This window comes from Mauremys reevesii, linkage group 5 (genome assembly GCF_016161935.1).
Source record: "Mauremys reevesii isolate NIE-2019 linkage group 5, ASM1616193v1, whole genome shotgun sequence".
Lineage (NCBI taxonomy): Eukaryota > Metazoa > Chordata > Testudines > Geoemydidae > Mauremys > Mauremys reevesii.
The window spans coordinates 139,557,575-139,625,443 of record NC_052627.1 but is presented as its reverse complement, the minus strand read 5'-3'; the positions used below and the strand labels follow the sequence as shown (position 1 = coordinate 139,625,443).

General features: G+C 60.9%; 3 protein-coding genes across 7 annotated transcripts in view; 2 read left to right on the top strand and 1 right to left on the bottom strand.

The window, feature by feature from the left end:
- Positions 1–28,666: 28,666 nt before the first annotated feature.
- Positions 28,667–42,570, top strand: LOC120406346 (rho-related BTB domain-containing protein 2-like). Of its 3 annotated transcripts, none has more exons than XM_039541064.1 (10): positions 28,667–28,797; positions 29,813–30,014; positions 30,200–30,303; positions 34,303–34,488; positions 34,929–35,893; positions 37,270–37,388; positions 38,296–38,446; positions 39,267–39,350; positions 39,925–40,030; positions 42,121–42,570. In XM_039541064.1, the coding sequence occupies exons 2-10, from the start codon at positions 29,823–29,825 to the stop codon at positions 42,317–42,319; spliced, it is 2,106 nt and encodes a 701-aa protein (XP_039396998.1). In that variant the 5' UTR covers positions 28,667–28,797; positions 29,813–29,822; the 3' UTR covers positions 42,320–42,570. The 3 variants fall into 3 exon arrangements, with proteins under 3 accessions (XP_039396998.1, XP_039396999.1, XP_039397001.1); XM_039541065.1 differs by having other exon boundaries at positions 28,674–28,789; positions 29,808–30,014; XM_039541067.1 differs by lacking the exon at positions 28,667–28,797 and having other exon boundaries at positions 29,823–30,014; positions 39,262–39,350.
- An 11,841-nt stretch (positions 42,571–54,411) lies between these two features.
- On the bottom strand, positions 54,412–65,674 carry WDR54 (WD repeat domain 54). 3 transcript variants are annotated; one of them, XM_039541086.1, is made up of 9 exons: positions 65,281–65,671; positions 63,554–63,616; positions 62,379–62,445; positions 61,859–61,915; positions 61,287–61,399; positions 58,662–58,762; positions 58,305–58,467; positions 57,798–57,872; positions 54,412–56,503 (listed from the first exon to the last, which is right to left on the bottom strand). In XM_039541086.1, exons 1-9 carry the CDS (start codon positions 65,503–65,505, stop codon positions 56,372–56,374), a joined length of 996 nt encoding a protein of 331 aa, XP_039397020.1. In that variant the 5' UTR covers positions 65,506–65,671; the 3' UTR covers positions 54,412–56,371. The 3 variants fall into 3 exon arrangements, with proteins under 3 accessions (XP_039397020.1, XP_039397018.1, XP_039397021.1); XM_039541084.1 differs by having other exon boundaries at positions 61,272–61,399; positions 65,281–65,669; XM_039541087.1 differs by lacking the exon at positions 58,662–58,762 and having other exon boundaries at positions 61,272–61,399; positions 65,281–65,674.
- C5H2orf81 (chromosome 5 C2orf81 homolog) overlaps positions 65,672–67,869 on the top strand; it is a 6,188-nt gene continuing 3,990 nt past the window's right edge. The window contains exons 1-2 of the mRNA XM_039541073.1: positions 65,672–65,745; positions 67,735–67,869. The exon at positions 67,735–67,869 is cut by the window's right edge and continues 93 nt beyond it. Of these exons, the coding sequence (XP_039397007.1) occupies positions 67,738–67,869 (132 nt within the window). The 5' untranslated portion in view covers positions 65,672–65,745; positions 67,735–67,737. The remainder of the gene's footprint in view (positions 65,746–67,734) is intronic.

Here is a 67,869-nt window from a genome sequence, read left to right as displayed (position 1 = left end):
CCACCAAGCAAAACCCCAAAGCCCCAGGAAAATATTCGCAGAGCCAGGCCTGGCCAGCTGGAAAAATGCAGGGGCAGCGCCCTCTGCACACAGCCCCCAGCAGCTGGGATGAGACCCACCCGGGCACACAGGGGGAGTGGCTGGGGCTGGCCCGTGCCCTCCCACCCCCAACAAACCACCGGGCCATACGTCCTGCGCCATCTCCGCCAAGCCTGGCCCAGCAGCCCAGCCCCTCCCACGCTAGTCTCTACAGCTTGGCATCCCCCCCCCGCCCAGGACCGGCCCCAGGGCCCCATCTAGCTCAGTAATCCCCGACCCAACCTGGGCCAGACCCGGGGGCCATCTAGCCCGGTATCCTGCCTCGTTCGAAGGCTCCCTCCCCTGCCACTGGCCAGTTGCCCAGGGCTGATCTCGGTGGGCGGGCAGGCCGTCCCCAGCATCCGCTCTCAGGCCCCTGCTGTGCGGGTGTCACAGTGTCTCCAGCATGTTGTCCGACTGGCCTGTTCCCACGCACGCCCCGCTCCACTGTGCCAGGAGCCCAGGGAGGCTGCTACTCCCCACTGCCTCTTGGGGGGCTGGGCCCAGCAGGGGTGAGGGAAACAAGACAACCCAGATCCTTGGCACCCACACACTCCACCCCAAGTGCCCACAGGTGATCCTACGTGGTTCCATATCCACGCCATCCTGTATCCCTGCACACAGCCCCCCATCCCCCAGACCCATCCCCCATCTCAGCACACAGCCCCCCATCTCCCAGACCCATCCCCCATCTCAGCACACAGCCCCTGCCCCCAGCCCCAGCCCCCATTTCAACACACAGTCCCACAGTCACAGCCCCTATCTCAGCACACAGCCCTCCACCCCAGCCCCAGCCCTCATCTCAGCACACAGCCCCTGCCCCAGACCCAGCCCCATTTCAACACACAGCCCCACAGTCCCATCCCCATCTCAGCACACAGCCCCACCCCAGACCGATCCCCATCTCAGCACACAGCCCCACAGTCCCAGCCCCAATCTCAGCACACAGCCCCCACCCCAGACCGATCCCCATCTCAGCACACAGCCCCACAGTCCCATCCCCCATCTCAGCACACAGCCCCACCCACAGACCCAGCCCCATCTCAGCACACAGCCCCACAGTCCCATCCCCATCTCAGCACACAGCCCCCACCCACAGACCCAGCCCCCATCTCAGCACACAGCCCCACCCCAGACCCCATCTCAGCACACAGCCCCACCCCAGACCCCATCTCAGCACACAGCCCCACAGTCCCATCCCCATCTCAGCACACAGCCCTCCACCACAGACCCAGCCCCCATCTCAGCACACAGCCCCACAGTCCCAGCCCCTATCTCAGCACACAGCCCCCCACCCACAGACCAATCCCCATCTCAGCACACAGCCCCACAGTCCCAGCCCCTATCTCAGCACACAGCTCCCTGCCCCCAGACCGATCCTTCATCCAACACACAGCCCCACAGCCCCAGCCTCCATCTCAGCACACAGCCCCCCAACTCCTATGCATCTCTTATCTGAGTACCCCCAAATTCCATGCACTCATTCCCCCTCCTCTGAGCACCCAGGCCCCTGCACCCCCAGCTCCTCCTATCATCAGGCAGCGGGGCCCCAGTTCTGACCCCAGTCCTTTAGTTTCATAAATTTCCCTTGGACGCCACCTCGTGGGCACAGCCTGCCTGCCTCCTGTGGGCCAAACTGCAGCCTGCCCTGGGAGTAGGGGGCTCCTGTGCGCTGGACTGGGGGGCTGGCATGCCCAGGGGTGGGGTGGGGGGGAGGACAGTTGTCTGGTTCCAGTGAGCCCCACAAACCCCCTCGACCTCCAGGCCTCCTCCTCTGAGCACCCTGCACCCCCAGGCCTCCTCCTCCGAGCACCCTGCACCCCTCAACCCCTGCACCCCCACACCTCCTCCATGTACCCCTGCACCCCCAGGCCTCCTCCTCCAAGCACCCTGCACCCCTCAACCCCTGCACCCCACACCTCCTCCTCTGAGCACCCTGCACCCCCAGGCCTCCTCCTCCAAGCACCCTGCACCCTCAACCCCTGCTCCCCACACCTCCTCTTCTGAGCACCCTGTACCCCTGCACCCCCAGGCCTCCTCCTCCAAGCACCCAGCACCCCTCAACCCCTGCACCCCACACCTCCTCCTCCAAGCACCCTGCACCCCTGCACCCCAGGCCTCCTCCTCCGAGCACCCTGCACCCTCAACGCCCTGCTCCCACACCTCCTCCTCTGAGCACCCTGCACCCCAGGCCTCCTCCTCCAAGCACCCTGCACCCCTCAACCCCCCGCTCCCCCACACCTCCTCTTCTGAGCACCCTGTACCCCTGCACCCCCAGGCCTCCTCCTCCAAGCACCCTGCACCCCTCAACCCCTGCACCCCACACCTCCTCCTCCAAGCACCCTGCACCCTCAACCCCTGCACCCCTTGCCTCCTCCTCTGAGCACCCTGCACCCCTCCACCCCCTGCACCCCCTTGCCTCCTCCTCTGAGCACCCTGTACCCCTGCACCCCCAGGCCTCCTCCTCCAAGCACCCTGCACCCCTCAACCCCCTGCACCCCCACACCTCCTCCACTGAGCACCCAGCACCCCCAGGCCACCTCCACCAACCACCCAGCACCCCTCCACCCCTGCTCCCCACACCTCCTCTTCTGAGCACCCTGTACCCCTGCACCCCAGGCCTCCTCCTCCAAGCACCCTGCACCCTCAACCCCTGCACCCCACACCTCCTCCTCCAAGCACCCTGCACCCCTCACTCCTCCTCTGAGCACCCTGAGGCCTCCTCCTCCGAGCACCCTGCACCCTCAACCCCCTGCACCCCCACACCTCCTCCTCCAAGCACCCTGCACCCCTGCACCCCCAGGCCTCCTCCTCCGAGCACCCTGCACCCCTCAACGCCCTGCACCCCCACACCTCCTCCTCTGAGCACCCTGCACCCCCAGGCCTCCTCCTCCAAGCACCCTGCACCCCTCAACCCCCTGCTCCCCCACACCTCCTCCTCTGAGCACCCTGTACCCCTGCACCCCCAGGCCTCCTCCTCCAAGCACCCTGCACCCTCAACCCCTGCACCCCACACCTCCTCCTCCAAGCACCCTGCACCCTCAACCCCTGCACCCCCTTGCCTCCTCCTCTGAGCACCCTGCACCTCAACCCCTGCACCCCTTGCCTCCTCCTCTGAGCACCCTGTACCCCTGCACCCCAGGCCTCCTCCTCCAAGCACCCTGCACCCCTCAACCCCCTGCACCCCCACACCTCCGCCTCAGAGCCCCCTGGACCCCTGCCCCCCCAGGCCTCCTCCTCCAAGCACCCTGCACCCCTCAACTCCTGCACCCCCACACCTCCTCCCCTGAGCACCCTGCACCCCCAGGCCTCCTCCTCCAAGCACCCTGCACCCCTCAACCACCTGCACCCCCAGGCCTCCTCCTCCAAGCACCCTGCACCCCTCAACCCCCTGCACCCCCAGGCCTCCTCCTCCAAGCACCCTGCACCCCTCAACCCCCTGCACCCCCACACCTCCTCCTCCGAGCACCCAGCACCCCTGCCCCCCCAGGGCTCCTCCTCCAAGCACCCCTGCCCCCCCAGGGCTCCTCCTCTGAGGACCCAGCACCCCTGCACCCCCAGGCCTCCTCCTCCAAGCACCCAGCACCCCCAGGCCTCCTCCTCTGAGGTCCCCACCCGACGACTGCTGGCGAGGATGGGGCAGGGAGGAGGGTGCTGTCCCTGCTGCTCAGCTGGGTGGAGGGGAGGTCAGTGTGGCCCCAGGGCAGTGATCCCAGCCTGCAGGTGCTTCCTGGCCCAGGGGGTGGGCAGTAACTCAGATTGGGGGGAGGGGCACTAGTCCCTGCATACCTATGGCGTGGGGGAGCAGGGCCTCCAATGACCAGGGGCAGGTCCCTGCCCCCACTGACCCAGTGACATGCCTCAGTGATCCTAGGACAGGCTTTGATAGGTCAATGAGAGCTCATGGCCAGATGGGACGGTTCGCTGCTCCAGTCTGACCTGCTGCATAGCACTGCCCAGGGAGCAGCCCCCCGTTCCCCCGGGGAGCCCGATAACTGGTGTTGGAGAGGTCGGCTCAGGCCACCTTGTTACGCTTGATTCGGACCCAAACCCACCCGTCCTGAGCCCCTGGGACTGGTGCAGTTCCTGACCTGACCCAAACCCAACGCTGTAGCTGGCTCCCATCGGGTCTGGGTGGGGTTGGGTTGCAGGGCCCTATTGTGTTGGGTTCAAGTGTCTTCACAAAGGCAGCCAGCTGGATTTGGAGACATCAAGGGATGGAGACTTGCCCATTGCCCTCGGGAGCTGCTGCAACGGCTGATCACCCGCGGTGTGAAAGGAGTGTGCCTTCGTTCTGACTGGAACGTGTCTGCTTTCAGCTTCCAGCCACCGGCTCCTGTTCTGCCTCTCCGCTAGACTCCAGAGCCCTTCAGTCCCTGGGGATTTTCTCCCCATGTGGTCACGTCACCCCTCAATCTTCCTTCTGCTAAACTAACCAGGTTCCCTTCCGCCTCTCACCATCACACGTTTTCTCCAGCCCTTCAATCCTTCGGTGGCTCCTTTCTTAAAAATCTTTAAAAATTGTTGGCACCAGAACTGGATGCAGTATCCAGCATCGGTCTCCCCTCTGCCATATGCAGAGGGAAAAGCCTCTCCCTGCCCCCGCTCACCGCGCCCATTTATACCTCCCAGCAGCGCCCTGGGGGCTCGTGTTCAGATGTGTGTCCACTACGAGCCCGAGCTCTTTGTCAGAGTCACTGCGGTCCAGGATACAGCCTGGGTTCTGTAGCTCTGGCCTGCAGTCCTGTCCTCCAGCACAGAATGGCTGGAAATCTAGCCCAGGCCCTGGCTGCGGCAGGACCAAGGAAATCCAGAGAACCCCTTCCCACCTGTTGTTAAAAACCTCCAATGATGGGACTCCACAAGCTCCTTTGGACGCCTGTTCAAGAGCTTAGCTCCCCTGAGAGTTCAGACGTCTCCTGTTCTCTAACCTGAATCTCCCCGAACCCAATTACTTCTTGTCCGACCCGCTGTGGACATGGGGAACGACTGGTCACTGTCCTCTTTAGAACAACCTGTACCTGTCCGAGGACTGTGATCAGGTCCCCCCCAGCCGTCTCTTCTCTAGGCCAAACACGCCCAATGCACATGCACAGGTCAGGCTCTCCTGCTTCCCCATTGCTCTTGCTCTCCTCTGGACTCCCTTCAGTTTGTCCACCTCTTTCCCAAAGTGCAGTGCCCAGCACGGGACACAGGACTCCAGCTGAGGCCTCCCCAGTGCCGAGCAGAGCGGGACACTGACCTCCGGTTAAAACACCCCAGAAAGATCTTAGCTTCTGATGCCGCTGCAGCACATTAGCAGCACATATTCAAGCTGTGATCCGCTAGAACCCCCAGCTCCTTTCCCGCAGCGCTACCGCCTGGCAGGGAGTCCCCCGCTGGTGGCTGTGCCTTTGATTTTTCCTTCCTAAGTGCAGTAGTTTGCACGTCTTTTTATTGAATTTCATCCTATTTATTTCAGGTCAATTCTCCAATTTATCGAGATCATTTGATGTAGAGCTTCACATTTGGATGCATTAAACCCATTGGTTGGAATGGGCCCAGCATACCAAGTGATCCAAGTCACCGTTCCTCTCTCCTCAGCTTTACTTACCACCAATCATTGTGTCATCCGCACGTTGTACCAGCCAGGACTCCAGATTTACTTCCGGAGCAATGATGAATATGGGGACTAGAGCCTGGCTGGGTACTGATTCCTGGGGAACCCCCTAAATATGCCCCCATTCAATGGTGGTCTGAGGTCGGTCAGTTAGCCAGTTCTTAATCCATTCAGCTTGTGCTCTGCTGATACTGTGTAATCAGCTCATTTTGTAATCAGAATGTTTTGCGGCATTAACTCAAATGACTTTCAAAAGTCTCAGTAGGTTTCATGTATGCGGTTACCTCTATCAGCCAGTCTTGTGATGTCATCGAAGAATTAATTCACGTTTGCTTGACAAAACCTGTTTTCCATAAAACCACGTCATCTGCCATCAGTAACATTCCCACTCCTGTATTCTTTGTCGTTTGACTCCCATATCGGCTTTCCCATGATTTTGCCCATGAGTGACGCCAGGCTAGCCAGGATTTCCCCAGGATTCCACAGTTAATTTCAAATCAACCTCAGCAGGCCAGAGAGCTCATCAGCCAACGCTTTCAGGACTCGTGGGTGCAAGTTATCTGGGCCTGCTGGTTTGATGTTGGTTTACATCCTCTTTGGTTAATAATGGCCTGGAACGTATTTCATCATCCGCATGTGATACGAATACTTCTTCCTGCTCCTTTCCAGATATAAAAAAGAAATATTGATGAAACACTTCTGCTTTTTCTGCATCGTTGTAACAATTTTGCCCTCTCCACCCATTAATCCATAGACTCATCGCTTCCAAGGCCAACAGGGACCATTATGACCATCTAGTCCGACCTCCTGCATGGCACAGGCCCGGCCCCAGATCATCCCTAGAGCAGAGCTTGGAGCAAAACGTCCAGTCTTGATTGAGAAATTGCCAGTGATGGAGAATCCCCCATGACCCTGGGTGACCTGTTCCAACGGTTAATTCCCCTCCCGGTTAAACGTTTACCCCTTATTTCCAGGCTGAATTTCTCAAGCTTCAACTTCCAGCCCTTGGATCGGATTCTCCTTTTCTCTGCTAGATTGAAGAGCTCATTATTAAATGTTTCTTCCCCATGTAGGTACTTATACACTGGGATGAGTTCAGGTGTTAACCTTTGTTCAGCTAAATAGATTGAGCTTCTTGAGTCTATCACTTATAAGGCAAGTTTTCTAATCCTACTCTGCCAGCCAGTCCCCCACCCTATCAGCCAGCCCCATACCCCACCAGCCAGCCTGCCCGCTCCATACCCTGCCAGCCAGTCCCCCACCCTATCAGCCAGCCCCATACCCCACCAGCAAGCCCACCCGCTCCATACCCTGCCAGCCAGCCCCATGCCCCACTAGCCAGCCTGCCCGCTCCATACCCTGCCAGCCAGTCCCATGCCCCACCAGCCAACCCACCCGCTCCATACTCTGCCAGCCAGCCCCATGCCCCACTAGCCACCCGCCAACCCTGTTACCCGCACACATTCTCGGCTATGCACCCACTAGGGCATCCACCCTTCCCCAATTCCTAGGGCTCAGAGCGTACTCTCTTTGCAGGACCTTTCACCAGGGAAAGAGGCTTACCCAGTAATATCCTGATCCTCTAGTTATCAGCAATTACCAAGCAGAATACACACGCTGAGCACACAGTGCCATGCTCCCCAATCCTCATCATGCAGGCGGCCTTTCCCTGGTGGCCAGGCAAGGTCGGCCTCGTCTGGGTCCTGGTTGCTGCACATCAGTCGTGCAGAGGATTCTTAGCAGCTCTGATCCTAGGCTGAGTCTTGGGGGTGAGTTCTTCTTCCTCCAGGTCTTTCCTCCTTCTTCTTCTTCTCTTCCCAGCTGGTCTCCTTCTTGGCCCCGGGTTCTATAGTGAAACTTGAGTCCTGCTTAGCTCGACCTTAACCAGTCATTGTACTGAAATGTAGCTAACCAATCCTGACATATTGTAAAACAGCCCTTTAGACCCCCCAGCTTCCCTGACTTACACCCAGCAAAATGAATTATGCAACAGGCAGAAACAATCACAGAACCAGACAGACAAACAATAGAGAGCTGGGGGCCATAAGGGCAAAACAATAACGAAATGAGGGTTTCACACCCACAGCTGTTGAAGCGATTCCTTGCCCGACAGGTGCTGCCAGGGGCGGCTCCAGGCCCCAGCACGCCAAGCACGTGCTTGGGGCAGCAAAATGCCTAGAGCCGCCCCTGGGTGCTGCCAAACGAAGTTTTCTTTAAACTCCTCAGCTCTGTCTCTGTCTGGTGATGGTGGGGGCTGTTCGGACAGGAGCCTCCTGAACAGCCGGAGATGACATCGTTTTTGTGTCCTTTAGATGGCATGTGAGGAAATGACTCCCTGCTTCTTGGCTCATGGCTGCTGCTCTTCTAATCTGGCTGCAGACAAAGGCCTCAGCCCTTACAATGTGGCTCCAGGAAATGGCCTTAGCCTTACCCATACCCTGCCATTCAGCCCCATACCCAGCCAGCCAACCCCATACCCTGCCACCCAGCCCCATACCCAGTCAGCCAGCCAACCCCATACCTCACCAGCCAGACACCCAGCCCCATACCCAGCCAGCCAACCCCATACCCCGCCAGCCAGCCAGCCTGCCCCATACCCTGCCACCCAGACCCATACCCTGCCACCCAGCCCCATACCCAGCCAGCCAGCCAACCCCATACCCTGCCACCCAGCCCTATACCCAGCCAGCCAGCCCCATACCCCACCACCCAGCCCCATACCCAACCAGCCAGCCAACCCCATACCCTGCCACCCAGCCCCATACCCTGCCAGCCAGCCCTATACCCAGCCAGCCAGCCAACCCCATACCCTGCCACCTAGCCCCATACCCAGCCAGCCCCATACCCAGCCACCCAACCCCACCAGCCAGCCAGCCAACCCCATACCCTGCCACCCAGACCCATACCCTGCCACCCAGACCCATACCCAGCCAGCCAGCCAACCCCATACCTCACCAGCCAGCCACCCAGCCCCATACCCTGCCAGCCAGCCCCATACCCAGCCAGCCAGCCAACCCCATACCCAGCCACCCAGCCCCATACCCAGCCAGCCAACCCCATACCCCCCCACCCAGCCCCATACCCAGCCAGCCAGCCAGCCAACCCCATACCTCACCAGCCAGCCACCCAGCCCCATACCCAGCCAGCCAGCCAACCCCATACCTCACCAGCCAGCCACCCAGCCCCATACCCAGCCAGCCAGCCCCATACCCAGCCAGCCAGCCAACCCCATACCCTGCCACCCAGCCCCATACCCAGTCAGCCAGCCACCCCCATACCTCACCAGCCAGCCAGCCAGCCCCATACCCAGCCAGCCAACCCCATACCCTGCCACCCAGCCCCATACCCTGCCAGCCAGCCCCATACCCCACCAGCCAGCCAGCCAACCCCATACCCTGCCACCCAGCCCCATACCCAGCCAGCCAACCCCATACCCCGCCAGCCAGCCAGCCTGCCCCATACCCTGCCACCTAGCCCCATACCCCGCCAGCCAGCCACCCAACCCCATACCCAGCCAGCCAGCCCCATACCCCACCACCCAGCCCCATACCCTGCCAGCCAGCCCCATACCCCGCCAGCCAGCCAGCCAACCCCATACCCTGCCACCCAGCCCCATACCCTGCCAGCCAGCCCCATACCCCGCCAGCCAGCCAGCCAACCCCATACCCTGCCACCCAGCCCCATACCCCACCACCCAGCCCCATACCAAGCCAGCCAGCCAACCCCATACCTCACCAGTCAGCCACCCAGCCCCATACCCTGCCAGGCAGCCCCATACCCAGCCAGCCAGCCAACCCCATACCCTGCCACCCAGACCCATACCCTGCCACCCAGCCCCATACCCAGCCAGCCAGCCAACCCCATACCCTGCCACCCAGCCCCCAACCCAGCCAGCCAGCCCCACACCCCGCCACCCAGCCCCAGACCCAACCAGCCAGCCAACCCCATACCCTGCCACCCAGCCCCATACCCTGCCACCGAGCCCCATACCCAGCCAGCCAGCCAACCCCATACCCTGTCACCCAGCCCCATACCCAGCCACCCAACCCCACCAGCCAGCCAGCCACCCCCAAACCCTGCCACCCAGCCCCAGACCCAGCCCGCCACCCAGCCCCTACCCAGCCACCCAACCCCACCAGCCACCCACCCAACCCCATCTGCCTGCCCATCCCCCAATCTGGCCTCACATCTGCAGCGCTGCCAAGTGGCACACCCTGTGGGATTAGCGCCCGGCACGCGATCCCCTCCCGCTCCATCAGCACCCACCACAAAGGGGGGATTAGCCACTTAGTCCGCTCCAGCGCCCTGGCCTCCTGCATGCTCCAGCGCTCCCTAGCTCTGCCCTGGCCCCAAGCCAACAGCCTCAGAACAGACCACAGAGCCCCCTTCCTGTCTCTAGCCAGCACCCCAGTAACACCCCCCAGACCCTCTCTGCACCCTGCCACAGAGACAGCGGCAGGAGCACACATTTGGGTTCTTTCAGAACTCTTGGGTGAATGCCATCTGGTCCCGGTGACTTGTTAATGTTGAGTTTATCAATTAATTCCAGAACCTCCTCTAGTGACACTTCAATCTGTGACAGTTCCTCAGATTTGTCACCTACAAAAGTCAGCTCAGGTTTGGGAATCTCCCTAACATCCTCAGCCATGAAGACTGAAGCAAAGAATCCATTTAGTTTCTCCGCAATGACTATATCATCTTTAAGCGCTCCTTTTGTATCTCGATCGTCAAGGGGCCCCACTGGTTGTTTCGCAGGCTTCCTGCTTCTGATGTACTTAAAAACATTTTGTTATTACCTTTGGAGTTTTTGGCTAGCCGTTCTTCAAACTCCTCTTTGGCTTTTCTTATTACACTCTTGCACTTAAGTTGGCAGTGTTTGTGCTCCTTTCTATTTGCCTCACTAGGATTTGACTTCCACTTTTTAAAGGAAGTCTTTTTACCTCTCACTGCTTCTTTTACATGGTTGGTAAGCCACAGTAGCTCTTTTCTAGTTCTTTTACTGTGTTTCTTAATTTGGGATATACATTGAAGTTGGGCCTCTATTATGGTGTCTTTAAAAAGGGCCCATGCAGCTTGCAGGGATTTCACTTTAGTCACTGTACCTTTTAACTTTCGTTTAACTAACCCCCTCATTTTTGTATAGTTCCCCCTTTTGAAATTAAAGGCCACAGTGTTGGGCAGTTGAGATGTTCTTCCCACCACAGGGATGTTGAATGCTATTGTATTATGGTCACTATTTCCAAGCGGTCCTGCTATAGTTACCTCTTGGACCAGCTCCTGCGCTCCACTCAGGATTAAATCTAGAGTCGCCTCTCCCCTTGTGGGTTCCCGTACCAGCTGCTCCATGATGCAGTCATTTAAAGTATCGAGAAATTTTATCTCTGCATTTCGTCCTGAAGTGAAATGTTCCCAGTCAATATGGGGATAATTGAAATCCCCCACTATTATTGGGTTCTTAATTTTGATAGCCTCTCTAATTTCCCTTAGCATTTCATCATCACTATTACTGTCCTGGTCAGGTGGTCGATAATAGATCCCTACTGTTATATTTTTACTAGAGCATGAAATTTCTATCCATAGAGATTCTATGGAACGTGGATTCGCTTAAGATTTTTACTTCATTTGAATCTACATTTTCTTTCACATATAGTGCCACTCCTCCCCCTGCACAGCCTGTTCTGTCCTTCCCATATATTTTGTACCCGATATATTTTGTACCCCAGAATGATTATCACTCCCCCAATCAGTGTCACCTGCAAACTCTGTCAGTGAGGAGTTTATGTTTTCTGCCAGGTCATTGATAAAACATGTAAATGGCACAGGGCTGAGGACCAATCACGGGGGTCCCCCACTGGAAACAGCCCCGCTTGGTGAAGATTCCCCATTTACACCTAGAGGGGGTCAGAGGTGGTTGATTTGAGGGGGGATTTGATAGCTGCTTTCAACTACCTGAAGGGGGTTCCAAAGAGGATGGAGCTCGGCTGTTCTCAGTGGTGGCAGATGACAGAACAAGCAGCAATGGTCTCAAGTTGCAGTGGGGGAGGTCTAGGTTGGATATTAGGAAAAACTATTTCACTAGGAGGGTGGTGAAGCACTGGAATGGGTTCCCTAGGGAGGTGGTGGAATCTCCTTCCTTAGAGGTTTTTAAGGTCAGGCTTGACAAAGCCCTGGCTGGGATGATTTAGTTGGGGTTGGTCCTGCTTAGAGCAGGGGGTTGGACTAGATACCTCCTGAGGTCCCTTCCCACCCTGATATTCTGTCATTCTATGATATGGATGAATTGGGGCCTGGAGAAACTCTCCCATGAGCAAGCACTGACCAGCCAGGGGTTGCTGCTGGGCAGAGGAGACCAATGAGATGGGCCAGGCAGAGGCTACAAAAGAAAATGGGCTAGAGAAGGGGGAGGGGAGCTCCTGTTCTCCCCGCCTCACAGCACACTGGAACTGGTCAGGGGAAATTCTAAACTGATCACAGGAAATACGTCCCCAGGCAGCGTGTGATTAGCCTGTGGAACTCACTGCCACAGGAAGACGTTGGCACCAGCGAGGTTCCACAAGGGGTGGGACAAGTCTACGGACAGCATGAATAGCTAGTTAGAGCTGTTGGCACTGACAAATTCTGGCAGGAATACAGCCCCTTCTGCTTCAGGGCTTGGCCATCTCTCACGCTCAGAGGCCGGGATGGACCTAATGTGAATGCAGCTTGTTCTTACATCTGCCTCTGCAGCACCTGGTGCTGGCCCCTGCCAGAGACAGGGCGCTGGGCTAGATGGGCCTTGGGGCTGATCCTGTCTGGCAATGCTGTGCCTGCCCTGCCATTCTGTGACACTCTGTACCTCGGGGGAACAGCCTGCACCCCCACGTTCATCCTTATAATAGGATTGTGTGGTATCCAATGCAAAGATTGTCATGTCGGGTGTCTTCAGAAGGCTCATGATGCACTGAGCATTGTTGTTACAGTGATGTTATAGGTTGTAATTTCATGTATGTAGTTATGAGGCTGAAAATGTGTCCTCATGGCTTAAAACAAGCCCAGGCAAAACTCTCCAGGAGCAGAGGGGCAGTTCACACCTCATCAGGGCAGGTATGGGACAAACCCAGCCCAGCCTCACAGGAACACTGGCCTAGGCAGCAGCAAAAGATCTGTTGGACTCTCGAGTGAGTGTGGGACTGCGCTGAGGTGATGCCGACCTGACCCTGAAGGGGGGGGGCAAAGCCAAGAGGGAAGAAAGGACATGATAAAAGGGAGAGACGCCTGCCAGGCTCTTCTCTCTTCCACCTAGAAAGCGTTTTGCTTTTATTTCATTTGACCAAATCCGACTTCTTGTGCTTTGATTTATAATCTCTTAAAATCTGTCTTTGTAGTTAATAAATGTGTTGGTTTGTTCTCCCTGGAGCAGTGCGTTTGGTTTGAAGCGTGTCAGAGACCCCTTGGGATAACAAGCCTGGTACATCTCAATTTCTTTGTGAAATCGACAAACTCATATAAGCTTGCAGCGTCCAGCCGGCACAACTGGACACTGCAAGACGGCGGTTCCTAGGGTTGTGTCTGGGACCGGGGATATGGGCTAGTGTCATTGGGTTGCACAATCCAAGGAGCAGCTGACATGCCAGAGGCTGTGTGTGAACACCCAGGAGTGGGGTTCTCGCAGCAGAGCGGGGTCAGGCTGGCTCCCAGAGTCGGGGATTGGAGAGACCTAGCAGATCACCGGTCCAGACAACACCAGAGGGGAACATCACACATTCCCGCAGCCCAGCCTGTCCTGGGAGAGCCTGGTCCCAGTGGGGAGTTGAGGGGAGGGGGGCTACACGGGGTAAACCTAGGGTGACCAGAGGTCCCAGCTGTATAGGGACAGTCCTGATATTTGGGGTTTTTTCTTAACTAGGTACCTGTTACCCCCCATCCCCATCCTGATTTTTCACACTTGCTGTCTGGTCCCCCTAGCTAAACCAGGCACCACAGCTTCTTTATTTATTTTTATAGGGAATATTTGATATGGCACCCCCAGCTTGGCATGGCCACCAGCCACTCAGCCTGAGGGAGGCGTTCCCTTGCCCAGCCTGCCCCCACCCCCAGTTCAACCTGGGGCAAGCGTTCCCTGGTCCAATCCGCCCTGCCCAGCTCAGCCTGGGGGAGACGTTCCCTGGCCCAGCCCGGCCCCCACAGTTCAGCCTGGGGGAGACGTTCCCTGGCCCAGCCCGGCCCCCACAGTTCAGCCTGGGGGAGACGTTCCCTGGCCCAGCCCAGCCCCCACAGCTCAGCCTGGGGGAGACGTTCCCTGGCCCAGCCTGGCCCCCACAGTTCAGCCTGGGGGAGACGTTCCCTGGCCCAGCCCGGCCCCCCACAGTTCAGCCTGGGGGAGACGTTCCCAGGCCCAGCCCGGCCCCCACAGTTCAGCCTGGGGGAGACGTTCCTGGGGGAGACGTTCCCTGGCCCAGCCCGGCCCCCACAGCTCAGCCTGGGGGAGACTTTCCCAGGCCCAGCCCGGCCCCCACAGTTCAGCCTGGGGGAGACATTCCCAGGCCCAGCCTGGCCCCCACAGTTCAGCCTGGGGGAGACGTTCCCAGGCCCAGCCCGGCCCCCCACAGTTCAGCCTGGGGGAGGTGTTCCCTGGACCAGACCGCCCCCCTCCCATGTCATGGCCCAGCTCAGCCTCGGGGTAATTTCTGCCAGCTTGGCTCCCCTTGTCTTTGGACACCCCCCAGAAATCGCAACTTCCCTGGCTAGAGCTCCCTGTGTTCAAGCCCCTGTCTCCATAGAGACGTGTAAGCTGGTGGCTGCACAGAACACGCCTAGGCCACCACATCCCCCTCCCTCCGGTGCCCACCACTGCCTTCCCTCCTGCCCCACCGCCAGCTCCCCTCGCTCGCCCGGCAGCCCCCAGGGAGCCCACCACCAGCTTGGCCTTGGGGAGCAGGGGCCCAGGACCAGGGTGGGGGCCCTTCCCGGGCCTGGGCAGACTGGGAGCTGGAGCGGCTGAATGATTTACGCATGGGAGGGGCAGGCAGCCGAGCTCAGCGCTGGGACAGGGCCTGACTGGCATGTTAATGGGGAGACAAAGGAACGATCCAGGGGTGGGGGGCTCCGGAGTAACCCCCCTTTCCCTGAGCCTGCCAGGAGCAGAGCCAAACAAGGCGTCCGTGCTGGGCAGAGGCAGGAAAGGGTGCAGACGGGGCGGGGGCCAGCAGGCGCAGAACTCCAGCTCCGCCAGCGAGCACTCAGCCCCGAGCCGGGCGCGACGGGGACCCAGTCCCCGCAGGCTGCGAGACACCGACGGGCCCTGGCTCCCCCTGGGCTGGGGGGGGGGGCTGCTGGGCATTTCTGCTGCAACACAGCGTGGGGGGGTCGAGGGAGGACATTGGGCAATGGGATCCAGCCACCTACAGTGTCCCAGCTGGCACTTCACCCTGGCAACCCGACCAGACCCTGCACCGCCTCCTCCAGGGGCCCACAGCCCTGCCCCGGGCTACAGGGAATCGCCATGCACTGCCAGCAGGACAGGGCCTATGTCACACAGCTGGGCAGCCAGCAGAGGGCAGCACCCCCAGGCAGGCGGCAGGGGGCACCGAGCTGTCTGAGAGACAGGCAGCCCTCGTCTCACTGCACTGCCTTTGCTGGCATCCCACTTTCCACATGGGGCGCAAAGCTCCCCTGGGACGCAGGGACACCTCAGGGTCCCCATTGCCCAGAGGGGAAACAGCCCAGAGCCTGGCTGAGCTCACACTAGACAGGAGCACAGCGGGGTCGGGGAATGAGAACCCAGGAGTCCTGACTCCCAGTCCCCCCTCCCCAGCCCAGGAGGGGACTCCCGGACCCGCTCTGCCCAGAGCCCAGCTTGTCACAGGGCTCAATGCTGCGCCCAGCGCTTGGGGACGTCTGGTGACAGCTGGGAGGGGCGAGCGTAGGGCCACTGGGCCAGCGAGGGGCTGGGACAAGGCCCCGCCCTGTCTGGGGCTCAAGCTGCCTGTCCTGGGGGGAGGGCAGGCCATGCAGCGTGGAGCTGGGAACACGAGGGGCAGCTGGGAAGGAGAGAGGGATGGGGCGAGAGCTGAAATTTGCTGAATAAAAAATCCCGCTTAACTGTCCTCTGCTGCTAAGTTCAGCCCAGCCTGGCACCGAGGGGCTGGGCCCTGGGCCGGGACCTGGGTGTGGATGCTGGGTAGGGTTCCCAACCCTGCCGATTTCACCGGGAGTCCCCCGGAATTAGGCCCTATCTCCCAGAAGCTACTGAAGCCAAACTGGGAGATTTTAGGTGCTAGAAGGTCTGGTGGTGCAGCGGGGCTAAGGCAGGTTCCTTCCCTGCCCTGGCCCCGCGCTGCTCCCGGAGGCAGCCAGCGACCCTGTGGCCCCTGGGGGTGGGGGGCCAGAGGGTCTCCACATGCTGTCCCCACCCTGAGCACCTACTCCGCAGCTCCCATTGGCTGGGAATTGTGGCCAATGGGAGCTGTGGAGTTGGCGCTCAGGGCATGGGCAGCGCACAGAAACCACCTCCCCCCTCGCCCTGCAGGGACGTGCTGGCTGCTTTTGGGAATGGCACGAGGCCAGGGCAGGCAGAGAGCCTTCCTTAACGCCGGTGCGCTGCTGACTGAGAGCCACCCCAGGTAAGCACCTCCCGGCCCGAGTCCACAGCCCCTCCTGAGCCCCAAACCCCTGGCCCAGCCCTGAGCCCCCTCCAGTACCCAAACTCCCTCCCAGAGCTTGCACCCTGCACCCCAACCCCTTGCCCCAGGTTCTGCCTGGAGACCCTCGCACACTCCAAACCCCTTGGCTCCAGCCTGGTGAAAGTGAGTGAGCCTGGGGGAGAGTGAGCAACAGAGGGAGGGGCCTTGGGGCAGGGGCGGGGCCTCTGAGAAAGGGCGGGGCAGGGGGTGGGACAAGGGTGTTTGGGTTTGTGTGATTAGACAGTTGGCAACCCTAACGCTGGGCCAGGCCCTGGGTGTGTACGCTGGGCTTGGGCCTAATTCACATATCCCAAGGCTAGAAGGGAGCAGGGTTGCCAGTGTGACGAAGTGGGAATGTTCATAATGTTTTCTCTGAAGACGGTGTGGGTGCCTCAGTTTCCCCTACGCCGTTCTTACGTATCTAGGTGGTGGGATCAGGGGGTGGGATTGGTGCAGAGCCCTAGAGGGCAGGTGTGATGCTGGCTGGACAGAAAATGGCGACACCCTGTCTCCTGGCAACTAATGACCTGGGGCCCTCCCCTGCTAAGGTGCCAGCTGAAGGTGGGGGAGAACAAAGAGATCAGGTGCCTCCTGGCCTGGGAAAGGAGAAAGCCCAGAGAGGAGGCGCTGAAGAGTTTCAGTTTGGGGTTGGCTGGGGACGGGAAGTGAGGGCAGCCGGGGGGGTCTGGCTCACTGCCCCCCAGAATGGACCCGGCCGAGGGGTCCCGTTCGCGGTACCGACAAGCTCTGTTTTAGACCCTGTTCCTGTCATCTAATAAACCTCTGTCTTACTGGCTGGCTGAGAGTCACGTCTGACTGCAGAGTGGGGGGGCAGGACCCTGTGGCCCCCCCAGGACCCCGCCTGGGCGGACTCGCTGGGGGAAGCGCACGGAGGGGCAGAGGATGCTGAATGCTCCAAGGAGAGACCCAGGAGGTGAAGCCGTGGGAGCTTCTTGCCCTGCAGACAGGCTGCTCCGAGGGAGAGGAGGCTCCCCAGAGTCCTGCCTGGCTTTGCAGGGAGCAGTTCCAGAGCATCGCCTGGGGACTCCATAACAGCCAGGCATCCGGTTTTCCACTGGAACGCCCGGTCGAAAAGGGACACTGGCAGCTTGGGTCGGCAACACTTTCTATCCACTTTATAGTCCACTCATCCAATCCAGTGGCTCTCAAACTTTTGTCCTGGTGACCCCTTTCACACAGCAAGCCTCTGAGTGCGACCCCCCCCCCCTTATAAATTAAAAACACATTTTTATATATTTAACACCATTATAAATGCTGGAGGCAAAGCGGGGTTTGGGGTGGAGGATGACAGCTTGCAACCCCCCATGTAATAACCTCGTGACCCCCTGAGGGGTCCCAACCACCACTTTGAGGACCCCTGATCCAATCCAGACTTTTTTAACTTGCTGGCAAGAATACTCTGGGAGACCGTATGAAAAGCTTTGCTGAAGTGAAGGTATATCACGTCCACCGCTTTCCCCATATGCACAGAGCCAGTTATCTCCTCATAGAGGGCAGTCAGGTTGGCCAGGGAGGACTTGCCCTTGGTGAATCCATGCTGACTGTGTCGTGGGATATGCCATCAGACAGCTAGTAACTCACTGCTCAGTAATATGCTTGGGCGATGATGTACAGTCAACCCATAAGGACCATGCAAATGTGTTTAAACCAGGCAGGTCAGGGGCCGCTGACAAACAGGTTGTCTCCAGACAACAGAAAAAGGCCTGGCCAGCCCCTCAAACCAGGTGTGGCCAAAATCCCTGGGACATTCATTTGTAAGGGAAGAAATCGTTTGCATTGTAAAAGTCACCAGCAGGGAGAAAACTGCTACCGACCCAGCCAGCCCAGCCAGCCGACCCAGCCAGCCGGGAAAAGGAACTGTACCTGAGGAGTCATGTCAGAGATAAAGGAACTGTACCTGAGGAGTCATCTCAGAGATACGTTTCAAGGGTTTACTGGACTATCAAGAGGGGGGGGCGAACTGCTAAGTTCTCCTTCCTTCACCCGAGGAGACAAGGAAAAGCAGCCCCCTGGCCTTGCACTCTGGGGCTAGTCAGCCATTGCTGGGAAAGGAAGGATTGGAACCGGGACACTGGATGGGGAGGGCTCGCAGTTACTGCAGGATCCTTGCCCAGGTGTCTGGCTGGTGGGTCTTGCCCACACGCTCAGGGTCTAACTGGTCGCCATAGTTGGGGTCGGGATGGAATTTCCCCCAGGTCAGATTGGCAGAGACGCTGTTTTTTTTCACCTTCCTCCTGCAGCCTGGGGCACAGGTCACTAGCAGGTTTAAACTAAGGAAAATGGAGGATTCTCTGTAACTCGAAGTCTTTAACTCATGATTTGAGGACTCCAGTGACTCAGCCAGAGGTCAGGGGTCTGTTACAGGAGTGGGTGGCTGAGGCCAGGTTTGGGCTGGCAGAGCCCCGAGGAGTTTGCTGTTGCACCAGGGAGTCCTCCCCTCCCGCAGCAGAAGTGCAGCAAAGCTCCCAGTTGCTGAGGCTGAGGGACAGCAGGGGATCTCCCAGCGCTGGGTTTCCCCAGCAGCAGTCACACATCTAACCTCCCTGCTCCTACGGGAGATCCCTGTTTAAACAGCCCTTTCGGCCACAGCATCACGCTGTGAGCTCATGTTCAGCTGATTATTCACAAGACCACGAGTCTGTCACCGAAGTCACAGATTCCATGACTTTCCGGGACTTCTGCAGCAGCCACTGTGGCTGGCCCAGGAGCTGCCTGAGCTGCTCGGGCAACCGCTGGGCCAGATGCACCAGCCACTGCTGGGGCAGTCTTGGGCTGCCATGTCTCCCGCTCCCCAGCAGCAGTGGGGTTCTCTGGCCACCATGCTCCCTGCCCCCCCCAGCACCAGCAGGGGTCCTGGGGTGCGTGCTGCCTCCCCGCCCCCAAGCACCCATGGCCTCTCCGGGCTGCCCATATCCCCCCCAGAGCACCCGCAGCATCCACGGGCTGCCCATACCCCGAGCACCCGCAGCATCCCCAGCCTGCCCCCACCCCCAAAGCACCCGCAGCATCCCCAGGCTGCCCCCACCCCCAGAGCACCCGCAGCATCCCCAGGCTGCCCATACCCCCGAGCACCCGCAGCATCCACGGGCTGCCCATACCCCGAGCACCCGCAGCATCCCCAGGCTGCCTCCACACCCCCCCCCCCGGAGCACCCGCAGCATCCCCAGCCTGCCCCCACCCTCCCAAAGCATCCGCAGCATCCCCAGCCTGCCTCCACCCCACCTGAGCACCCGCAACATCCCCAGGCTGCCCCCAGAGCACCCGCAGCATCCCCAGGCTGCCCCTGAGCACCCGCAGCATCCCCAGCTTGCCCATACCCCGAGCACCCGCAGCATCCCCAGGCTGCCTCCACCCCGCAGCACCCAGCATCCCGGCCTGCCCCACCCCGCAGCACCCGCAGCATCCCCGGCCTGCCCCCACCCCGCAAAGCACCCGCAGCATCCCCGGCCTGCCCCCACCCCCACAAAGCACCCGCAGCATCCACGGGCTGCCCCCACCCCGCAGAGCACCCGCAGCATCCCCAGGCTGCCCATATCCCCGAGCACCCGCAGCATCCATGGGCTGCCCCCACCCTCCCAAAGCACCCGCAGCATCCCCAGGCTGCCCATAACCCCCAGAGCACCCACAGCATCCACGGGCTGCCCCACCCCCAGAGCACCCGCAGCATCCCCAGCCTGCCCATACCCCAGAGCACCCACAGCATCCCCAGGCTGCCCCCACCCTCCCAAAGCACCCGCAGCATCCCCAGGCTGCCCCCACCCCGCAGCACCCGCAGCATCCCCGGCCCCCCCCACACCCGAGAGCACCCAGGGGTATATTGTACAAGTCATAGACAGGTCACAGGCCGTGAATATTTGTTTACTGCCCATGACCTGTGCATGACTTTTACTAAAAAACACCCACAGCTAAAACGTAGCCTTAATTATCTACCACGACCCCCAAGTCTTTTCCAGTCATTGCTTCCCGGGCTAGAACCCCCGTAGTGGCTCCAGTGTCTGTTCCTACATTGAGCTGTATTAAAACGCATATTAGACGTTATTGTTTGCTTGTGTCCAGTTCACCGAGCGATCCAGATCGCTGATTAGCAGGGACCTGCCCTCGTCATTAGTTCCCACTCCCCCAGGTTTTGTGTTCTATGCAAATCTTACCAGCGATGATTTTATGTTTTCTTCCAGGTCGTTAAGAAAAATGTTGAAAAGCATTGGGCCAAGGACCGATTCCGGCGGGAGCTCCCTGGAAACACCCGTTCGATGAGCATTCCCCATTTACAGTCACACTTGGCACTTCTCCGCTAGCCAGCTTGGAATGCAGCTCATGTGAGCCATGTGAACTCAGGATCTTGCTAGTTTTTCAATAAAAATGTTGTGTGAAACCCCTAACAGAACTCTACATAGTACATCACTCTTTAGCAACCTAATCTCATCCAAGAGAGAGATCAAATTCGTTCGACAGGATCTATTTTTCATAAACCCATGTGGATTGGCATTACTTATATTACTCTCCTTTCATTCTTTATTAATCGAATCCCATATCAGCCGCTCCATTATCTGCCCAGGATAGATGTCAGACTGACAGGCCTATAATTACCCAGATCTTTCCATTGACCCTTTTTAAATATCGGTACAACATTACCTTTCTTCCAGTGCTTCCCCAGTGTTCCACGACATATTGAAAACTAGTATTAATGGGCCGGCCAGCTCCTCAGCCAGCTCTTTTAAAACTCTTGGATGCAAGTTATCCAGACCTGCTGATTTAAAAATATCCAACTTTAGCGGTGGCGGTTTAGCATCCTCCTGAGACACTAGTAGAATGGAAAGTGTGCAAACTAGGCAGGACCCCCTGAGTGTGTACGCTGGGTGGTGGCTTGAGTGAGTTCACATGGAAGTGTGAATGTGTCCACACGTGTGTGAGGGCTTGGCTACACTTACAAATTTGCAGCGCTGCAGCAGGGTGTGAAAACACACCCTCTCCAGCGCTGCAAATTGCGGCGCTACAAAGCGCCAGTGTAGTCAAAGCCCCAGCGCTGGGAGCCGCGCTCCCAGCGCTGTCCGTTATTCCCCACAGGGAGGTGGAGTACGGACAGCGCTGGGAGAGCTTTCCCCCAGCGCTGGCGCTTTGATTACACTTAGCGCTTCAAAGCGCTGCCGCGGCAGCACTACCACAGCAGCGCTTTGAAGTGCTAAGTGTAGCCACAGCCTGAGCACATTTAACTCTGGTGCAGGCTCCTCTGCGCCGTACCCTGACCTGAAGCCCTGCTCCCCATGCTCTGCTGGCTGCCTCACAACAAACGTCACTGTGTGAGGGGGCCCTGGGTCTTGGCTCCCAGCTCACTGCCTGCCTGTGGCAGCGTGCGCTGGGGGAGCAGCATGTTCCAGCTCCCCTGTTCTATGCCTTTGCTGGGTCACTGCCCTTCAGCGCAGAGCTGGCTCATTGATCTGCATTGATCCCAGCCTCCAGAGCGCACCCAGCTCAGCCTGTGCAATCCCGCCTGGCCACCACCCAGAGGGGACAGCCAGGGGCTCCCGCAGGACACGGTCACCTTCACCCCACAGCTTCCCCGGCCAAGAGTAAGGTGCCAGGAGGGGGCACAGGACCATATACCAGCTCTACCAGCCAGGGTGGGACTCTGGATCAGCTCCCTGCTCAGCTGGGCCAGGCCAGGTGGGTACCCAGAGGGCAGCCTTCAGGGAAAAGCCAAGTGGTGCAGGGCGGCGGGCAGACGCTGCGGCGATCGGAGTCGCTGTCCTCAGGTGCCCTGCAGGGCGGCCGGGGCAGGAGGAGGAGGTTGCACGTATCCTCCTGCCCGTCCACACACACAGGGGTCAGACCCTGCCCTGAGCTGACCATGGTACATTGGGGGGGGGGATTCGGCCTGGGGTGTCTCTGCCAGGCCTCAGCACCACCCACTGAGACAGGGGAGGGGACAGAGCTGGAGACAGCTTGTCCCAGGGCAGGGATGGCAGCTTCCCTTAGACAGAGGGAACCCTGTGCCCTGGGGGGAGCGGGCGGGCTGGACCCTGCTTCCCACCTCCTTTCTCCCCTCCGCAGCCAGCCAGGGGGAAGCACCTGCCCAGGCCCAGCCTAGGTATCTGATTCTGCCAAAGGCTGCAGGGCTCATGGCATGGGGACACTGCAGAGCATGCAGCTGGCTGGGGGAGCCGGCCCCAGCATCGGCTTCCTATGAGCCACATCCCCTAAACCTGCCCAGCAGGTTCCCGCATCACACCCCCTGCAGAGACGGGGGAGCCCAATCCCATCGTGCCTTGCCTGGCAGGTCCCACAGTATCCTGCCACCCGGCCATTATTAAGGAGCTGCCCCTTACCGTGAAGGACAAGCATCAGTGGGACTCTCAGGACAGCTCTGCCACTTCCCCTCCACTGAGGGGCAGCCAGGGCCTGGGACCCACGGAGAGAGCAGAGGCCGGCTAGCCAGGACAGCCAGGTGCAGCAGCCAGCAGCGCAGGGGTGGGCAAACTTTTTGGCCTGATGGCCACATCGGAGTATGGAAATTGTATGGCAGGCCATGAATGCTCACGAAATTGGGGGTAGGGGTGCGGGAGGGGGTGAGGGCTCTGGCTGGGGGTGCGGGCTCTGGGGTGGGGCCAGAAATGAGGAGTTCAGGGTGTGGGAGGGGGCTCTGGCTGGGGTAGGGGGTTGGGGCTTGGGTGTGTGTGTGTGTGTGAGGGCTCTGGCTGGAGGTGCAGGCTCTGGGGTGGGGCCGGGATGAGGGTTTGGGGTACAAGAGGGGGCTCCAGGCTGGGATCAAGGGGTTCAGAGGGCAGCGGGGGATAAGGGCTGGGGCAGGGGATTGGGGGTTGGGGGGGCTCAGGGGTGCAGGCTCCGGGCAGTGCTTACCTCAAGCAGCTCCCGGAAGCATGCCCCCCTCTCTCCGGCTCCTATGTGGAGGCACAGCCAGGCGGCTCTGCGTATTGCCCCATCCGCAGGCACTGCCCCCACAGCTCCCATTGGCCAGGAACCGCGGCCAATGGGAGCTGTGGGGGCAGCGCCTGCGGACGGGGCAGTGTGCAGAGCCGCCTGCCCACACCTCTGCTTACTACATAGGAGCCGGAGTGGGGGTCATGCCGACTGCTTCCCGGGAGCCGTGTGGAGCAGGGCAAGCCCCTGCCCCCGCTCCCTGGCTGGAGCTCGAGGGCTGGATTAAAAGGTCTGATGGGCCGGATGTGGCCCACGGGCCGTAGTTTACTCACCCCTGTATCAGTGTTAAGAGCCAGCAACTAGCAACCTGAGCCAGCCAGCCAGGGAGGCCCTGCTGGGAGCCACAGACCCCTTTGTCTGCTCTGCAAACCAGCCTCAGAGCAACCCCCTGCTCCTGGCTCCACATAGAGCCCCCAGGCCCAGCTGGCCCCTCGCCTGATCTCAGGGACAGGGCCAGCTCCAGGGGTTTTGCTGCCCCAAGCAGCAGAAAAAAAAAAAAAAGCCGCGATCGCGATCTGCAGCAATTCAGCGGGAGGTCCTTCGCTCCGAGCGGGAGTGAGGGACCCTCCGCCGAATTGCCGCCGAACACCTCGATTGGCCGCCCCAAGCACCTGCTTGATAAGCTGGTGCCTGGAGCCGGCCCTGCTCAGGGGAGCCGGAACTGGCTATGGTGCACAGACCGGCCAGGCCCCAGCCCGCAGGTGGGGTAGGACAGAGGCCTGAGCTGCTCTCCCTGTAGTACCCTGCCCCCCCAGAAAGCCCCCTAGAGAGGAGCCCTGAGAGAAAGGTCCCCGGCCCAATGGGGAGATGTGGAGAAATGGCTGCAGGCTCCCAGGCCGCCACAGGGAAGATTAAAGTCTAAGCCAAACCCTGCAGCATCCTCCCCTTCTCCCCACTGCCTCGGAACTGGCCTGTTGTCCCCGTCCCCCCCCACCCCGCAGCCCCACTGAGTGCAGCATCTCTTGGGTGGAGTTCACCTTCCTTCTCCACCCCACATCTCCCTATGCAATTTCTACAGGCCTTGGACCCTCGAACAGAGAATGGGGCTACCCAGAATGTCTCCCCTCCACCTAGGGGGACCAGACAGCAAATGTCAAAAACTGGGAGGGGGGGGGGTAATAGAAGCCCATATAAGAAAAAGACCCCAAAATTGGGATTGTCCCTATAAAATCGGGACATCTGGTCCCCCCTCCCCCTCCCCCGGCTTGCTGCAGAGACCCTGCTCCCCTCTCCGTCTCGGGCGTGGGGGGACTTGGTGCACTGGGTCCCTGAGGTCCCAGTGTTCTAGTGCAGAGCTGCCCCTCCTTTGCTGGGGGCTCTCCCCCCGCCCCGGCGGTTCGGCTCAGTGGGGCAGCCTGTGCGGCCAGGGGAGCAGCACGAGGGCAGGGCCCCACGGCAGCAGCACAGCGAGGGACCATGCCCAGGCCCTGCAGGCAGCTCATGCCTCGGTTCGGCTGCAGCCAGGTTTCCTTTGGGCCCGTTGTGCTGGATTGGGGGCAGGGTGGGGCCCGTGTGCTGAGCTGGCGGCTGCAGCCATTGTCCCAGACCTGCCGCGTTTCTGCCAACACAGTGAGATCCACAAGGTTCTTCTGCTTCATCAGCAGCAGCCGCTCCCTGCCCCCAGGGTGCCGGGGGGTTATTGTCCTGGGCGCAGAGGGGGAGCTGGGCACAGGTTTCGTGTTCCTTGTCTCTCGGGGCTCCCGAGTAAACGCGCTCTGTGTCCTGCGCCCCATGATCTGCCAGCCAAGCCTCTCCCCACTGGGGCTCTGAGGGTGGGGCGGAGGCTGGGGGGCTGGAGGAGGCTAAGCCTCCCCAGCCCTTGCCCCACCGGGCTGGGGGCAGTGGCGGATTATGGCACAGGGGCAGGGCCGCGGGGGAAGGGGCAGAATGGGGCAGGGCTTTGTGTGGAACAGGGGTGGGGCCAGGGGAAGGGGCAAAGTGGTGTGGGGGTCATGGGTGGACGGGGTGGAACGGGGCAGGGCCTCCGGGCTCTGGCCAGGGCCGGTGCTGAGAGCTGGACCTGGGCTGGGGCCACGTGGGGGGCTGAGAACAGGGCAGGGCCTCGGCCTGAAGAGGCAGGATAGGGGTCTAGCCTCCCTAAGGGGAAGCTTCACCCGCCACCCATGGGGGGCTGATGCCTTTCCCAGGGCTGCCTTGGCTTCTGCAGGGCCCACCTGACAACAATGTTAAGGTCGCCACAGGCAGGGCCTGGGCCCCTGCGGACCAGGAAGGGCCATTTCCAGAAATACTCGCCAGGAAAATGTCCTGTGACTGCCCAAGGTCAGTAGCAGAAGCGGAGCCCTGACTCCCAGCCCCCTACTCTAACCACTCCACCGCACTCCTCCCACACAGCTGGCAAAAGCACCACGGAGCCCCGACTCCCCCGCTGTAACCACATGGCTACGCTCCCTTCCTATGGAAATAAAGGAAGCTGCAGAGAAACCCCAGGGCTTGACCCTAAATAACTCGCTTGTCTCCCTAAGGTGTCAGTCAGACCAGCTGTGCTCAGCACAATGGGGGGGGGGGGGCTTTAGAGCAGGTGTTACATTTGGGGCTTCCCATTTGCCTGTGCTTGTGGCCAGATCCCCAGGCAAGCTGGCAGGTCAATCACACCTGCTGGTCAGTGAATCTGCCTGGGCCCCAGCGGGCCTAGAGCCTGGGGGTGGGTAGAGGGAGGTCTCAGCAGTGTCCCCACTGGGGCAGGGTCAATTCCCAGTCACAGCGACATGGCCATTAACATCGGCAGCGTTGTCGCGTCCTGCGGCTCTCTGCAGACTGCGTGCGCCAGGCAGCCCTGCTGAGCCGGGCGCTGGACGAACCCTGCCCCAAAGCGCTGCTCGGGGAAGGGTCCGCCTGGGGCGCTGCCAGGTGGGTCCAGCGCTCTGCCCTGGGGCGAGGTGGTGGGGGCAGATCACACAGGGACGGGGACACCATACGGCAGGCCTGGATCCGAGGACTGCCCAGGGGAATGCAGCCCATTCTGCTCTCTGGGAGGGGACGCTGGGCTCCCACACCAGCGACGGCCCTTGCCCCCCCAGCCCCCAGCGTCCAGGTGGCTGCAGGCCTGGGAACACCTCCTCCTGTCCCGGCCTTTGTCCTGCTGATCCACAGGCAGAAAAGGACACTTGGCTTTGGGCTTCCGATGCTGCCTCTACCAAAGCAGCCCTGGATGGGAAAGGAGCCCCCAGGAAAGCCCCATCTGCTCCCCGCAGGTCATCCCTCCCCAGGGTCTGCAACACCAGCCGCTCGGCTGCGGCAAACTGGGCACCTTGAACCTGCCCCACCAGAGGCCCAGGTGCTGTCGGTGACAAGGACTCCAGGAACGGGGCTGGCACTAGGAGTAACAACAGTGTGTGCCCCATAGTGGTGGGGGGCAGCAGGCACCAGGTACTGTGGCAGGGGTGGTGGTGCTGGAGGGTATTGGGGTGACAGTAATGGTTCCAGGTGCTGGACAATGGGGGTGTACTGGGGCATGGGGGGGGAGCAGTAGTGGTGCTGGGCAAAGGGGGAGGCCTGACATTGGGGGGCTGGGGGGGTGTCCTGGGGCCACAGCAGTGAGTCTGGGCACTGGGGAGGGGAGTGGCAGTAGTAGTGCTGGGCAAAGGGGGGGATCCTGGGGTGGGAACAGAGGTCCAGACTCCAGGGGCACTGGTCTGGGAACGGGGAGGGGCAAAGTCTGGGGGCACTGGGCTGGGAGCAGGGGCCAGGCTCTGGGGGCACTGGGCTGGGAGCGGGTGGGCTGGACTCACTCTGGGGGCACTGGGCTGGGAGCGGGGGCTGGACTCACTCTGGGGGCACTGGGGTGGGAGCAGGGGCCAGGCTCTGGGGGCACTAGGATGGGAGCAGGGGCTGGACTCTGGGGGCACTGGGCTGGGAGCAGGGGCCAGGCTCTGGGGGCACTGGGCTGGGAGCGGGGGCTGGACTCTGGGGGCACTGGGCTGGGAGCAGGGGACTGGACTCTGGGGGCACTGGGCTGGGAGCAGGGGCCAGGCTCTGGGGGCACTGGGCTGGGAGCAGGGGCTGGACTCTGGGGGCACTGGGCTGGGAGCAGGGGCTGGACCCTGGGGGCACTGGGCTGGGAGCAGGGGGCCAGGCTCTGGGGGCACTGGGCTGGGAGCAGGGGCCAGGCTCTGGGGGCACTGGGCTGGGAGCAGGGGACCGGGCTCTGGGGGCACTGGGCTGGGAGCAGGGGGCCGGGCTCTGGGGGCACTGGGCTGGGAGCAGGGGCTGGACCCTGGGGCACTGGGCTGGGAGCAGGGGCTGGACTCACTCTGGGGGCACTGGGCTGGGAGCAGGGGCCAGGCTCTGGGGGCACTGGACTGGGAGCAGGGGCTGGACCTGGGGGCACTGGGCTGGGAGCAGGGGCCAGGCTCTGGGGGCACTGGGCTGGGAGCAGGGGCTGGACTCTGGGGGCACTGGGCTGGGAGCAGGGGCTGGACCCTGGGGGCATTGGGCTGGGAGCAGGGGCCAGGCTCTGGGGGCACTGGGCTGGGAGCAGGGGCTGGACCCTGGGGGCACTGGGCTGGGAGCAGGGGCCAGGCTCTGGGGGCACTGGGCTGGGAGCAGGGGCCAGGCTCTGGGGGCACTGGGCGGGGAGCAGGGGGGCTGGACCCTGGGGGGCACTGGGCTGGGAGCAGGGGGGCTGGACCCTGGGGGGCACTGGGCGGGGAGCAGGGGCCAGGCTCTGGGGGCACTGGGCTGGGAGCAGGGGCCGGGCTCTGGGGGCACTGGGCTGGAGCAGGGGCCGGGCCTGGGGGCACTGGGCTGGGAGCAGGGGCCAGGCTCTGGGGCACTGGGCTGGGAGCAGGGGCCGGGCTCTGGGGGCACTGGGCTGGAGCAGGGGCCGGGCTCGGGGCACTGGGCTGGGAGCAGGGGCCAGGCTCTGGGGGCACTGGGCTGGGAGCAGGGGCCGGGCTCTGGGGGCACTGGGCTGGAGCAGGGGCCGGGCTCGGGGGCACTGGGCTGGGAGCAGGGGCCAGGCTCTGGGGGCACTGGGCTGGGAGCAGGGGCTGGACCTCGGAGGGGGCACTGGGGTGCGATCAGCACGGGGAGGTGGTGCTGGATCTGCAGGCAGGTGCTGGATGGGGGCAGCACTGGCAGGTCAGGATGGGGTGGGGCAGCGCTGAGGGCCGCGGGAGGGAGAAGGGCCGGGGTGGGGCCGGGCTGTTGCCCCTTTAAGAGGCGGTCCGGCGCTCGGGCGGGGCGGCCCCGGTGGGCGGGGCGAGGCTCTGCGTGTCACGTGGCCGGGCGGGCGGCTCCCGCGGGTCTCCTTTGTTCGCGGCGGGGCGGGGCCCGGGCCTGGGGGCGGGGCCGGCGAGCGGACTCTGGCCGGGGCGGGGCCTGGCCGCTGATTGGCGGCGCGCGGGGATAACGGGCCGCGCGAGGGGGCGGGGAGCGGCCCGGCCGGGCGCGATGGGCCGGAGGCGGCGGTGGCCGCCGCGCTGGACACGGGCGCGCCCCGAGGCTGAGCCGGCGCCGTGAGCGGCCCGGGACCCCAGGCAGGTGAGGGCGGGGCGCGGCGCGGGGCCCGTGTGCGGGGCCCCGGGCTGGCGGGCGCCCCGGCCGAACCTGGAGCCTCCTCCCGTCCGGAGCCCGCCCCTGCCCCGGGCCCCGGCCCCGTCCCCTTCCCCGGAGCCCCGGGCATGGACCCCCCCCCCCAAGGCCGCCCCTCCCCCGGGCCGCGCCCCCTTCCCAGAGCCCGCCCCTGGCCGAACCTGGAGCCTCCTCCCGTCTCCCTCCCCGGGCCGCGCCCCGGGCCCCGTCCCCTTCCCCGGAGCTCCGGGCATGGACCCCTGAGCCCGCCCCCGGCCGAACCTGGAGCCTCCTCCTGTCCCCCGGTCTGGAGCCCGCCCTCCGGTCTCTGTCCCCGCAGCCCCTTCCCCTGGGCCGCGAGCGCCGGGCATGGACCCCCCGGGCCGGGTGTTCTAGGCATGGACCCCGGAGCCCTCTCCTCGGGCTGCGCCCCTGGCCGGAACCCGCCCCCGGCTGTGCCCCTCCCGGCTGAACCCGGAGCCTCCTCCTGTTTGACCCCCCAAACCTGCCCCTTACCCCCCACCCAAGGGCCTAGTTCCCGTCCCATACCCCTGGGCCAGGAGCTCCGGGCATGGACCCCCCCCAGAGCCTGCCCCCTTTCCCTGTGCCGCACCCCCGGCTGGTCCGGGAGCTCCGGCTGGCTCCTTGCCCGCTGCTTTGGGGAACCAGCGAGCAATTGTGACAAATCGGAGCACTTTTTTTCTGGGGGGGGGTATGGCTCCCCTTCTCAGACAAAGCCCCTAACACCAGGGTGTCGGGTCACCCTGCTGGGTGGTGCCCCTGAGCGCCTGGGTCCCAGCGGGCTCCCCGGGGAGCTCTGGGGCTGCCAGCTCCTTTCCAGCTGCTGCCAAGTCTATTGGTGGCAGCCCCTGGCTGGGGCGCTGGCCTGGGAGCAGGGTCTTGGCTGGGGGCTTGTGTGTCTCCCCGGCTGGGGCCGTGCCCCACACCCTGTGCAATGACTCCCTTGCCCGCTGTTCCCGCCCAGCTGTGCCCTGATGGATATTGATCTGGACTATGAGAGACCCAATGTCGAGACCATTAAGTGTGTGGTTGTCGGGGATAACGCCGTGGGCAAGACACGCCTCATCTGTGCCAGGGCCTGCAATGCCACCCTCACGCAGTACCAGCTGCTGGCCACCCATGTGCCAACCGTCTGGGCCATCGACCAGTACCGCGTGTGCCAGGAGGTGAGAGCAGAGCAGGGATGGGCCCGTGCCATGGGTGAGACACCCCCCGTCCCCGAAGGCCCCTGGGGGGTAGCACAGGGCCCCCCTGAGGTGCCGTGTGGGGATCCGGGGGCTGTGGTAGAGCGGGAAGCTGGCTGGGGGAGGGGGACCCACCTGAGCTGTCCTGCTGTGCTTTCCCTGGGCAGGTGCTGGAGCGCTCCCGGGACGTGGTGGACGAAGTCAGCGTGTCTCTGCGGCTCTGGGACACCTTTGGGGACCACCACAAGGACAGGCGCTTTGCCTACGGCAGGTGAGAGCCTGGCGGCTTTGGGGGTCCCTGCTCCTGGCTGTCCCCCCTCGGCCTGGCTCCCGGGGGCACTGCGTGTGGTGCTGCGGAGTCCCCACCAGCCTCCAGCCCAGGGCCATGCTGCCTGCACCCCCATTCTGCTCAGCCTCCCATATCTCCCCTGGGCCTGGAAGGTGGAGGGGCCCTGAGCTTCTACCCCTCTGCTCCCTGGTGGGGAGAGCGTTGCTGGAAGGGGGCATGACTCCCCCATTGCTAACAAATTCAGGGCCTGAGGCTCCCATGCCCCAGCTGCTGCGGGGGCACTGACCTGCTGCTTGACTCTGCCTGGAGCTGGGCACGTGATTCTTCTCCCCTCCCCTCCCCCTTCTCTCTGGCGGGGGCTCCCCTCAAAAGCTGCTCAGACAGCTGAAACCCTCAGGGGAGGGGACTGGCCCCCCAGCGGGGGGTGGGGAGTGTCTGGTTTCAGCCCCCCAGGGAGGTGGCAGTATCAGGTAACAGCAGCAGGGAGGGGGGAGGCTGGGCAAGGGGGTCTCCTGGGGACATTGGCTGGAAAAGCCCCTTGGCCCCTTTGGGGAACACACCTGGCCCCACGTGCATGAGCCCAATGCATGCGTGGGGGGCTGCCAGCTCACCGGCCGTGCTGATCCTCGCCTCCCTCGTGCCTAGGGGTCTGAGTTGGGGCTGTTCTGCCGGGTGCTGTACGACACAACGGGCAGGCCCTGCCCCAGGGGCCAGCAGTCCCCTTGTGGGCGGGGGGGAGGGATGTCTTGTGTTCGGCCCCAAGTGGCTGGGCCCTTGAGCCTGAATCCCCAGGCCGAGCTGAGGAGCCTGGCACAGCCCACGCCCACCTATTCCCGCCCCAAGGGAGGCTGGCTACAGCTGTCCTGGCTAGTGTGAAGTGCACAGGGGATGAGGCGATTCCCTGGCCGGTTCTGCTGCCCTGCCAGGCACCGACGGGCCACCCGGCCCCTCTCTGGGGACGATTCCTGGCTCGCTCTAGCCTGGCTCCACACCCTCCTGGGCTCAGCCAGACAGGCCTGGTCCCCCTGCGTTCCTCCGGCTGCTTGGAGCGCTCTCCCCTCTGGCGGCAAGGGGCCGGGGCTGGGCGGGGCAAGTGGGACAATTTGCCCCGGGCCTCGCAGGGGCCCCCACAAGAGTTTTTCGGGGCCCCTGGAGCGGGGTCCTTCACTCGCTCCGGGGGTCCTGGAGCTTCTTCTGCTCCGGGTCTTTGGCGGCGGGGGGTCCTTCTGCGCCGTGGTGGAAGGACCCCCTGCTGCTGAATTACCACCGAAGTGGGGGCCCCCCGCTGCCGAAGACCCAAGGCCCCCTGAATCCTCTAGGTGGCCCTGGCTGGGCCCAGGCCCCACCACGGCGCAGGCCCTGTCTCGGGAGAGGCTGCGCTCACTGCAGGGGTTTCCTGTGTGCGCTTCACCCTGCGGAGGCTCGGCACGGGCCTGGCCAGGCTGGGTCACAACTCTGCAGCCAGCTCGCTGGCTCGGCCCCTCGCTGTGTCATGGGGCAGGGGTGGGGTCTGCCCCCCCCCGCTGGGCACCGCTCCTGCCTTGGCCGGGTTCCTGTGGCGGCGGGCAGGCGGGAGCCACTCGGTCTGCGATGTGGGCCTCAGTCCAAGTGTGCGTCCCGGTCACGTCTCAGGGAGGCACCGCTAAAACAAACAGGGCCCAGGAGTGGCTCAGGCTGCTCCCTGCCTCCTGACAAGGGCCCTGGGACAGCAGGGCTCCCACGGGCGTCCTGCGTTGCATTCCAGGTGTGCCACCTGCCCCGCCCAGGTGGGAGCCTGTCTCTGCCCCCAGCCGAACCCCAGCGACACTTGGGAGACAGGGCTGCTGCTGTCTGGGGAGCATGGCAAGGATCCCGTATGTGGTGTCTGCTCGTGGGCATGAAAGGTGGTCCCGCAGGAACAGACCCCTCCCATTCCAGTCCAAGCACTTCACAGGAAGTGTTGCCTGGCACTGAAGTGCAGCCACCTCTGGCATGGAGCGTGGCAGCTGTCTAAGAGCTGCGCAGGAAGGAGAGTCTCCCAGCTAGCTGAAGCCGCAGGGGAAGTTCAGGGGAGTAAATGGCTAAACTGAAAAGAGGCACTCGCAGTGAGCAGAGGGGCTGGGACCCTGGACTCCTGGGTTCTTGTCTGAGTTTTGACTCGCTGTGATCCTGGGCGAGCTGGTGTCAGCTCTTCCCTATGCCTCGGGGGAGTGCAACCCCCAGAGACGTGAACGCAGAGTCCTGGGCACCTTACGACCTCTGCACGAGACGGCACCTCCAGCTGCACAGCGCCCCTTGCACTTGAGAGGGGTGAGCCCCCCATGAGCCCCCACCTGCCACAGCTGGGTTTTCCTCCCTCCCACGTGCTGGCCTGGCCTGGCTCTGCTTAGCCTCTCACATGGGCTGGCAGGGGGCAGTCTAGGGATGGCCCCAGGCCCCATCCCCTCGCTCGGAAGGCAGCTGTAGGGGTGCCTGTGTTGTGGGACTGCTCCCCATGTGCCGTCACCCTTCCTGCCCTGTGGCACTCTGCTCCTGGAGTGTCTGCTAGCAGCGCCTGGCCCCGGTGCTGAACATCTCTCCCCATGCACAGCCTGGGGCGGGCAGCGTGTGCCAGGGGCCACGGGCTCTGGGCTGGTTCGGGGCCAGAGCACCCCCTTGGGGAGAGGCCCAGTCACATGCTGAACCGGTGGCTGCTGGAGCCCAGCCAGAGGCAGCTGCCTGCCCCAGTGCTAATGATGGGGAATTCCCTGCCCTTCCCAGGGGCTGGCAGTGTGAGCTGTGTCGCTGGGGCTGCTCTTGTCCCCAGCCGGGTTCAGGCTCCGTGGCCCGTGAGGGCTTTGCCCCGGCTCGGCCAGCGTCCGCTCTCCTGGCTCGCACAGGATCCTCCCCCCATTCCCAGCGGCTGTCCCCCTGGCTTGGGGAGGGCTGGGCTCCGGTTCGGGGTTTGCATGGGCTCTGCTGGCTTTCACATGTGCTGCTAGTGAGGGGGCACCCCGCACTCCTGAAATAGCTGCCGCCTGAGTGCCCCACGCTGGGCTGCTGCAGTAACCTTTGTGCCTAGAGATTCGGGGCCGTGTGGGGCCAGGAGCCAGACCCCCCCCCATCCCATGGCTTCTTGGCAGACATGACTGTGGTGCCTAGCCGCCAGGAGACTGGAGGCCTCGTGAAGTGCTCCTGCCATAGCACTGCGGGCTCCAGAAGTCTGATGGGGCAGGATTGGGCCCTTCAGTCTGTCCCCCCCCAAGGATCTGCCCCCTCCTTGGCTGGGTGCCTCCCTGGGGGCTGGTGGGCATGGGGGTGCCGCTGAGCTCTAGGGCTCTGTTAGCGCCTGGGCAGCTCTGCTGGGGGAGCCTGGCTGCTAGATCCCTTGGGTGCAGTGCAGAGGGTGATGTAGATGTGGATAAATTGGAAAGAGTCCAGCGGAGGGCAACAAAAATGATTAGGGGGCTGGAGCACATGACTTATGAGGAGAGGCTGAGGGAACTGGGCTTGTTTAGTCTGCAGAAGAGAAGAATGAGGGGGGATTTGATAGCTGCTTTTCAACTACTGAAAGGGGGCCAAAGAGGATGGATCTAGACTGTTCTCAGTGGGGGGCAGACAACAACAAGAAAAATGGTCACAAGTTGCAGAGGAGGGAGGGGGTGGTTATTAGGAAAAAAGGAAAACTTTTTTAGGGTGGTGGTGCACTGGAATGGGGGAATGGAGGAATTGATGTCCTTCCTCTTTCCTTAGTTTTTTTAGGTCAGGCTTGACTTGACTGGCTGGATGGGATTTAGTTTTTTGGTCCTGCTTTGAGGAGCAGGGGACTAGATCTTCCCCTCCTGAGGTCCTTCCCTTCCTGGAGATTCTATATAGGCCCGTGTAGGCAAGAGGCTGGGGGGGTGGGGGGTGGCGTCAGTCTGAGCTGGGGGCTTGCTGTGCTGCTGTGTGCCCGAAGGCAGCAGCCTCCTTGGGTGGGACTAACAGGTCTGGTGCTCCCCCGTCTCCCCCTCCTGCCTGCAGGTCAGATGTGGTGGTTCTCTGCTTCTCCCTGGCGAACCCCAACTCCCTGCGCCATGTGAAGACCATGTGGTACCCGGAGATCAAACACTTCTGCCCACGGACACCCATCGTGCTGGTAGGGTGCCAGCTGGACCTACGCTATGCCGACCTGGAGGCAGTCAACCGTGCCCGGCGCCCGCTGGCCAAGTAAGGGTGCCCCCCCTGCCTGGGGCCCCAAGGATGTAAGGGTGCCCCCCACACCCGGGGCCCCAAGAACTGAATACCAGGTACAGGCAGCTCCAGGGGTGAGGCTGCTTGCAGCCCTGCTGCACCTCTGAGTGCCAGCTGCCTGCCCCTTGTGCTCAGCCCTGGGGCTGGTACAGACACTGCATGGGGCTGTGGGCAGGGGGGAGGGCACTGCTATCTGTAGGCTCTGAGTGGGAGCAGGGTGTCCGAGACCCATGCCTTGCCCAGCAGATCATTGGCATCCCCTGTCTCGCTCGGGGCTCTTGCAGGCAGAAAGTGCTGGCTCCTTGGTGTGTGCCCAGCCTAGGTGGGCAGAGTGGCTCCCTCCAGCCCTGGCACTGGGCTGTCTGTCCCCTAGCCGGGAGCTCCTTGCTGACCTGCCGGCTCCTCTCCCTTGCCAGGCCCATCAGACCCACGGACATCCTGCCGCCCGAGCGGGGCCACGAGGTGGCCAAGGACCTGGGGGTGCCGTACTACGAGACCAGCGTGGTGGCGCAGTTTGGCGTCAAGGATGTCTTTGACAACGCCATCCGCGCCGCCCTCATCTCCCGCCGCCACCTGCAGTTCTGGAAGTCCCACCTGAAGAAGATGCAGAGGCCCTTGCTGCAGGCACCCTTCCTGCCCCCCAAGCCGCCCCCGCCTGTCATCCACATCCCGGACCCCCCCACCAGCGGTGGCCAGGGCCCTGCCGCCCTCTTCTGCACCCCCCTCTGTGCTGATGTGGTCTTCCAGCTGCAGGGGGGGCACAGTGTCTTTGCCCATCGTGTCTACCTGGCCACGTCCTGCTCCAAGTTCTACGACCTCTTCACCCTGGCGGGGTCGGCGAGCCAGGCCCAGGAGCCCTGTGGTGTGGAGCGACGGGCGGCCAAGGAGCCAGCTGCCAGGACTAAGAGCCTGGAGATGGAGAAGGGCCTCCTGGGCGATGGGGGCCAGGCCCCTCTCAGGACTTCGCAGAGTGACGATCCCCTGCGGCTGGTGCAGGGCGAGGGCCAGCAGCTCCCAGGGGCCGGGGGCCAGGAGCTGTCGGGCTGGGGCCGGGGCTTTGTCAGCATGCAGCTGGAGTTGGTTCAGGACCCCGTGACCCAGCGGGAGAGGCAGATGACGGTGGTGTACATGGACTGCCTGGTCCAGCCGGGGCCCTTCCGCGCGGTGCTGGAGTATCTGTACACGGGCCACCTGGACCAGGGCCGCGCAGACCTCATGCAGGTGGCCACCATCGCCGAGCTGCTGGAGGTCTTCGACCTGCGCATGATGGTGGCCAATGTGCTGAACAAGGAGAGTTTCATGAACCAAGAGATCACCAAAGCCTTCCATGTGCGCCGTGCCAACCGCATCAAGGAGTGCCTGGGCAAGGGCGTCTTTGCGGGTAAGGGCGGGGCCTGGGGCCTCTTCTAGCCTCCAGGTGCTGTGGAAAGGGGGGCTGGGGTTCAGTAGGGGGCGCTCTCCCCAGTGGTGCAGGGAGCAGGGCAGGGGGTTCAGTAGGGGGCGCTCTCCCCAGTGGTGCAGGGAGCAGAGCGGGGGGTTCAGTAGGGGGCGCTCTCCCCAGTGGTGCAGGGAGCAGGGCGGGGTTCAGTAGGGGCGCTCACCAGTGGTGCAGGGAGCAGGCGGGGGCTCAGTAGGGGCGCTCTCCCAGTGGTGCAGGGAGCAGGGTGGGGGGTTCAGTAGGGGGCGCTCTCCCCAGTGGTGCAGGGAGCAGGGCGGGGTTCAGTAGGGGCGCCCCAGTGGTGCAGGGAGCAGGGCGGGGGTTCAGTAGGGGCGCTCTCCCAGTGGTGCAGGGAGCAGGGCGGGGTTCAGTAGGGGCGCTCTCCCAGTGGTGCAGGGAGCAGGGCGGGGGCTCAGTAGGGGCGCCCCAGTGGTGCAGGGAGCAGGGCAGGGGTTCAGTAGGGGCGCTCTCCCAGTGGTGCAGGGAGCAGGGCGGGGGGTTCAGTAGGGGGCGCTCTCCCCAGTGGTGCAGGGAGCAGGGCGGGGGGCTCAGTAGGGGGCGCTCTCACCAGAGGTGCAGGGAGCAGGGCGGGGGGCTCAGTAGGGGGCGCTCCCAGTGGTGCAGGGAGCAGGGCGGGGGTTCAGTAGGGGCGCCCCAGTGGTGCAGGGAGCAGGGCGGGGGCTCAGTAGGGGCGCCCCAGTGGTGCAGGGAGCAGGGCGGGGGTTCAGTAGGGGCGCTCCCAGTGGTGCAGGGAGCAGGGCGGGGGGCTCAGTAGGGGGCGCTCTCCCCAGTGGTGCAGGGAGCAGGGCGGGGGGTTCAGTAGGGGGGCGCTCTCCCCAGTGGTGCAGGGAGCAGGGCGGGGGGCTCAGTAGGGGGGCGCTCTCCCCAGTGGTGCAGGGAGCAGGGCGGGGGGTTCAGTAGGGGGCGCTCTCCCCAGTGGTGCAGGGAGCAGGGCGGGGGGCTCAGTAGGGGGCGCTCTCCCCTCAGTCCTGCTGGCCCCTGAGCAGTGCTCCTGGATGCAGTTTAAAATTGGGCCCTTCCCCTGCATGTGCATGTCCGTGTCCTGGGGTACCCTGCCCAGTCCTCTGGGGGGGGCCTGATCGGTCCCCAGCTGGGTGATCCCGGTCTGCTGCCCCCTGCAGTTTCTGGTGGGTGTGGCATTCCCCTTCCCGTGCCAGGCTGCCTGGTTGCGTGGCGCTGCTCGGCACTGGCGTGTCATTCCCCAGAGTGGCTGTAGTCACGTGGCACCCTCTGCCCAGCACGGAGGGGCAGGGCTGGGGCCAGGCCATACTGACTCCCTGCCCGCTCTGCCCTCCTAGACGTTGTGTTCCTGGTGGATGATGGGTCGGTGCCGGCCCACAAGCCGCTGCTCATCGCGGGCTGTGACTGGATGGTGGCCATGTTCTGTGGCAACTTCCGGGAGAGCTACGCCCCGGAGGTAAGGGGGGCGGGGGGCTGTGCTGGGTGGGCTTGGGGAATGTGGAGGGGAGGGTAAGGGGAGATGAGGGATCCCTGGGAGCGGGGGATCATGGGAGCAAAGGGCAGGGGGCTCCCCAGGATCTAAGGGGGAGCAGGGTAGGGAGGAGGTTGCCCCTCCCCCAGCAGGTGAGGGGCAAGGAAGGGAGCTGGGCAGAGCTCTGGAGAGGGCTGCTCCCAACTCAGCGGGGTGGTGAAGCTGCTGCTGCCTGCTCCCTCCTCCGACCTGGCCCAGGGTGCCCCCCCCCATGCCTCCTGGGGGCCAGAGCCCTTGGGCAGCTGTCCCTCAGCGTGAATAGCAGCTGGAGGGGTGGGGGCATGTGATCTGAAGGTTCCCTTCGCCTGCCAACGGAGCAGAGCGGCTGCAGCGTGTCGTCGGAGATAAATTGGGAATCTCAAAAATAAAAAGGTCACGGGGAGGGAGGCGGGAGAGACGGGGGATCATGTGGCAGGGTGCGGGTGCCAGGGCTGGGGCCGGGGCCAGACCCCTGCACACGGCCACCACCTCCTCTCACTGCTCCCTCCTGATCCAGCCTGCTCCTAGCCCCACTCAGGAGAGGCCCAGGGCACGCTTGGGGGTGATCCCTGGGCTCTGACCCCATCCCCCGGCCTGGCCCAGGCTTGGCCACCCCACGAGCTGCAATTTCCTGGTAGATTATTCGCTGGCTCTGCTGGTTTTACCATTGGGTTTGGGGGATTACAACCGACTTGTTCCCAGCAGAAAGGCCTGTGGATGGGGCAATAGCCGCGAGCATCAGCAGAGCTGCGGGGGTGGGCTGGCCTGGCTGGGGGAGTGCAGGGGGACGCCTGTTCCTGAAGGGGGGAGGTTGTTGGGGGTGAGTTCCTTAGGTTCCCCTTGTCACCCCCAGGTCTCCCTGCCTGGCACCAAGTGCGCCTGCCTGCGCGCTGTCCTGGAGTTCCTCTACACCGGGCATTTCACCCCCACTCCCGACCTGGACGCCATGGAACTCCTGGTCTTAACCAACCGCCTGTGTCTGCCCCGGCTGCAGGCGCTCACAGGTGAGGCTCGGCTCGGCGCGGTGCCCGGCTGCCGGGCTGCAGGCGCTCGCAGGCTCGGCGCGGTGCCCGGCTGCAGGCGCTCGCAGGCTCGGCTCGGCGCGGCGGCCCGGCTGCAGGCGCTCGCCGGCTCGGCTCGGCTCGGCGCGGCCGCCCGGCTGCAGGCGCTCGCAGGCTCGGCTCGGCTCGGCGCGGCCGCCCGGCTGCAGGCGCTCGCAGGCTCGGCTCGGCTCGCCCGCTGCAGGCGCCGCAGGCTCGGCTCGCTCGGCGCGCCGCTCGCTGCAGGCGCCGCAGGCTCGCTCGGCTCGGCTCGGCGCGGCCGCCCGGCTGCAGGCGCTCGCCGGCTCGGCTCGGCTCGGCGCGGCCGCCCGGCTGCAGGCGCTCGCAGGCCTCCTCTGAGGTAACGAGGCTGGTGAGCGCGGCAGGTCGATGTGTCTCTGGAGCGTCACTAACACGCAGCTGTTCTGTAAGGGCCCCGGGAACAGCGCTCGCCCCTTCATGCAGCCAGAGCCTGGGTTCTGGCCACCAGGCCCAGCCCAAGCCCTGGGGCAGCTGCTTCCGCCTGCCCCACACAGCGAGGCCATTGGTCCCGCTACAGACAGGACAGTTCTTGAGAGGCTCGTCCCCGCTGGCGCCGAGACAGAACCGCACGTGGCTTTGTCTGGCATTGGACAGGGGATGAAGAACACCCTGGTCCACCCGTGCAGGTGGGGTCCTGGGGGGTGGGGACAGCTGGTATTGTGGGAGTGCACGAGGGGTCACCCTGCCGCCCCAGCCCTGAACTGGGAGCCTCACTGCCCCCGTCTCTGCCCTCCCAGAGCAGTATGCTGTGGACGAGCTGCTCCGAGCCTACGTGCAGCAGGTGGAGATCGACGAGCAGGTGATCATCTACCTGGAGATGACTCAGGTACGGGGAGGGTGGGGCGGGGCGGGCCAGGGCTCAGGGTGTCTGAGCTGTGGCTTCTCTCCTGCTCAGATTAGGGTGGTGCCAGTGAACACGTGAGCGGCTGTTCGGGGTCAGAGCGATGGTCCAGCTGGCCAGTAGCCCATCTCCAATGGTGCCAGATGCTTCTGCTGGCTGGTGGGTTTGGGGCATCTGGAGCATGGGGCTGCATCCCTGCCCGTTGTCTGCCTCTCTGTGCTCTGAGGGGGGGGCTGGTGGAGCCTACAGCTCCCAGCATGCCGTGTTCCATCCAGGTCTGCTGTGACTGCTGCCCAGTGCCCTCCATCCCCAGCCAGGCTCCCGCTGCCCAGCTGCACTGCATGCTGGGATGTCGAGCCCCATGGCCTCTTCCCTGGGGCCCCCGGCGTGTTACCAGCCTTGGTGCCCAGAGCTGCAGCCAGGAGGCTGCTGCAGGATGCCGCGAGGGCCTGGCTGCACAGATCCTTTGGGGGTCACTGGGGACCAAGCCCAGAGCCTGCAGGATGTTGGGGGGGCTGGGGCCCCCCTGCCCTGCTGTCAGCCTGCTGCTCTCTTGCAGTTCCACAACGCCCAGCAGCTGGCAGCATGGTGCCTGCACTACATCTGCACCAACTACAACAGCGTCTGCCGCCGCTTCCCCAGGGAGATGAAGTACATGGCGCCAGGTACAGGCTGGGGGGCGGGTGACAGCCCGGGAGTCCCATGGGGAAGAGGCCAGGGGCTCGGGCTCCCTCTCGCTGCCTGCAGGGTGCAGGCTGGCATGGCAGGAGTGCCTGGTCCCTGCTCCTGAGCAGAGGCCCACCCCGGTTTCCCAGCCTGGCACTGTGCTCTGAGGGGAGAGGGTGGGGCCCTGCCCCCACCCTGGCTGTTCCTCCTTCCCCAAGTGGCCTGCGTGAAAGTCATGAGGGAACTGGGGTTATTTAGTCTGCAGAAGAGAAGAATGAGGGGGGATTTGATAGCTGCTTTCAACTACCTGAAGGGGGGTTCCAGAGAGGATGGATCTAGACTGTTCTCAGTGGTGGCAGATGACAGAACAAGGAGCAATGGTCTCAAGTTGCAGTGGGGGAGGTTTAGGTTGGATATTAGGAAACACTATTTCACTAGGAGGGTGGTGAAGCACTGGAATGGGTTCCCTAGGGAGGTGATGGAATCTCCTTCCTTAGAGGTTTTTAAGGTCAGGCTTGACAAAGTCCTGGCTGGGATGATTTAGTTGGGGTTGGTCCTGCTTTGAGCAGGGGGCTGGACTAGATACCGCCTGAGGTCCCTTCCCACCATAAGAATCTGTGGTGCCACTGTCAGGGAGTGTGGGGGAGTCAGGCCCTGCACCCCCGGCTTCCTGCGATTCACCAGGACTCTCAGCCAGCCAGTAAAGCAAGAGGTTTATTTGGACGACAGGAGCACAGTCCAAGACAGGTCTTGCAGGCACAGACAACAGGATCCCCTTTAGTTAGGTCCATCTGGGGCCCGCAGGGAGGCCACAGCCCAAGCCCTGTCACATCCCTCTCGCTTTCCAGCCAGCTTCAAAACTGACACCCCCTCCAGCCCCTCCTCTCTGGGCTTTCTCTCTTTCCCGGGCCAGGAGGTCACTTGATCTCTCTGTCTCCAACACCTTCAGCTGGCACCTTTGCAGGGGAGGGGCCCAGGCCATCGGTTGCTAGGAGACAGAGTGTCAGGCATTTAGATGCACTGGCCCCTTCCTCTGCAGCAACCACACCCCCTGACCCCACCACCTAGATATTAAGAACTGCAGAGGGGACACTGAGGCACCAGCTCCGTATTCAGCGCAAACATGAAGAACATTCCCCGTTCGCCACAGCCCCCCAGTGGCAGACGAGTGGCATCTCAGCTCACCACTAGGAGCTGGAAGGTGCCAGCCTCTTCTGGGTTGGGAGGAAAGGGAGCTAAAACTGCAGGGGAAAGAGAGACCCCCCCTGCCCCGTCCCAACTCCCAGAGGGCCCCTCCCTGGGCCTCTGCATACCAGCCTGAGCCCCAGCTCCAAGCAGCCCCCCGTTCTCCCTGGTTCTCGGGGAGATCCAGTCTTCAAGATCCTGCTCCCTGTGCCACAGTTTGACCCCCCCCATGCTCCCCAGCTCTTAGGGGCTCCTCCTCATTCTTGCACATCCCAAAAGGAGGTGTCAGTGCAGGGGGTTGGGGATATTTCGGGAGCAAACCTTCCACCATCACCACCCACCCCAGCTGTCTCCAGTGCATGGGAGTGTTTGCATTTTAACCCCCCCCACCCCCCTGCCCTGGCACTGGGGAGAGGCACTTGAATATTGCAGATGCTCTGTGCTGGGGTGCGGGGAGATCTGCTCTTCTGGAGCCCCCGTGTCACTGCTCCCCACCTGCTCTGTCTGTATTTCTCCGGGTCCCTCCCCCTTCCTGGGACTCTCCAGTCACCCAGCTCCGTTCCTGTCTCTGCCCCCAGGCTGCTGACCCGGTGTGGGAAGCCCAGAGGCAGCGGGGACTGTGCCCAGCTCCCCTGGCGGGAGGCAGCGCTTGGCCCATGGCTGTGGGTTCGCTGGCTGGGGCTGGCTCGTGGGCTGCCGGTGGGGACTGACGCCTGCCACTGAAGCCTGGTGCAGTTGCTGTGGTGGTGGTGGTGGTGGGGGGGGGATGGGACCCCCCCCCCCCCGGTACAGCCATGGGGTCCTGTGGGCGGTTGCTGTGGTGTTGGCTGCTCTGCAGTGAGAGGGGGGTCCCGGCCCCTTGCCCAGCCGGGTGGCTCGATACTGACACCCTCCCGCCCCCCAGAGAACAAGGCGCACTTCGAGCGGCACCGCTGGCCGCCCATCTGGTACCTGAAGGAGGAGGATCTGTACCTGCGCTCGAAGAAGGAGCGGGACCTGGAGGAGCAGCTGCTGCGGAAGCAGCACACCCGCAGCAAGTGGTGCTTCTGGCGCCCCTCGCCCCACGTCTCCTGAGCCCTGCCGTGCTGCTTGTGCCTTGCTGAGGGCGGGAGGGGCTGCCAGGCGGGCCGGGCCGGGCCAGGGTAGGGCTGGGAGCTGGGGGCCTGTGCCCATCATTCCCACTTCCATGGGCACAGCAGCTGTTCCTGCTCCAGCACAGGGCTCCTGGCCAGCTGCTCCCATTTACTGTCCCCCTGGCCCACCGGGCCCTGGCTCTGGCACGTCTCCAGGCTCTCCCGGCCCCTGCTGCCCTTAGCTTCCATCTGTGCCTCTGCTGCAGCTTGGCCGTGCATTGGTCCCCGTTGCCTTGCCGGGGGGTGGCCGGGGGCCCTAAACCCAGCAGAGGTGTGGGGATACCGCTCGTCTAGCAGAGTGGGGGCTGGATTCGGGCTGTGAGCGTGACTCTGCGGGGCTCGGGCGGGGAGGGCACCCCTGGGTGGGGGTTGGGTCACAGCTGTCCTTACCCTCCTCCCCTGATGGTGGGGATGCTGACAGGGTCTGAGCCCACGGGGCGCCTCAGAGCAGCCCTCTGCTCCCTGCAGGGTTGGGCCTGTTCCAGGCTCCCCCTAGGCCTGAGGGCAGCAGAGCTGTGCAGGGGGTTGGATCGGGGGGGCTGGGGGTGAGGGTTTCTCCTTGTCCTTGGGACACTAACAGAGCAGTGAGGGGGTGGCTGTGCTGGGGGCAGATGTGGGGTGGAGCTGTGGGGGGGGGGGTCTGAGCTCGGGGGGTGCATGTGGGAGCTGGGTTTGGGCAGGAGATTTCTGTGTTTTCGGTAGTTGTAGGAGCTGCTCCCTTTGTGCTTTGCCTGCTCTTGGGACGGGGGCAGTCTGGAGCCCCCAACCGGTCCCTTTGCTCCTCTCTGTGCCTTTGACACTACAAGCCTCTTCCCCAGCTCGCCCTGCCTCGTGAGAGGGGCTGGGTCCCTGGGCAATGGCTCCCTCCCCGGTTTGATACACCTTGGTGCATTAAGGGAACTGCCCTGGGCTGGCAGGGCCGTGCGTGCCACATGCACAATGGGGTTTACACTTTTCTAGGGAGCCCGGCTCCTGCCAGGCCTCGCGGAGCAGCGTTCCCACGCTGAGCCGTCCCCTCACTCCGACCGAAGGGCTGTTTGTATCCGCGTTTCTAACCACTGTGAGCCGGCCTCGCGCTGCCCGGCCTTTTTACACCTCGCAGTATTGGACTGTTTTAACCTTTTAATAAAACCTTTTGTAATGTGTCTGGGGCTGCCTCTCTGGGGGCCGGGGAGAGCGCGGGGTGTGCTGCTCCGGGGACGGCCTGTGAGCAGGCTGGCGGCCCCATGCAGCCAGGGCCAGGGGAGAGCGCGGGCTGGGCTGCTCGGGGAAATCCCCCTCGGCTTCACTGCGCCGCTCTGGGGACGGCCTGTGAGCAGGCTGGCGGCCCCATGCAGCCAGGGCCAGGGGAGAGCGCGGGGTGTGCTGCTCTGGGGACGGCCCATGGGCGGGCTGGTGGCCCCATGCAGCCAGGGCCAGGGGAGAGCGCGGGGTGTGCTGCTCGGGGACGGCCTGTGAGCGGGCTGGTGGCCCCATGCAGCCAGGGCCAGGGGAGAGCGCGGGGTGTGCTGCTCGGGGACGGCCTGTGAGCGGGCTGGCGGCCCCGTGCAGCCAGGGCCAGGGGAGAGCTTGGTGCAGGGCTGGGTCCCTGAAGCGCAGGCAGGGCTGCAGGTGGCTGAGAGCCCCTCCCTGGCACGAGAGCTGAGGGCTGGGTGGGAGGGGCTCTGGGCGGGGGCAGGCTGGCTGTGCCCTCTAGGCCTCCTGCACTAATGCCCCCCAGCGGCTCTCCCGAGCACTCGAGACGGAGGTTGCTGCTAGCAGGGGAGACCCCTCAGAGGAACCCCCTGGAGTCTCTGACCCGGGGCTGAGCCAGGGGAGGGCATTGACCCCACTGCTGAAGTGAGCAGCTGGGGCAGGGCCGGCACCAGCTAAAGAAGCAGGTGCTTGGGGCGGCCACCACCAAGGGGCGGCACGTCGGGGTCTGCGACGGCGGGTCACTCGGTCCCTCTCAGAGCGAAGGACCTGCTGCCGAATTGCCGCCGAAGAGTGGAGGGGCGCGATCTGCCTCTTGGGGTGGCAGAAAACCTGGAGCCTCATTGTATTAAAACCTCTGGCCCCAGCCACGAGCCTGGGCCTCATTGTGTTATTTGCCCTACCCTAGGTCTGGGCAGGGGCCGGGACCCTCCGGCTCAGTGCTGGTCTCTTCCCCAAACTGCCGAGCGCCGGAAGTGACCCCGACCCAAGTGCCAGCGTGGCCAGTGCTGTACTGGCAAGAACTCTCCTGCCTCCCCCTCCCCCCCCGGGTCTGTGCTGGGGTTTTACCCGCCGAGGGGAGAGCTCTCCTGCCTCCCCCTCCCCCCCCGGGTCTGTGCCGGGGTTTTACCCGCCGAGGGGAGAGCTCTCCTGCCCCTCCCCCCCCGGGTCTGTGCCGGGGTTTTACCCGCCGAGGGGAGAGCTCTCCTGCCCCCAAGGTCTCGAGGGGAGAGCTCTCCTGCTGGCACAGTGGCTGCTAGCCGTGCTGCACTGATGTGGCAGACAGACGGAGCCGTACAAGGAAACATTCATAGAGTCTGTGGCCACAAGGGCCCCTCTGCTCAGCTAGTCTGACTGTAGTGCAGGCCACAGACCTGCCTCCCCGTCACTCCCGGCGCAGCTCTCACACCGGCCAGTCTTGCTGTGAGAGGTGCTGGCGAATGCACCAGGACCTGAGGTAAGTTGTTCTACTAGTTAATTACACTTGTTAAAGTTATGCCTGATTTCCAGTCCGAATTTGTCTTCAACTTCTAGCCAGGGGATCGTGTTTGACTTTCCTGTGCCAGACGGCCGGGCCTGTTCTCAGAGCTCTGTGCTGGTTAACGGTGCATTGTCCCTGCAGCTCCCGGGTCATGGCCGTACTGCAGCAGCGCCTCCCTGAAGCCCACCGCGCTTCCAGCTGCTGGGATGTGCTGTGCTCCTTTCTCTGAAGGGGGGTGGCCTACCCCAGCAGTGGCTGCAGTCCGGCTGAGGGGGGGCCGGCCCTGTGCGATGGACTGCAGTTCCTGCACGAAGCTGGGCCAGGGACCTGTTTCAGTGATGGCTGGGTGTGGGCAGTGGGGGGCCTGATCTGCAGCTGGGTAATTGGAGGTGCTCATACCGAAGCCTCCAGCGGTGCCTCCTCCATGCTGCCCTCCAGCTCCAATGCGGGGAGGCGGCTCAGCCTGGGGTGGGTGCTACAGGCTGCAGCTTCTGCATGGGCCTGAAACCAGCTGCCCTGAGCCTGCCCTGCCAGGGGCAGGGGGAGCAGGAGCCAGGGCCAAGCTGTGGCCTGAGTCTGAGTTCCCCATGCAGGGCGGGCTCTGCCGAATGCTCTCGGGGCTGGCCCCTTGCAAAGGGGATTTGAACCCTCTGTCTCCCTGCACCCAGGTGGTGCTCACAGGCCCACGGCAGGAGCCTGCAGCCTGTTGCTCATCCTGTGCCAGGCTCCCACCCACTGGCACCTGTGGGGCGGTTGCAGGCCCATGCACGGGGCCAGGGGGCTGTGCAGCACAATGCTCCCTGGGACCCAGAGCAGAGCCAGCCAGGCCACGGGTCTGAGCGGCTGAGCGCTGGCAGCTTCCCCTGCAGGGCCAGAGCTGAGCAGCTGGTCAGCCCCTCGCTGCCAGGCCCGGCCCCTCGGGCCCCCCGGGGGCGGTGCCTGCACGGGGCAGTGAGGCAGAGAGTTGCAGCCAGGTGCTGGTGGGGGGGAGATGGGTGCTGCTGCTGGCTTGGGCCTGGCTCAGCGAGGGGGCACTGGGGGGCTTCAGCCCCTGGTCCCCAGACCCTCGCTGCCGGGAGCTCAGGGCCTGTCCCCCAGCGGCGCTGCAGCCACGGGCCGTGGCTCAGGAGGGGCCCCCTGTTCACACGTAGCACGGAACCGGACTCACACCTTGTCCGCCTGGGGCCAGGAGCTGGGACTGGGCAGAGCCAGCGATGGCCCCCGCAGGCTGGACGGGGTCGGAGTGGACCAGGCATGGGGCAAAGTGTGCTGGGCCCCGTGGAGAGCAGCGATTGGCTCAAAGGCCTGTCAGTCACTGTGGTTAACCCCTTCGCTCCCCAGGAAGGGTGGGTACTGCTGCAGGGAAGGGCCATGGCACAGGATTGCAATAGGCCCCCCCCACCCCGAGTCCACAGCACAGACCCCTGCTGAGCAGAACAGCCCAATGCTCCTGCCTGCCCAGGCTGCTGGCTTCTGCCAGGGAACAGAGCTGGGCAATTATCCAGTGAGCCAGCCGGCCTCCCAGTCCCAGCCTCTGGCCGCCAGAGGGTTCGTGACAGCCAGAGCAGGGGGGTTTGGCTAGATGCATTCATGGAGGACGGGTCCATCAGTGGCTATTGGCCAGGATGGCAGGGACGGTGTCCCTAGCCTCTGGTTGCCAGAAGCTGGGAATGGGCGACGGGATGGATCACTGGATGATTCCCTGTTCTGTTCATTCCCTCTGGGGCACCTGGCACTGGCCACTGTCGGCAGACAGGACACTGGGCTGGATGGATCTTTGGTCTCTCCCAGGCTGGCCATTATGATGATCAAGTGATTGTTCATGTCCATTCCAAGCAGGTGTGTGCATGCCCCGTGCACGGTCATCGGAAACTTTCCCCCTTGGCAGCTCCCATCGGGTCGGCCAGGGAGCCCCCTGGAGCAGTGCCCTCATGGCGCTCAATATATGGCTCTGCCGACCCGACTCAGCACCCGCCTGCTTCAGTTCTTTCTTACCGTCCAAGGCAGCACTGGAACTGCGTTTCGCTTGCTTGCCAGTGTTCGCTTGGCTATTACTTTGTTGTACTCAGTTTTGTTTTGTAGTTAGTTTATCTGTAGTTAAGACAGATTTGGTGAGTGGGTCCTTCTCCCCTCACGGTGCCTCAGGCTTCGGGACATGCCTCAAGCCCAAGGATTTAAATCTTGCGGTGTAGGCAAGAAGCCTCTGCCCCATAGCGACCCTCGCGACTTGTGCCTGAGGTGTCTAGGGGAGGCACAGCAGTCCGAGCGCTGTAAGATTTGTAAGGCTTTCAAGGCCGGGACTAGGAAGGTATAACCTGCTAGAGCCCCTTGGCACCAGAGATCCCCGGCACGGCAGCGCGGAGCGGTGCCCCTTGGCACCGGAGATCCCCGGCACGGCAGCGCGGAGCGGTGCCCCTTGGCACCGGAGATCCCCGGCACGGCAGCGCGGAGCGGTGCCCCGGCACGGCCTCCCACAAGCACCGTAAGAAGGCGGATAGAAGGCCTCTCCTCAGAGAGCGAGACCAGCCAGGGAGACTTTGCTGCCTCAGAGGAAGGACTTGACTTCCAAGCCGCAAAGCTCGGGCCGTGGACTCTGGCGCTCCAGTTGGCACCAGAGCCCGGCCCTCAGTGACTCTCTGGCGGGGCAGTGCCTGGTGGAGGAGTTGGAGCCCTCCCCCACCCCGGGCACTGTCGAGGCTGCAAAGGAGCTTCTGGAAAGTACCACACCTCAGCCCCTTGCTGTCAGAGAGAAGCCTCCGGCACCGCCCAGCCAGGTGCCATCTAGAGGCAAGCCCGCAAGGACGATCCTCTTTGTAACCAGACCGGCCCCATTCCCTGTCTACATCACTGCAACAGCCCCCGGCACCGGCCTCAGTACAAGATTGCCTGGTAGAGGGAGTGTGATGATCCATGTCCTCGGCACCGATCGCAGTCACCCTCTCTTGGCCAGGACCAAGAGCACTGAAGCACAGGAGCCGTTCTCCGGCACCTAACCCGTAACCTGGGCCTACAGGCGGTCGGCGGAGGCAGTCATCATGTCAGGGGACCTGGTGGTGGACATTCTCGTGCCGGAAGGCCCTTCCAGAGTGGCGTAACTGGTCATTAAAACTATTCACAATTCTAATGCCCTGTGGCAGACTCCAGCCTCCATTCCACCCACCGCCAGGGTGTGGAGAGAAATACTTTGTTCCCTCCAAGGGATATGAGTTCTTATTCTCCCACCCACACCGTTGCTCGCACTCACGTACCCCCACTTCAGGCATCTTGACCATTCATCCTGGGCTATCTACTGCATCTGAAGCAGCAAGGCCTGGCCAGATCATCCATCAGGGTACAGCTCGTGGCCATCCCAGCACTGCACCCGGCAGAGCTGGGGCGGTCGCCATTTCCTTAAGGGCCTGGAATGGCTGCACCCTGTCCCGCCCACTGGGACCTCAGTCTGGTCCTAGCTTGGCTGAGGGGAGCCCTATTCACGCCGCTCGCTACATGTTCCCTTCTGTATCTCCTGTGGAAGGGAGCCTGTCTGGCTGCCATCCCATTGTCCAGGAGGGTGTCGGAGCTAAAAGCATTAACCTCCGACACCCCCCCCCCACAAGGACAAGGTACTGCTCAGGCTGCACCCAGCCTTCCTGTCCAAGGTGGTATCCCACTTCCACCTCAGCCAGGACGTTTTTTCTACGTTTTCTATCCCAAGCCACATGCTAACACAGGAGCAGAGGCTTCCCTCACTCAATGCGCAGAGCACGTTCTACATTGAGTGCACAAAGCCTTTCAGGAAGTCGAACCAGCTGTTTGTGGCGGTGGCAGACCGGATGAAGGGGCTTCCGGTCTCACAACACATCTCTTCCTGGATTACGGACTGCAGCCATACCTGGTATGACCTTGCCGAGGTCACAACCCCGGCTAGAATGGCCCACTTGACACGAGCTCAAGCCTCGTCCGCTCCTTTCCTGGTCCAGGGGTCCATCCAGGAGATCTGCAGAGTGGCGACCTGGTCCTTGGTGCATACCTTTACCACCCACTCTGCCATCACACAGCATGCTAGAGACGATGCAGCTCCCGCTAGAGCACTGCTCCAGTCAGACTCCTTAACTCTGCCCCCACCCCCCAGTAGAACTTGGGAGTCACCTGATTGGAAGCGACGTGAACAATCACTCAAAGAAGAAAAGACGGTTACTCACCTTTTCGTAACTGTTGTTCACGTCCATTCCAAACCCACCCTCCCTCCCCTCGATCGGAGTAGCCGGCAAGAAGGAACCGAAGGGGGGTCGGGTTGGTAGGGTCATATACTGAGCACCATGAGGGTGTGACGATGCGGTTCTGGCGGGACCCAACTGAGGTGCTAGTTCAGGACCAATTGCTCAAACAAGGCAGTTACAGCCCTAGGCTGGGGGTTTTCTACCTCTAAGGCAAACCAAACCAGCCAGAGAACTTTGGTTTCACCCCACTGGCTAACCACAAGTCACACAAGCAATTTCCTTAGGCACTCCAGTCTCCCAGTATCACCACCAGTGCACCCGTCCTGGGGATGAATGGTTATGAAAACCAACACCCCAATAAAAGAAAAAGGTTCTCTCGATCCCAAAGGACCAAGCCCCAGACCCAGGTCAATATACACATCAGATCTTACCCACAAATCACGCTGGTGCCAATCCTCTAGAATCTAAAGGTTTATTCATAAAAGGAAAAAGATAGAGCTGAGAGCTAGAATTGGTTAAATGGAATCAGTTACATACAGTGATGGCAAAGTTCTTAGTTCAGGCTTGTAGCAGTGATGGAATAAACTGCAGGTTCAAATCAAGTCTCTGGAACATCCCCCGCTGGGATGGGTCATTCAGTCCTTTGTTCAGAGCTTCAGTTTGTAGCAAAGTCCCTCCAGAGGTCAGAAGCAGGATTGAAGACCAGATGGAGATGAGGCATCAGCCTTTTATAGGCTTTTCCAGATGTAAGAACCTCTTTGTTCTTACTGTGGAAAATTACAGCAAAATGGAGTCTGGAGTCACATGGGCCAGTCCCTGCACTTTGCCGAGTTACAAGGCGAATCTGCCTCCTCTCAATGGGTCAATTGTGTAGCTGATGGTCCTTAATGGGCCATCAAGCAGGCTAGGCAGAGCTAACACCAACTTGTCTGGGGTGTCACCCAGAAGCACAGCACAAGTTTGAAATACAGACAGCATAGAGCCAACATTCATAACTTCAACTAAAAAATGACACATGCACCCAGACAGCATAATCCTAACCAGCCACCCATAACCTGGTCTTAGACACCTTATATGACCCCTTTTACATAAGATTTGGTGCCACTGCATGACCTTGATTGCAAACCATGTTCTATATGGTCCCAGTTTATATCAATAACGTCACACCCCCAACGCAAAATCGATGCAGGAAGGGATGACAAAACATCACTGACTGCATCCCAAGAGCTCCCCCTCCTTGGGTCTGTCTCACACAGCTAGTGCTGGGCTAGAGGCCGTACCAGTGTATAACAGAAATGGTTTATCAAAGTCAAGTTCAATAACATGATTGAATCTCTTTACAAACTCAAGGTAAAACTTGGTTTGAACAACAGTGGATTGGATCTGCTTTTGCCTAACAGAAGTCACTGGCTGATGGGGTGGGCTCTCTGTGCTAACAGCTATTAGCAAGTCTTTCTTTTCCCAGACAGGCAGGTAATTCGCATCAACACAAACACTAGCTTTTAACTTCTTAGCTGCTATGGATTCCAAGGCTGGACTCTGTCTTACAGAGATACCACACCAATCCAAAGGGTCTGAGGGTGAGAGCTGGCTTGCTCTCCCCTGCATCCTCAAGCCTCCAGCCATAAAACTGTTCTGCTCTGAAACGCCAGTAACTGAATCTGTCCTCAGACCCTGAAGCACAGACTGCTCACTCACAGATTCAGCATGGAGACATTCCTGTCCCAACAGCATTGTCTTCCCAACAAGCTGGCCACACACAGCCATCTGGTTATAGAGCTGCTCAACTTTCTTAACAGCTTCTACTCCACCTGAGACCTTTTCAAAGCTGCCCACACTGGATCTTTCAAAAGGAAAGTCAGTGGATCCATTCACAACAGAAAATTTCTGGCTGTTAGGAACTGAAACTTCCTTGATTAAATCACGTTTACACCCTTTAGTTGCAGTAAACTGCTTGCACAGGCTACCATGAGGATTCCTTTCCCTATGAGCTTTTCTAAGCAGCAATTCACCCCTCTCAGAAATTCTGCTCTCACCCTCTTCACCTAGGGCTTGCTCTAAAGGAACCCTTTCCTGAGCAATCACAGACTCTTGCTGGGTCTCACTTACATTCAGAATCACCTCTGGCCCACCAGGCAGATCTCTACACAATCCCCTTTCAGGCAAACGTATAGACTTTCTAGACAACAGGTCAGAAGCAGTCTCCTTCCCTTGGCCATGAACAACTTCAGGAATCTTTTCCTTCTTGCTACAAATTGTCAAACTGTCAGTAGGTAACACAATTAACTCACCTTTCTGCTCCCGTTGTGCCCTGGCTAGGGTATCACCCTGATCAGACAGAGCTGCTACACCCTTTTCCAGCCACACATTAGCAACTGGCAAACTACAAGCACCAGAATTGTCTGGTCTCTGGGATTTTGCTATGACACTAACTGGATGCAACCTAGTCACAGGGCCATTCTCCCCAGCAGACCCAAACTTAGGACCATTCCCTTCCTGGGCTTTAGCTGTATTTACAACCAACTCCGAGACAACTGCACTATTCTCAACCCTCCCAGGCTGAAAGGCCCCTTCTGGCTGCTCCACAGACACAGAAGAGCCGGAGACACATTCTCCTTCACCAGACACACAGCTTGGGAGCTCATTTCCCTTGTCCCAGCACACAGGGCTGTTCACAGACAACTGCTTGGAGATTGGGGTAGCTCCCCCCATAGGCAAGTCAATACCCCTGACAGACACAGGCACATTCCCTTCACTGTCGCATTTCTCCACACAGGAAACAGGTAAGGGACAGGGACACTCATCTTCCATTATCCCTGTCTGCCCCAACTGCTGATTAGACAAAGCCATCAGCTCACAAGGCTGCCTAGGCTCCTCCAAACTTTCCCTACCAGGCACATTGACACTCCCCATGGATAAGCTGCTGCTTTTTTCACTACACTGAGCTACTTCCAGCAAATCACAGTTACCCATTTCAGGTTCCCTTTTACAAGCTGCACTAGCCAACAATCCATCACCCATCACAAATCAACCCCTCTCCTTCCTCAGTTAGGGCTTCCACCTGACCATTCACTTTAATTTGCTCCTGAGAAACATTTTCCTGATCCATGAGATCTTTCTGCTCTTGATCTAACCCCAGATTAACTTCTGAGACATCAGACAGACACTCAGAAACTTCATTCACAGACAAACAGCTACCCACCCGGTTAGACTCCCCCCTCCCTGGCCATAGCAAAACTGGTTAAACACAGCAAACAGCCCAGAGTAATACCACATATCAACACCGTTATAAACTGGATTTTCAAGAGGATACAGTTTCTGCCGTTCTTCCCTTGCTTTTTTGACTTGGAGCTGGAGTCTGGCCGTCTCCTGTTCCATCTTGTGAGTCTCCTGTTCAGCTCCAGACGCCCCTTATGAGCTCGCTCTTCTCTCTCAGCAGCCTCTTTCTTTCTCTCAGCAGCCTCTTTCTCCAGCTGGGCCAAGGCTTGCTTCTCTTCCATTCGAATTTCTGCCAGTTTTTGCTCATGTTCAAACTGCAGGCTGTCCATCAAGGCTTGCAGTTTCATTGCTTTTGCTGATGCTTTCTGTCTCATGGTCACTGATCTTTAACCAACCAAACTCTCAATCCCAAATTTCAAATTTGGATAGTGTGGGGTTCTGACCCAAAGCTTAATTGACCTGGTTCTGTGGATCCTGCCGACTACGCCACTGTGACAATGCGGTTCGGGCGGGACCCAACTGAGAGTGCCAATTCAGGACCAATTGCTTAAACAGGGCAGTCACAGCCCAAGGCTGGGGGTTTTCCACCTCTAAGGCAAACCAAACCAGTCAGACAAAAAGGACTTTGGTCTCACCCCACTGGCTAACCACAAGTCACACAAGCAATTTCCTTAGACACCCCAGTTTCCCAGCATCACCACCAGTGCACTCGTCCTGGGGATGAATGGTTATGAAAACCAACACCTCAATAAAAGAAAACGGTTCTCTCGATCCCAAAGAATCAAGCCCCAGACCCAGGTCAATATACACATCAGATCTTACCCACAAATCACGCTGTTGCCAATCCTCTAGAATCTAAAATCTAAAGGTTTATTCATAAAAGGAAAAAGGTAGAGATGAGAGCTAGAATTAGTTAAATTGAATCAATTACACACAGTAATGGCAAAGTTCTTGGTTCAGGCTTGTAGCAGTGATGGAGTAAACTGCAGGTTCAAATCAAGTCTCTGGAGAACATCCCCCACTGGGATGGGTCATCAGTCCTTTGTTCAGAGCTTCAGTTTGTAGCAAAGTCCCTCCAGAGGTAAGAAGCAGGATTGAAGACCAGATGGAGATGAGGCATCAGCCTTTTATAGGCTTTTCTAGGTGTAAGAATCTCTTTGTCCTTACTGTGGAAAATTACAGCAAAATGGAGTCTGGAGTCACATGGGCCAGTCCCTGCACTTTGCTGAGTCACAAGGCGTGTCTGCCTTCTCTCCATGGGTCAATTGTGTAGCTGATGGTCCTTAATGGGCCATCAAGCAGGCTAGGCAGAGCTAACACCAACTTGTCTGGGATATCACCCAGAAGCACAGCACAAGTTTGAAGTACAGACAGTACAGAGCCAATATTCATAACTTCAACTACAAAATGACACATGCACCCAGACAGCATAATTCTAACCAGCAACCCATAACTTGGTCTTAGACACCTTATATGACCCCCTTTACATAAGATTTGGTTCCACTGCAGGACCTTGGTTGCAACCATGTTCTATATGGTCCCAGATTATATCAATAACGTCACAGAGGGTGCCACTCCAGGGGGCTCCAAGGCCGACCCGCTGGGAGCTGCTGAGGGAAAAAAGTTTCCGAGAACCGTGCCGGTGGCGTGTGCACACCTGATTGGAATGGAGGTGACCTCCACCTCGCAGAACAACAGTTCCAAGGTGAGTAACCGTCTTTTCTTGTGTCACTGAGCGTCTTGGCTAACAGCCAGCGCCGGATCCAGCCTCCAGTAACTTATCGAGTTCTTTTCCGAGCCCTGTTAGTTTTGGCCTTCTCAGCATCCCCTGGCAAGGAGTTCCCCAGGTTCCACTGCCGCGAGGGGTAAGCCCCCTCTGCTCCCCAACCTCCCCCAGAACCCCCAACCCTCGCCTGCAGCCTCCCCCACCATCCTCCCAGAGGCCCTCCCCCTCCATAAATGAGCTCAGGCACACGAGGAGGGTTCAAGCTGATTTATGGCAGCAGCAGCAGCACGCCCTGGGCGCCCAAGCGAAGCTATGGAGAGGCTGCTGCAGTGGTACTTCCAGTAGCAGGGAGCCTGCTCAGCTGCGTCAAGGCCTGGGCCAAGGGCACTGCTCCTCCACGCGTGCTGCAGGGCCAGGCGCAGCAGAGGGGATGATAGAGCCCAGGGCCAAGGCAGAGACAATACACGGGCCTAGGGGCAGTTTGGGGAGGGGCAGGGGTTTCAGAGCCTCGTGCAAGCAGGGCTGGGTTGGAGGAGAGACACTTCACCTCCACCATTCTACATGCACCCACTGGTGAAATGCAGCCACCTCTAGGGTGAGCACTGGCAGCTGTTTAACAGCACACACAAACGCTACACGGCAGGGTCAAAGCATGCTGCGTTTAACACGCTACAGGGGCTACGGGGCACTGAACAGGGCTTAGCCCAGCCAGCGGGGTTAACCCCCTACTTCAGCACTGCGTCTAATTAGGTCTATTGGTACTATGGGAAAGGACCCCCACGGCTAGCGGCAGGCTGAGGCCCCCACCCAACAGCAGCAGAGGAAGGGAAATGTCATGCACTTTTCCTGACAGCAGGAGAACGCCGGCCTCTTGGGCCACCCCGGGTTCCCTGGTTTTCTAAGACAAGCGTTTCCAAGGGACTAGGCCCCCCCCCCAGCCTCAAACACTCCGTCACCTGAGAACCTTCCTGGAAGGCTGGGGCAGCAGCCTGTGCCCAAAGGGGCATGTCACCCCCTCTTGGAGAGGGGCTACAGCCAGCCCCTGCCTCCCCTCAGCCAGGCCATGCCAGCTCCAAGTCTCCTCCCTGCAGCTCTTCAGGGGGCCGTATCTGGGGCTGAGAGCCGGAGGGCACATGGGCAATCCAGCCTGCGAGGGGCTCCAGGGGGGAGCCTGCATCCTGCAGCTTCCTTGCCCTGGGGGAGCTGAGCACAGCAGCTGTTCCCATGTCAGTCCAGGCACCCTGCCTGTCCCCAGCTGGGTGGTTACTGAGAGGGCTCCCCCTCTAGGCAGCTGAGGGGAGAATGGTATTAGCTCTTCTCTAGCACTTTCCAGCTGTAGGGCTCACCGTGCTTTACAGGGGAGGGCAGTGAGCCTGTCCCCATTTTACAGATGGGGAAACTGAGGCACAGAGCAAGGTCTTGCCCAAGATCATGCAGCAGGCCCGTGGCAGAGCCAGGTCTCCTGAGTCCCAGTCACGTGCTCCGTGTTCTCGGACACACTGCCTCTCCCGCCGCCAGCCCAGCTGAGAGCCGACTGCTCTTCCAGCTTGGGCCTGCTCAGAAGCTGTGCAATGTCCCGAGTAGCAACAGGGGCTTCGGCGAGAGCTCTCTGCAGCCCGTGTTCAAAGGAGGAAAGGAGCCGGGTGGGCTCCCTGGGAGCAGGGATTCATTGGCTCCTCAGCTACTCTACCCTACCCCACAACTCAGGGCCTGCCCAGCTCTGCACCTCTCCAGGCTCTGGTCTCCATACAGGAGCAGAGGGGAATCACAGCCTGCAGGGGCCCTGGGCAAGGGGCCCAGCACAACAGAGCTGCCCCAGGCAGCACATGTCAGCTGCCTGCCCTGCCCACAGGGAAGAAAGATCATGGAGGCAGGAGAGGGGGGGAGATGAGCAGCCAGGGGGTGTGGGCAGGTGTCTGACCAAAGGGACCCTGAAGTTTGAAGAGATCTGGGCTCCATTTAGCTACAGCAGCACCACCCCCACTTCTTTGTGCATGTCCCCCCACCTCAGCTCCCCGTGTCTGTTCACCCGGGGGGGGTGGGGGGGCATCCTCAGCTGCATGCAGTGGCCCCAGCCCCTGTGCAACGGGAGCCAGGGGTCTGCACAGCGTCCCTGAGTCACAGTGGCCCATTGGCAGGGGGGCTGGAACATGCTGCAGCAGCACGGTGCCGGCAGGTACCTCCCCGCCCCGCAGCAGGGCAGCCTAGACCTGGCCATAGCGGACGATCTCGCTGAGGTCGTAGCCGGTCGCAGCGAAGGCGTTTCCCTCGGGGTCACAGAAGCGGGCGCCGCAGAGCTGGGTGTCAGTCACGCACTCCGAGTGGCAGTGCTCGATCTGCAGGGGGCAGGAGAGAGCCCTTGGACGCGGGGGGCTAGACAGGCCTCCCCTGGAATCCCCCCGGGGCACGGGCACGAGGCGCCCCCTGCTGGCTGCAGCAAGGGGACACAGAAGTGTTTCATCTGAACTTGGGGACTGGAATGTCACAGGGATACGAGAACCACGCTCGGGGGCTCTCTCCCCTCCCCAGCATCCAGCCCCTCCCTCGCTGCAACACCAGCCCCAGGCTTGGGGCAGCGCTGAGGGAAATGGAGGCACAGCATGCCCTCCCCAGGCTGCCAGGGATTTCAGTGGGGAGGAGGATGTGGTCAGTGGAAGAGGGGGAGAGTGGGGCAGACAGAGCAGCTCAGGGGAGCTGACAGAGGTGCAGGCTGGGGGGCGGGGGTAGCAGGGCAGGGCCTGTGGAGGGAAGAGGAAGTCTGAGACTATGAGCACCTCAGGGGAGTAGCTGGAATAGTGCAAGGGGTGTGGTCATGCCAGGGCCTGACAGAGTAGGCCAAGCTGGCCCCCTGGGGCAGGAGGGTGGCTGGGATATGGGGGCCCCTCTGGCACCAGTAACTGGCAAAGACATGCAGAGGTGTGGGGAATTGTAGTGGTGGGGGACATGCGGGGGAGTGGGGGAGTCGATGGGGGTCAGACAGCCCCCCCCCCACCCGAGACAGAGGGCAAGGTAAAACCATTGGCTGTTGTGTGTTCCGCATGGAAGTGTGGGGAATTTGGGAGGGTTGGGGGAGGGGTAGCTAGATCAAAACTGGGTGGAGCTGTTGAGGGTGGGGGATTGGGATTGGGTTGGATCAGAGCCGGGAGGGGGTTGGTGCAGCACTGGAGGAGACCGAGTGGGGAGCTCTGAACCAGGGCTAGGTGGGTGGATCCGGGCACTGGGAGGCAGGAGGGGAGCCAAAAGGCCCTAGAGGGGTGCATGGATTGAGGGCAATAGGCAGGGGCAGCGGAGAGCTGGACTGGGGCTGTGGGGGAGGGGGGTGGCTTTTAGAACGAGGAAGGGGGCCCAGGCCCCTCACCTATTCTTGCCGCAGGGCACTCTGGGGCCTTGTGGCGCCACTAGGCCACCTAGTCCCCAGCTCAGCCTCACAGCCCCTTGTGGCAGTGGGGGAATGTCACGGGGGGAAACTGAGGCACAAAGGAGCAGTGACTGGCTGAAGGTTGCACTGAGAGTCAGTGGCAGAGCCAGGACTGGAACTGAGGAGCTCCTGGCTCCCAGCCCCATGCTCGGACCATTAGCCCCCAGGGTTCTCTGCAGGGGCGTGTGGGCATCACAGCACTGGCCACTCACCTCGATGTCCCCGGTGTCTGGGCTCCGGCTGAGTTTCCAGATCTGGACATAGGAATCCTCGGCACCTGACAGCAGCTGCAGTGGGAGGCAGAACAGAGGCGGTGAGGGGGCTGCAGGTGGCGGGAGGGCTCTGCCAGCCTCTGAGCTCAGGCCCAGTGCTCACTGCAGCGAGCAGAGCCTCTCAGCACCGGTGCCACCAGATGCTGCTGAAGCCTGCTGCATGCAGCGACTGAGGCAGTTCTACTCTTTGGCACACTGGCTCCGGGGCTCGGGCCTCTCTCCCTCGGGCAGGACAGCAGGCACCACCTGGGGCAGAGGGTGGCAGAATGCAATGGTATGTGTGTGCCCCCTCCTGGCTAGTGTGGGAGCTGCAGCTCTTCCCAGCCCCAGTGGAGGATTCAGGCAGGCAGGCTGAGGAGCTGAGCCAAGTGGCGTTCAGAAGGCTGGCAGGGAGGCAGGCGGCGCCGTGCAGCCGGGGGATTGCCGGGAGGCCTCGCACAGGTTTACCTTCCCCGTCAGGGGGGCCAGGTCCAGGGCGTAGATCCAGCGAGCGTGGGCGCTGACCGTGGCACGCAGGGCCCCGCTCGTGGCCTCGTACAGCCGGATCTGCCCGTTCCCATAGCCAGCAGCAATGACCCCGTTCCACAGCTTCACCGAGGAGCAGGTCCACCTGGGCACAAAGCAGACATGTCAGCCCCACTGGCTCCACCGGGGAGGGGGAGTTATGGGCTTCCCCCTTCCCGCCTCTCTGCCTGCAGGTACCTCCCCCCTCGCCTGGGGCCCACCTCTAGCAAGGCCCGGGGAGGTGTCTCTGGGCTCATCTCGCTGCCCCAAGGAGCTGTGGCAGCCCCCGCCCGGCCTTACCCAAAGGCAGAGATTTTGGTGAGCAGGGAGAACTCCTCCTTGGCTCTCCAGACACACAGGGCCCCGGAGTCATCCGCAGTCACCAGCTCAGCAGCCCCATCCTGCAATGGGAGGAGCAGCCGTCAGTGCCGTGCCATGGGACCCCTCCCAGCCAGAGCACGGGGCCGTCAGCAATTAGTCAGGATGCCCCGGAGTAACCAGTCACCAAATAGCTCTTTGGCAGAAGTGCAGGAAAGTTGCTTTATAACCTAATGAGCTCCCAGGACACTGACACTGAACCATCCTTCTCCGAGTAACTAATGAGCTGGTGCACGTCACTGGCCTCTAGTGGGCGGACTGAGAACTGTTCAGCTGTGTGGCACCTCCCCTGTCCTGGGAACAGCGGATGGAGACTCCTTCGGTTCCAGTGGGCAGGGCCTGGGCTGTAGGAGCGTGAGAATCCGAGGGCTGCCCCGTGTTATGCAGCATAGGGACACCCACATGCCAGGTGACTGGATCTGACCTGTCTCTTGCGCTTTCATCCCAAAGGGTTTTACTGGCCGCCGCTGCCTCTGGAATGAACAACGGCCCCAGTGGGAACGTGGGAGGCGGGGCGAGGATGCGGAGAGCTCTGGTTAAGGGTGGTGAGGCAGACACACTAAGGGAGTGCATCTGTAACTATCACTCCAGGCATCTGAAGAAGTGAGGTTTTTTTACCCACAAAAGCTTATGCCCAAATAAATCTGTTAGTCTCTAAGGTGCCACCAGACTCCTCGTTGTTTTTCTGGATACAGACTAACACGGCTGCCCTGATACTAAGGGAGTGGATACAGTCCGACCCTGCTAATAAATGGCCTTGAGTCCAGGGAGGCTTTCATGGCCCCCAGCTGGCTGAGAGACCGGTGCTGGCACTGGGCTTAGGCAAAGTAGCTGACTAAAGTGCTGCCTCCATCAATTTAATTGTTCCAAGGTCTTTATTGTTAAGATGTCCTCATTGTCTTGAGCTGGTCAGTTGCTATTCTCAGAGTGGTAGCTGTGCTAGTCTGTATCAGCAAACAGAACGAGGAGTCCTTGTGGCACTTGTGGGGACAGAGCCAGAAGAGTTCCACTTCATAGGAATTGTGGGGATTGCCAAAAAGCCTTTGGTACAGTGGATTAGACAGGTTTATGGAAGCTGCTACGCCACTATGGAAAGCCTCCGGAATTTGTGAACATCATTCAGAGGTTCTATGAAAACATCACCAGCCAGGCAATACATGACAGTGAACTGACTAAACCATTCAAGGTTACTACAGGCATCAGACAAGGATGCTTTGTGTCATCTGTGATCTTTTTACTGGTAGTAGATTGGGTAATGAGAGACCACAGAACAACCAAGGGGGAGACAATGGACTTTCACACAGAAGTTAGAGGACCTTGATCTTGCAGATGAAATCAACTTGCTATCCTGCACCCATAGAGACGTGCAAGCTAAAATCAATAATCTCTAGGCCTATGCACAATTAGGAGGGTTGAAAATCAACACCGAGAAAACTCAGACCATGAGAATCAACACACACCAAGAACCACCAATACAGTACCACTTTCTGGAACCAACATGGAAGAGGTCTGATATTTCATGTACCTTGGCAGCACTGTAAGTAAAACAGGTGGAGCAGATGAAGACATTACAGCCAGAATAGCAAGAGCCAGATGGGCCTTTGTATCTCTAAGGCCGATCTGCAGAAACAGAAATCTTGCCTCCAAACTAAACTTTGAATATGTAACATCATTGTAAATATGGCACTGAAACCTGGAGACTTATTAAGACCTTACTATCCAAACTCCAAGTTGTCAGTTGCCTTAGACAAACCCTCTATATCAGATAGCCAGAAAAAAAATCACGAACGAAGAACTCTTGAGGAGGATGAAACAAAAGCAGGACAGGAAATTATGGAACAAAAATGGAGTTGGCTCGGACATTCATGGAGCAAAGACCTGCCCAATGTAACAAGAGAGGCCCTGAACTGGAGCCCCTAGGGCAAAAGGCAACGAGGTAGCCCAAGGATAACAGAAGCAGAATTGGTAACTACCCAAGCGATATGAAAAGAAGCGAAGGCTGTGGCAGGAGACCGGCCCGGAAGGCCAGCTATGGTGAAGGCCACATGGACAAGAGAGGCAGAGGAGAAGGGAGAGTAGGGTTTGAGCCACCTCTGTACCCATCCTGCAGGGACTGTACCAGCCCTGGGAGGGGTCCGTGAGCCCTGTCTTTGTGGTGGCTGGCTCTGGGTGGGAGTGAGGCATCTTTACTGACCTCTGGGGCACCGTAAGGACCACCCTGGCTGCTGGAAAGCCTCGGCACGAAAGATTTTGGTCTGGGCTCTCCCAGGAAGGGCTCTGGCATCATTAGTGTCCAGGCAGAGCAGGTAGGGCCTCAGCTCTGTGTCTCCCGCACTGGGAAGCACATGGGAAAGAGGAAGGGCTGACAGACGGGTTTTCAGCTGGCTGTAGGCACCCCCCAAGGAAGGAGGGGCCCAACTGGCTGCTCCGGCATTTGGCAACCCGGCTGTAAGCCATGTGGCCTGGCCTGGCAGCCAGCTGTTCGCGCTGAGCCTGGGATAGGAGCTGTGCGCGGTGCCGGGGGCTCCATACCGGGTTCTCACCGACCTCCGAGGTGATGTCAGTGATGGAGTCGCGATGCTCCTCCAGGACCTCGCTCAGCGTGATGTTTGTTCCCTTGCTGGGGATGTCAAACACCAGCACCAGTCCCGACGAAGTCCCTGCGGATAAGCAAGGGAGATGCCACTGGCAGCCAGTCACCAGACCCCGCCCCACTCTGCACTAGGAACCAGCCTCCTGGTCTTCCCACCTCCGGGAACCAGTCTCACACCCCACACCCCAAACCAGTCCTCACACTCTCCCCAGCCCTCACCTCAGTAACTCCTCCAGCTTCAGGAGCCTAAACAGACCCTTCTCCTGTTCCCCGCACACTCCACTCCCATCCTCCTGGGCCCAAGTGTCCCTAGTGCAGCACATCCACAGCCCAGCCCCCTCACCCAGCTGCTGTATGCAGGCCCGTTGCTTCCCCGCTCTCCCAGCCCTCTCCTCCCCTGCCCACCTGGCCTCAGCCCTAGCATGCAGAAGATTAGGTGCCCAGTTGCTGCACCTGTAGATACCAGAGATCCTACTCCTTGCCCCTCACTCCGTTCGCCAGCCTCCCGTTTCCCTACCCCACTCACCCACGCAGATGAAGCGCCCACTGGCGGCAGCGATCCCTCGAGCAAACACTGCCTGGGCTGGAAGGAAACGGAAGCCCCATTACACCCCTGCAGCAGCTCCTACCCCAGAGCTCGATGGAGACTCCAGGCCACAAGGGGACACTTTGAAAGTCAGGGCCACAAGGTGTGAGGGACCCAGACACCCTGATTTAAGGCCAGATCACAGAGAAACTAGATTGTCTAGACAGAAAGGAACATTGGGGTCACCTTGTCTGACCTCCTGCACGACATGGGCAATAGACATCCTGGAATTAATTCCTAAATAAAACCAACATCCTCCCTTCTGCTGGCTCCCTGGGCCAGAGCCCCCTACAGGCTATTGGCTCCTGGGGTGGAGGAAACCAAACTGTGCCACACAAAATCCATGCCCATGGTTCATCCTGCCCTTCCAGGGCAGTTGGTGGCAGGGGGGAGAGCTCTGCAGAGCCCTCCTCCCTAGGCTCCTGCTGCAGCACTGCCCCCAGCTAGGATCTATATCTACCTGGCGGTGGTTCCAAGACATCGAGGGCATGCCAATAAACCATGATGGAGCCGTCTGACTCGTACATCTGGGGAGTGAAAACACCTGGTCAGCTCGTTGCAGAGTCACTTCTGGGTGGGGTCAATGAGCTTGAAGCCATCAGGAGAAACCCCGAGTGCTGCCCCCCCAAAGATTTCCAGAGAGGGGGGAGGCACCCCTGTTATCTGGGGCCCTCAAAGTCCCTGACACAAGGGCCTCCAGAAGGCACCTTGTATCAGGTAGCTGCCAAGATGGGCCAAGAGGCCTGGGATTAGCCAGCCCTGTTCAACCAGCCGCATCTGTGCAGGGGATGGGAATGGTTTTTACAGGAGTGCTGAAAGCCAACAAATAATACTATAAACCCAGACGTGATGGGAGCTAGGGGTTTGGTTGCTATTTTCACTTCAAGTCGGGCCATAGCTCCAGCACACCAGGCCTATGCCATAATTACTTGTCTCCCAGCCTAAGCTGGCTGGAGAGAACACAGTTTAATAGAGGCTTGACAGGCAAGCGCAAGCTGTGTTCCTGAGGAAGGAGTGCAGGGAAGCAGTGCTCTCTCTCAGAACAGAGAGATTAGAGAAACTCCGAAGGGACAGGGAACTGAGCCTGGAGACTGGGCTGAAGAGGGGCCCAAGTGGGTGGGAAAAAACCTTGTTTGTTTGGGACTTATTACCCTGGAAGGGGACTGCACTGTGAGAATGACCCAGCTGGAGGTCTGAGCCACGTAAAACCCTGGGAGAGACAGGAAATCCTGGGTGAAGGGAAACTGAGGCAGGAAGTGCCTGCATAGCCAGACTTCCCCAGCAGAGGGTACTATGGGGCAGTCATGCCCTATGACATGCCTCCATTGACCTTCCTGCAGCTCAGGAGACTGTTCTCACAGAAAAAAGAACAGGGGCACTTGTGGCACCTTGGAGACTAACAAATTTATTTCAGCAGAAGCTTTCGTGGGCTACAGCCCACTTCATCGGCTGTAGCCCACAAAAGCTTATGCTCAAATAAACGTGTTAGTCTCTAAGGTGCCACAAGTGCTCCTGGTCTTTTTGCGGATACAGACTAACAGGGCTGCTACTCTGAAACCTGTTCACACAGAGCTCTCCACCACAGGCCCCACCCCCTCCTTTCCCAGAGCCTAGAAAAGGAAGCAGCACTCTTACCTGGATGCCTTTCTGAGAGGTCAGGACCAGGAGAACTCGAGAAGGCAGGACACACCAGGAGGCCTGAAAGGGAAAGGAGCTGTTGCAGCCAACACTGGGTAATTCTACATGATATCTTGTCCTAACAGCTAAAGGGGAACTGATCGCAGAACTAAAAGTTAATGGTACAAATGATCATGACTTGATCCCATTTATAATGTACAAACAGAATAAAGTCCAGACCAGTAATAGATATACCTGGTGTTTACAAGGCCAGTTTCACAAAGCTGAAAATGATTATGGGCCAAATCAGCTGTGAGGAAGAATTTAACTAAAAAAGTATGAATGATGATTGAGAATCATTTAAGAACACGTTACTAGATGCCCCGAAAGCCACACTTGAGGAAGAAGGCTGTGCTGGTTTAAAAAAAAACCAACCAGGTTTAGAGGGGAAGTGAAAGCAGCTGTAACATATAGCAAAGGGAAGAATGGGGAATTTGATAGTAATGAATATAAATCAGAAGTGAGAAATTGTAGAAAACTGATACAGGAAGTCAAAGGACACAAGGAAAAATATACGTCCAGCAGAGTTAAGAACAATAAGGAGTTTTAAAAATATATTAAGAACAAAAAGAATCCTGATAATGGTATTGGTCTATTACAGGGGTTGGCAACCTTTCAGAAGCTGTGTGCCGAGTCTTCATTTATTCACTCTAATTTAAGGTTTTGCGTGCCAGTCATACATTTTAATGTTTTTAGAAGGTCTCTTTCGATAAGTCTATAATATACCTGTACCCCGATAGAACGCTGTCCTCGGGAGCCAAAAAATCTTACCGCGTTATAGACGAAACCGCGTTATATCGAACTTCCTTTGATCCGCTGGAGTGCGCAGCCCCGCCCCCCCCACCGGAACGCTGCTTTACTGCGTTGTATCCGAAATCGTGTTATATCGGGTCGCGTTATATCGGGGTAGAGGTGTATAGAACTAAACTACTGTTGTATGTAAAGTAAATAAGGTTTTTAAAATGTTTAAGAAGCTTCATTTAAAATTAAATTAAAATGCGGAGCCCCCCGGACTGGTGGCCAGGACCCAGGCAGTGTGAGTGCCACTGAAAATCAGCTCGCGTGCCGCAGGTTGCCTACCCCTGGTCTAGGTAGTGTTTTGGGGCAATGCTGGCTGGATTAGAGCCATTTCTGGGTGGCCCTGGCTTGACACCAAACTGCCCCCCGAGTTCTACCGAGGCTGTTGTGGCCTCCACTGGGAGGAAGGAGAGAGCTGTTCTCCCCAAGTATGGTGACCAGCCAGCAAGTGTGAAAAATCGGGACGGGGTGGGGGGTAATAGGCGCCTTCAGAAGAAAATGCCCCCAAAATGGGGACTGTCCCTGTAAAATCGGGACATCTGGTCACCCTACCCGCGAGGAAGGGCAGGGGACGTGAGGCTGGGCCATGTGCCCGGTGAGTTAGTGCAGACTCAGGAGAGAACCCAGGAGCCCTTCCTTACGCTCCCCGGTGCGCTAACCCCCTGGGTACACTGGGTCTGTGCCCCGAACCCGCTCCAGGGCCTGGGCCCCAGCCCCAACCTCTCCCCTCAGGTCGGGCTGACTTTCCTGGCTGGCGCTGCCCCAGGCCCGTGGTCCCCCCCCGAGCTCAGGTTTCCCATGGGCAGGGAGCCGGGGTGAGCCGCAGCCCTGCCCCGAGCAGCTCGCTGCGCGATGGCACCGGCCCTGCGGGCGGGGAGCCCCCCTACCTGGGTGACGATGGAGGCGCTGACCGCCAGGCCGCCCTCCTTGGCCTGCAGCTGGCGGTGGGAGACGCTGAGCCCGTCGGCCGAGGCGCTGGCCAGGCTGACGGTGCTGCCGTGCACGGCGGCGAAGTAGGTGAGCTGCTTGTCGCGCAGGGGCAGCACGCTCAGGTTGTTGTACAGCGCCGAGCTGCTGCTCTTCAGCGGGACGCTCCGCTCCTTGCGGTACATCCTGGGGGGCGAGCCGGGGCGGGGGCCGCCGCTGGAGGGGCCGGGGCAGAGCCCGAGGCAGGGGGTCGAAAGGGGCCCGATCCCTCCCGCTCACCCCGAGTCCCCCGCAGCCATGGAGACGGCGCAGCGCGTTCTCAGGGCGCGGCCGTCGCAGGGCGATGACATCACGGCCCGGGACGGGGCTGGCGTTGCCTTGGTGACGGGGACGCAGCCCGCGGAAGGGGGGCTCCAGCCGGCTCGGTGAGGGGGCACCGCTGGGGTGGGGGTGCTGGAGGTGGGGTGCAGTGGGGTGGGGCAGGGCGTGGCTCAGGGTGCTGGGGCGGGGCATGGCTCAGGGTGCTGGATGTGGGGGGTGCAGTGGGGAGGGGCATGGCTGGAGGGCAGTGCTGGGGTGGGGGCTGCAATGGCTGGGAGGGGGCACAGGTGCAGGTGCAGACGTGGGGGAGTGGGGAGGGGCATGGCTGGGGGTGACTGAGGGAGGTGCTGGTGGGTGCTGTTAGGACACAGTGACTCAAAGGTCACAAATAAAAAGTGTCAGGAGAGGCAGTGACACACACACACACACACACACACACACACACACACACACACACACACACACACACACACACACACACACACACACACACACACACTCCATGCTCTGTCATGGAGAGCCAGGCCCCCTGGGTTCTATTTCTGGCTCTGACATTGACTTGCTTTGTGGCCCCTCCTTGCCCCCGTTCCCCCCCCCCCCCAGTGGGGACATCTTAAGCTTTTGACTATCTGGAGCTCAGGTACTGAGAGATGCAGCATTGCCGAATTTGCCCTCTCTGCTTGATGCTTCCCTTCTCACCTGCAGAGCTAGCACCACCCAGCAGCAGGCACAGCAGCACAGAGGTGCTGGAGGGGAGGCCAACGCCACAGGCCCCCACTGAACTGCCTGCTTGCTTGTCCTCATTGTCCCAGCGTCACTCGCCAGAACTCCCCTGCGTTCTGTGACCAGCAAAGGTCCCCAGCGCTAAAGGCAGGGAATACCACGAGAGCCCAGTCCCTCCTGGGGAATGTTCCAGCACCCAGGAGTTCTGATGTCCAGACCTCCACTCTAACCATTAGACCTCGCTTTCTCCCAGTACTGGGAGATACCAGAACAACACTCACATGAAGCCCTGCACAGATCCTTGTCACCAGTCCCTGGTGTCCCTGTGAGGAGTGGATGGGAGAGGCACCAGGGCACTGCCTCCCAGTCCCCGTGCCCCTTGCATCCATTTTAAAGCTGAGGGTGACTGTGGGCCAGTGTACAGTGCAGGAACTGCCTGTGGCCAGCAGGCCATACTGGGGCACCCTAGCCTGGTCCTTCACTCAGCGTTATCCCCAGCTGGTGGCCCTGTTGCCCACGTTGCTTGTTGCCCTGGGTAGACCCCATATAAAATGATGGGGTCTAAATGAGCTGTTGTCACGGAGTGTGGGGGAGTCAAGGCCCTGCACCCCCGGCTTCCTGCAATTCACCGGGACTCTCAGCCAGCCAGTAAAACAGCAGGTTTATTTAGACGACAGGAACACAGTCCAAGACAGGCCTTGCAGGTACAGACAACGGGACCCCTCAGTCAGGTCCATCTGGGGGGCCAGGGGAGACCAGAGCCCTGTCTGGGCTTCCCTCCATTTCCCCAGCCAGCTCCAAACTGAAACTCCCTCCAGCCTCTCACTCAGCCTCCCCCCGGCTCCTCCCCCGCCCTTTGTCCAGATTCCCAGGCAGAGGTGTCCCCTGACCTCCAACCCTCTTCCTGGGTTCTCATGTTACGTGCTCAGGTATCCTCCCTCAAGGAAAGTCTCCCATCCCCAATGTAGACAGTCCCAGCAAAACTGCCCTGCAACCTTCCCAGGCCAACACTCCCCACTCAGCATTCAAAGAACACATTAAGAACATTCCCAGTTCGTCACAGCTGTTACCACCCAAGAAGGAAATCTTGGAGTCATTGTGGATAGTTCTCTGGAAACAGCCACTCAATGTGCAGTGATGGGCAGGGATGGTGTTTGCCAGAAGCTGGGAATGGGCGACAGGGGCTGGATCACTTGAGGATTCCCTGTTCTGTTCATTCCCTCTGGGGCACCAGGGCATTGGACACTGTCAGCAGACAGGATACTGGGCTAGATGGACCTTTGGTCTGACCCAGCCTGGCCTTTCTTATGTTCTTATGGGTACAGTACTAATGGGATGGTGCTGATGGGCACCGTCATATTTCCCTGCAGAAAATGACGTCCCGGGACCGTGTGCCTCTCTCCAAGTCACGGGCGGAGAAGTCACGCCCCCCCACGGTACCCATCCCTCAAGTGGATATCGTCCCAGGGCGCCTCTCTGAGTCAGAATGGATCTCCCTGGTCACC

What these genes read in the sequence shown, in the direction of transcription:
- LOC120406346 (XM_039541064.1), top strand. Translation starts at nt 29,823, where the DNA reads ATGGATATTGATCTGGACTATGAGAGACCCAATGTCGAGACCATTAAG. An exon ending in GGGAGAGCTACGCCCCGGAG is followed by an intron (nt 37,389 to 38,295) that starts GTAAGGGGGGCG and finishes TGTCACCCCCAG; the next exon opens with GTCTCCCTGCCTGGCACCAA. An exon ending in TCTACCTGGAGATGACTCAG is followed by an intron (nt 39,351 to 39,924) that starts GTACGGGGAGGG and finishes GCTCTCTTGCAG; the next exon opens with TTCCACAACGCCCAGCAGCT.
- WDR54 (XM_039541084.1), bottom strand. Translation starts at nt 65,505, where the DNA reads ATGTACCGCAAGGAGCGGAGCGTCCCGCTGAAGAGCAGCAGCTCGGCG. An exon ending in CGGAGGTCGGTGAGAACCCG is followed by an intron (nt 58,763 to 61,271) that starts GTATGGAGCCCC and finishes CTCCCATTGCAG; the next exon opens with GATGGGGCTGCTGAGCTGGT. An exon ending in ACCAAAATCTCTGCCTTTGG is followed by an intron (nt 58,468 to 58,661) that starts GTAAGGCCGGGC and finishes CTTTGTGCCCAG; the next exon opens with GTGGACCTGCTCCTCGGTGA.